Here is a 69,459-nt window from a genome sequence, read left to right as displayed (position 1 = left end):
TCAAAAAAAAAATAAAAACGAAGGCCGTTTGCAATCTCAGCAGTGACGGCTGCTGTGATACTGGACTCACTCAAGCACGTCCTATCATTAACATGTCTAAATATAGTATTGTGTGTGTGTGTGTGTGTGTGTGTGTGTGTGTGTGTGTGTGTGTGTGTGTATGTGTGTGTGTGTGTGAGAGAGAGTCGGGTATTAATAAGTGTGTTTATGTGCTTGTGTGCGTCGGGAAGCCAGGAATTGGCTACTCAGACAGGAGGGGGAGGGGTGGAGGGGTGGAGGGTGTTAGTGGGGGGTGGGGGGTGCTCGGTGTCGTGCACTGAGGTCAGAATACATTCAGATGCCTGCGTGCGTGCGTGCGTGCGTGTGCGTGTGTGTGTGTGTGTGTGTGTGTGCGTGCATGTCCATCTGTCTGTCTGTCCTGGCTGAGCTCACTGTAAGAGGAGCAGGGGGAGGACGGATGTGTTTCCATGATGCAATCAGTGGCCTGCGCTGCTGCACATCCTTCAAAATGTCCTGCAACAATGTCAACACAGCCACAGTCTCTGGAAGCGGCTTCCTGCCTGGACGGAGGGGAGGGGGGAGGGGACGGGGGGGGGGAGAAGGGGTCGGCACCCAGCGCAAAGAACTAGCACTAGAAATAAACGCGGTGGCTTTCAGCGTTTCAGGCTGACTTTCTGCTTCGCTGGGAGAAAAAAACGTGTTGTTTTTTTTTTTTTGACCTCTACGAGAGACTCGCTGACCTTTCCGCCTCCTTCCGTTGCCCCTGTGCAGAACCCAGGTGCGGCTGGAGAGCCTGGAGGACTGCCGCGTGCTGGAGGAGCCGGCCGACGACGCCATGTCCGACACCCACGGCTGCCCCGCCTACGTCAGCCCGGAGATCCTCAGCAGCTCGGCGCCGTACTCGGGCCGCATGGCCGACATGTGGAGCCTGGGCGTGATGCTGTACACCATGCTGGTGGGCCGCTACCCCTTCCACGACCCCGACCCGGCCACGCTCTTCTCCAAGATCCGACGGGGCCAGTGCTGCCTGCCGGAGGGCCTGTCGCCGCGGGCCCGCTGCCTCCTGCAGAGCCTGCTGAGGAGGGAGCCCGGCGAGAGGCTGGCGGCCGCCGAGCTGCTGGCCCACCCCTGGTTCCGCCGCGCGCCGGCGTCGTGGCGGCAGGACGCGGCGGGCAGGGTGGCGGCGGCGGCGGCGGCGGGCGAGCAGGAGGCCGACTCGGCCGAACAGACGGTGCCGTCGTTTGACGTGCAGGAGGAGGACGAGCTGTTCTGCTGACGGACGAGGGACCAAAAAAAACAACAAAAAAAAACAAAAACAAAAACGAGAAACTGCCAACAGGGACTTTGTTTTTTTTTGGTTCTGTTTTGTTTTGTTTTGTTTTTTTAAAGTCTGCACTTTTTAGAAATCCCATTTGTGTACTGTTGAGCGTCGTACGCCCTCGAGCTTTCTACACAAACCTGTACTGTATCTGGGTTTTGTTTTTTTTTCCGTTGGTTGAGTCGCTAAGGGCATTGTCACGCCGTGACCAGTCATTGTGTTTCCATACAGGTGTTGCTTATATGGAACTATTTGGTGCTAAACAAAGGTTGAAAAAGACAAACATGGGGAGCCAGCAGGAGGCGCCGGCTAACGATGTGACGGCGGAGCGTCCGCAGCGGCAGGCCGGTGGGATGTTGTTCCTGTCGCTGCGCCTCCGCGGCGGCCGAGCCGGAGGCTCCGGCGGCTGACTCACTCGCTCGCTCGCTCGCTCTCTCGCTCTCTCTCGCTCGCTCTCCCAGCTCGAGGAAGGCCGAGCGACGGCGACGTCTCGCAGCAGTAGGAGGAGGAGGAGGAGGAGGAGGAGGAGAGAGACGGTGAGCGGGATGCGTCAGCGCCATCTCGACGGCGTCTGGCTGCTAATCTGGCCTGCATCACAGCCAGAGAGAGAGTGAGAGAGTGAGAGAGTGAGAGTGATGAAGGGACGGCCAGCATTTACAAATCTCACACCCGTCGCCCGGAAGGTTTGAAAGAGAGAGAGAGGGAGGGAGAAAGAGAGAGGGAGAAAGAGAGAGAGAGAAAGAGAGCGCGCCGGCGTCAGCGGATGATGTCAGAGTGACGGAGCGGCGGCAGGCGCAATAATGAAGAGAAGAGACGGACTGAGTGACTGACAGACTGAGTGACTGACGGACTGAGTGACTGACAGACTGCCATCATCACTCTCACCTCCGGGGGTGCAGTAAGGAAGGCCGGGCCTAACGCTGAAGTTAGGACTTCAGGTCACGGCCGAAGCTTCGTCTTCGGGCCTGCAGGCAACGATGCTGCGCTGCAAAAAGGTTAAAAAAAAAATTTAAAAAATCAAACTCAATGAATCCCAGTGGGACCTGCAAACAAGTCCACACCAGGAGACTGTCGTCGCCGCCCGGTGTTGTGCCCACATCACCGTGTTTCCTAAACAGCCTCTCTCTCTCTCTCTCTCTCTCTCTCTCTCTCTCTCTCTCTCTCCTTTTGTTCGTTCAATTCGCCATTCCTCGCCTTTGAAAAGTGAAAGCGGCTGCACGAATGCGTGGAAAAAAAACATGCGTACGGCGGTGGCCTTGCAAAAAAAAAAAAAAAGTTTCTCTGCTCGCCCCCCCCCCCCCGACGCAGCGCTTCAGTGACGTTTGACCTTAAGACGCGACGCGACGGCGTCTCTGCAGGTCTCGTACCGACTAGCTAGCAGATTTATTTTCGACGACGGTACGACGAGATTATTTGGCAAATTCTGAGAAGGGCTGAGAAGCGCCGAGGGCTCACGAGCCGCCGGAGCACGAGACGTTTCTGACAATCCCGACTATTCCTCGCGCAGAAGTAATTTAAAGAGATTGACCTCTTTTTTGTTTTTCTCTGGTTCGTACATGTGGAGTGAGTCACGACGCTCAGAGTTTAAACTGACACGGCTGCACGGACTTGGTATTGCACTGTGAATTATGTATTTGTGACACGACCTAGAGGCTATTCTAAGTTACACGTGAGAGATATATTTGTTGTACAAAAAAAAAAAACATGTAAATATGTATATTTGAAGTACGTGTGGAGATGTTGAATAAAGATCACTTCTTTTTTTCATACTCACACGGCTTGTTTTGTTCCCGTGTGCCGCTAGCCACACACACACACACACACACACACACACACACACACACACACACACACACACACACACACACACACCTGCACATTACGCAGCCTGACTGCATGCCTCGGAGGTTTTCCTGCAGAAATTCTTCCCACACGGCTCTTAATCACCCAGACAGAAAACAATCTGTTCCCCTTCACCCCCCCCACCACCACCACCACTACTCCTCATCTTCCTCTGCACTTTCAATTTCTTCCTTGGGGGAACATAAAAACAAAAGAAGCTCTCTTCCCTCAGCGCTCCCTCTCTTCATTTCTGCATGCCTCCAACCGTTTAGTCTCCGCTGACCTTTGCGTAATGCAACATTTACCTCCTCAAACACACACAAATGTCAACAGAGGGGTCAGTGCCTTTTCCTACAATACGGGAGCGCAAAAAAGGCGGCGCCAAGCCGCAGTTGAAGCTCCACGACGCACGCAGGTTCCCTTTCATCCCCGTCCACCTCTGCTGGTGAGTCATCCTCTGACCTATAAGAGCCGGACGCGTCTTCACCATCTGCGTGTTATGTCTACCGCTCCACGTCGCCGGGCCGGGGGGGTGGGGGGGGGGGGCTTGCGTAAGCTCCGTGTGCGTGTCTGTGCGCATTCCCCGCTTGTTTTCCGTTGCGCACGCATGCCGTCGTGACAATCAGATTAAGGGGATGAGCAGGGGAGGTGAGTGAAGAAGGCCAGTAGCAGGTCAAGTGATGGAACCCCCCCCCCCACCCCGAAACAAACCCAAGTGGCTTGTGTTGGAGAGGAGAGCCCATTGTGAGCCAAGGTGTGCAAAAAACATGGGGTTTGGGGTCCACCAGGCAGGATTATACTTTGGAATTTTCAAGAATAAGTAAATGTAAATATTCTGTTTGGGTAGAAACGCAATACATTTTTTGACAAGTTTACTTGTAAACTTGTGAAAATTTGTCAAAACAAGAACAAAAAAAATTCTACATTTAACACCTCCAAAATTGATTTTTCTCACATAACTTGCAATCCGAAAACTAGTTTCCACACCACAACAGAGACAATGAGATGTCTAAATGAATAATACATGGCTTGTGAACACACACACACACACACACACACACACACACACACAGGACAACCCTGGTGGTTTGTTCAAACACAAGAACCAGTTCCTGACTCAACACAAACAGCAGCCAGTTAAGCTACACACACTGACTCACAACGTCATAAGGGGGCACAGCAGCGGCTGCCCCGTCGACCTCAGGATCACCGGCAAAGAATGTAGCAGCAGCTCGTTTGTCTTTCTCGTCTCTCGACGGTCGCCGGTTGTTTAAAACACGGCGAATGACACAAAACAGAAGGCAATCACACACAGAGAGAAACACACACACACACAGTAATAGATAACAAGAGCAATTACCGTTTTATGGTTCCTCCGCCGTCCTGACCAAGGCGCCGAGGCTTCTCCCGCTAACCACCTGCTAACGCGAACCGTCTTGATTAGCACCGGGATGTCTGCAAGCAGGTCGCTGGCGGATCGCGCCAGTCCACCGGGGCCCGAAACGATGTGGTCCCAGTCAAGTCGCTGCTGTTTGTTGTTTGTCACACAACATTTGGTTGAATTTTGTTTTTGTTTATTTTTCGTTGCTTGTAGTCTCCGTTCAGGTGACTCAAAAGATAAGATCTGATGTTCCTTTATTTATTCCTCAGTGGGGAAATTTAAAACGTTAGCAGCAGCAGTACACACAAACAACGAACATACACACGCCAGGAATTAAATATATACATGTATACATATACAGAAAAGGGCTAATTTAAAAATGTTGGCAGTAGTACACAGACAACAGACATTTACACATACCAGCTATAGTATATATATATATACAGAAAAGGGAGAAGAATTTTAAGCTAGCTGCTGGCCACCTAGTTAGCTTGACTGGCACACTGTCAGCATATTGTTTGAAGCCCCATTAAAAACAGTTTTCTTGCTGTTTCTTGTTTTTGGTTTTTTCAGGGGGGTCACGTTTGCATTCAAGAAAGTGGAAACATTAATCGAGTTGCTGGCTCGCTAGCATAGCATTGTCACAAAACAGCACTCGCCAGTAAAGCATATTCTTATGGACTTCAAGCCTATATGTTTGCTTGTTGTTTGTTTTGTTTTAGAAATCACCAAAACAGAAATGCTGAGAAATTACAATTGCATCATGGTTAGTAGTACTGGTAGTATTATTATTATTTGAGAAGGAGTAATCGCTTAATGCGTACATATTAAATCGTCCTAACATCATGACGCATCATGTCACCTCAGCCATTACCTGGCCAGACAGGATGTACCTGTCCGCCCAGGTGTATCTGCTCAGATTAACAGGCACCGCTGTTGGTCATAGCTCTGGTATTTTGTTTTCCCATGTATGTCCAGACTTATTTTGATCCTACAACTTCATTTGCTGTCTCCGAGAAGTTTTTTCCAGCAGCTTTTGAGGTGCCTCTGTGGCACACATTCCTGTATATCTCATGCATTTATTTATTTATTCATCTTTTAACCTTTCAATCGCTCACAAACGGAGGAAAAAAATCACGACGACACATCGGCGTCAGACTATTCTGTCAAGTCGACTCTGAAAGTGAAGCAGGAGTGTCTTTGTGGTGAGCTGTGAAATAAGGTTGGGAGTTATCTGCTCATCTGCACTGTTTGCCTTTGTGATCTCATCCTAACCACAAGTGTAAACTTTGTGCCTCCTTGTGATCCGGGATCATTAAAGTCTCCCAGCCACGTTAGGCCTTAAAGTCAGAGGCTTCAATAACTTCCTTGTGCTGGGGCGTCACGCGCTGCGGCGTCATCCGCTGTTGCCGGGCTCTGCCGCGACCTCAATCGAAGCGGCAATTCATTCAGGCCTGCTTCTTCAAGGCCTTTCCGTCATTATTTACTACTCGTTATTCTCTGTTCATCTTCCAGGAAGGAAGCGTTGCAGGCGCTCCCCAGGAGCAATGGAGAGCCCCTCCCTTGTCAAGTGACTATTTGACCTTCGATATTCAACTGAAGAATGTCTGCTATTGTTTGTTTCGTTTTTTTTTTCCTATCGTACTTGAGCGAGAAGCTCGTGTGCTGGGAATGACGCCAGCATTTCTTTCAGACGTCATCATAATTCCCAAGGCCGTACCTGGAATTCCTCTGATTTGGTTGCAGTTTACAAATGATCTCTGCTGCCCTCTTATGGAAGTAGGACAAAACTGCAGTTTGTTAAGGTAAACGTGTTTTCACTGGCTGCATAGCTCATTACCACCCCCCACGCCCCCCCTTTTAGAGTTGATAACAGTTAGGGAAAAACGTTTTTTTTTTGTTTTTTTTTAATAAAAATTAATTCATAGTTGAGATCCTCGTTTTTTGTGGACTTTTTGAAGCAGACAAACACGTGGTTCCCATGCACATGCGTTTCTTTGTATACAGAGTAAATCCTTTTTATATTTGTAGCTTTATTTGTTTAAATACTAACAAAGCACTCACTGTGAGAATGGTCAGAGAAAACCTGGGACACAATGTCAGATAAATAAGGGACTAATTCCAAACAAGTCATCTGGCAGCTGTCAACTTGGTGATCGTATTTCATCTCTCGTTGGTTGACATGATCAGTGAATTGCACAACAATGATTGCATCACAATGATCTTACGCAGTTTTGAAAATGAATCCTCCTGGTAAACCTGAAGGCAGAACATCGAGACGGGAAAATCACCGTGGCCAGAGAGTCACGATCTTCCTCCTCCTCCTCCTCCTCCTCTTCCTCCTCCGCTTTCATTTGGAAACACAGTGAAGTTTGTGTCCATGTCAGATAACATGATTGCTTTTGTCAAGCTGCTTGAGGCTTGGCAGTCGTCTGGGTCAACAAGTTCTCACACAGAGACGGGAGAGAGGCAACAACAAAAAAAAAAAGTGTTCCTTAATAAGGGGGCCACTTGTTTCAAGCTAAGTGGTGGCTCTGCAGCATCACCATCATCATCATCGCAATTCTTCTCCAGTCTGGCAAACAGTGCGAAACAGAACAATGCTGCCGAGACTTGAGAGTGTTGTGAGGCCGCAACATTTGAGGGTTTCTGTTTCGTGGCCGATGCCGAGCCGTTGGTCTGCGAGAGGTGAAGAAAACGCACCAGGCGTCATCTCCCATTGCATCCCCAGGGAGAGGCGCGCTAAAACACTCACAGCTGCAAAGTCAAAAGGCTGCATCCCACTGAAACATTGCTGATAATAAGCTGTCGCAACAAATTTGCAATTCATTCACTCATTCATTCATCTTCCATACCCGCTTACTCCCGAGCTCAGGGTCCTGGGGGTCACAAGGTGGTTTTCTGCTCCCATCAGCATCAAATATTGAGCTGCATTCTCCAGGCGGCCGCGTGAGTTTCCTTTCAAATGAACTAATAGCAAATTGACAAATTCAAATAGACAAGCAGATAACGAGGCAGGTCCACAAAGCAGGTGGAAGACGTCATGGCACGAAAAGTCCAGCAGATGGCAGCCTTTTCAAACACCTCTGCTTGTTTCCGGCAGATACAGGAGGGGTGGGGGGGGTGAGGTTATCGACTGTCTTGAAAGGGAAAAATATCAAAGGATAGATGGGGGGGGGGGAGTTGTTGTTTTTGCTAAAATAAATTACAAGCTTGAAGGAGGCTGGCAGCGTGGAGAAGCCTTCACGGCCGATATCTGATCGCCGAGGTGTCCATCAAGGCCACGTGACAACAGGCAGCTCCACAGGGTTCCGCCCACCCCGCCCCGACCCCTCACACACACACACACACACACACACACACAAGTTGAGAGCAGCGCCCAAAACAGACACAGATGGGGGGGGGGGGTCATAATCAGACCGAAAACATGAGAACGGTTCTGGAAGTAAGTGGGCCATCTGTCTGTGGAGCCAATCAGCCGCAGTTTCCTGGCGTCAACTCAGACCCGCATGACGCCAAATTACAAATGCAGAATAAAACAAGGACGCAACAACGAAGCACGCACACATGCATACAAACGCACACAAGCTTTTAGATCCTTGGAAGGTGACAGAGGAGTGAGTGTGAGTGACACTTGAAAAGGTCGCGGCTCCTCCGGCAGAGGCGTGAGCAGAGTTCCAGCAGCAGCAGCAGCAGCAGCAGAGTTTCCGTGAAATGAAACTCAACTCTTATTTTGTGAAATGGTGCTCGATTAAACCCGCAACTTTTTTTATTGCCTTCATTCATTTTTAAAAAAAAACCTACCTGCCTCTCTTAAATATCACAGCCATCTTTACTCAGAGGACGGCTGTAATGAAGCCTTTCCTCTCCAACTTGAGATGGACCGTCAACCTCCCCGCCGCCCACTTCCTGTCTCTTCTCCACTCTTTACGCCTCGTCTTCCAAAACGCCAGCGCGTTCTGCGCTGCAGTTTCCTGGAAACGAGCCGCGAGCTGCGCCGGCGTCACCGACTCCTGCCTGCTGGCTGCTAATTGGGCCGGTGGAGTGTGGTACATACTGAGGGGGGGGGGAAAAATCCAAAAAACAGGAAATTACATCATCATGCAGCAAGTTGCACATTAAAGGACACATCTTGACCAAAATCTTCTTTGCTGCTGCCACACAATCAGGTTCTTCCCTTTTTATGTTTATTCTCTTGTTTGTTTTATCAGAAAAGTCGCAGATCCACCCCTTATGATGTCACTGAGGGCACTGCGCACCTCGAACCAGGCTGACCACCAAGCCAAATGATGCCCCATCAGGCAGGAACTCTTCCAAAGCAGAGTCAATGGGCAAAAGTGGGCAAGTCAACAACAACAAATGACCGAGGTCACGCCGGGCCCCCGCTGACTGAGACACATCGCCGACCTGCTGGGCCAGTGGAGGGTTTCCCCCATTGAACACGGCCGCCTCTCCATGCTGTCACTCACTCTCCAGCAGCAGTCCGCTGCCTCCTTCACCACTCCCGACTCGTCCTGCCTCCTGCTGCAAGCTCTCGGTGCACAAGCAGCCGCAGGCGTGAGCGCAGCCAGGCACCGTCTGTGAGCAGAATAGGAACGACGAGAACATTGTGGGGTTTTTTTTACAACCGCCTACAGTAGGGAAAGAATGTGGCTGTATGAGAGGTGAAGGCCGGAAGGATTGGGAGAGGGGGGGGGGGGGTCAGCAAAATGAGTTATGAGAACCTGTGTTAGCTAAGGGTGTAAATACATAGGCCGCTTAATTCTAAATCCCAGCCAGCCAAAATGATAAATCGGCAGTTTTCCTTACAGATGGCGGAGAGAGAGAAAAAAAATAGCGCAGCGGACAAAGAGATTAGCTCACAATCAAACAAAGAGCACAGTGTGAGAGGATTTGCCCCGCCACACAGCAGCGTGTCGGCTAAATGAGCGCACACTCGCACACTGACTCTCGTGGACTTTCACATTGAAAGAAAGAAAGAAAGAAAGAACGGAAGAAAGAACGGAAGAAAGAAAGAAAGAAAGAAAGAAAGAAAGAACGGAAAGAAAGAAAGAAAGAACGATGCTCATTAGCTGCTGTGCAGCGCCTCTACAAGCCTGCGGATAAGATGGCAACACACAGGCCTATTGTGTGTCAGAGAACATGCACACAGAGCAGTTAACCCTTGAGCTGGGGCTGGAGGTGACACACACACACACACACACACACACACACACACACACACACACACAGGAGCTGTCAGGTGACTCCAAGAACAGAGCAATGCCACAATTAGCATTAGCATCATTATTATCATCATTATCATTACCGTTATTAGACACCTTGAAGGTGATGGTATGGGGTCAGCTGGTAACAGTACAAGCTTCCTATTGGTGAGGCGGCTGACAGCGCTAATCTCTTGCTAGTTTGACTCTAACCTCTGAGCAGAGCCAGTCAGTCAGAGGAGAAGAGCCTCAGGGGCCTCCCATCCCAAACAAACCGACCACACTGCAGCTGCAAGACTTTGGCTGTGTCTCAATCTCCTTCGAAGCCTACATTTGAAGGCCAGTTGCGTCACGGCACTGCGAGAAGGCCTGTCCCAAAGGATTTAGCCGAGTCCAAGGCTGCACCGCTACCATCCCACACAGCCTTCTGGATCCCAGGATGCTTTGCGTGCTGCTGCAAAGCATCCTGGGATCCTGGGAAGTCAGCTGAAATGGCGCCATCTACTGGCAAAGACACAACATATAAATTTAAGTATTGAAATTTCACATCAAATATTCAGTTTTTAACGTAGGGTTTTTATTTATCTGAACATCCAACGCCATCGTCAGGTGGCGAACCAGTGGTTAGCTTGATGCTATGTAAACGTCACTTCCGGGGTTGGCCAGCAGGAGGGAACGGCGGTGACGCAACCAGGAAATACGCCGAAGGCTAGACCGTCCCGTGTGGTTGCTGAGGAGGCGGGGTTTGGTCGGTCCTTCTAGGCCGGGTCCTCGAAAAACGCTTCCTGGCGGTAGCTCCACCTCTTCGCCCTCCGAGGTTGCTGATTGGTCCAGTCATAGCCTGACCTTTCTACCTATAATCCTTCCAATCGGAGCTTCCCGAGATGGATCTGCACGATTTCACATTGAAAAAAAAAACCTCAGCAATGCGGCTGCCAGGCGGGATTGGAGCAAGAAATCAAACAACAACAAAAATGAATTCATTCAATTTAAAATAAAGCGTCGGGGAGTGAACTGTCTCGCTGACTCGCACTGGCACGAGCACATCGGGGTCGCGGCTAATTGGCTGCTTTCGCATGAGGGCCGCCGCGCTGAGGTGTCCGTCTTCATGAGTGGGCAGTGGGGATGGTTGGAAATGAGATGAGATAACACACACACACACACACACACACACACACACACACACACACACACACACACACATGATGGAGAGGAGGCAGTGGCCAGAGGGGGCAGCAGCAGGGTGCAGGCGCTGGAGAATAATCAAGGTGCATGGAGTCCAGAGCACGGGTTGCACAGTTAAACTCTGCAGGCGGCCTCGACCGCTGCTCGGCGCCGCCGCTCCCTCCTCAGTCCTGAGCTGCGTGCTCCAGTCAGCAGCCTCTGAGCGTCAGGCCTTTGTTAAAACCTCTGCTCACCCGGCGGCTGTGATCACGGTTGAGCTGCGAGCGCGTAGGAAAACACGCGCCAGGACATTTTCGGGTGACTTTTGAAAGGCCGCCCAGGTTAAGTGACGCTCGTTTCGTGTGTGTGTGTGTGTGCCTGGAGCGTGAGTGCACCCAGGAGCGATGGCTGACAGCATATCCACCAACGTGTGAAACAAACAGGAAGCTGGAAGTTGTGAGAATGCAGAGATGACTCAGGGTGAAGAATGCCAGCAGGACCCGCAGCAGCTCAGCCACTAATGAGAACACGCCCAGGTCTTTGTTTAGCCCTGCGGCGTGACTCACAGGAGGTGGACGTGGCGCCCGGACCACATGACCCTGTCGGCTCGCACGCTTCCAATCACCTCGCAGAAACTTTCAACACAAATCAGCTGAAATTGAAAATTGAAATGTGGCACTTAACAGCTTGTGAAGTGATGTAAAAAAAAAAAGAAAAAGAAAAAAGGACTTGGCCAACAACAAAGCACAACAGTGGCCATCACTTCACTGGCTGACAGAATTCCAGGCTGTTCAGACAGGGCTGCATTTTCTTTTTAAACAATTCACTCTCATCAGCTCCAAGTCCTGGATCTTGTGACCTTTGGCTTCCTTTCGCTGACTCTGCAAATTCCCGAAATTCCGGTGGAACCAGGAGAGATTAATAAAGTTATAAGCACAGGCACTTTTTTCCACTTTGGTCCACCGCGTAGGACGGAAGGAGGACGGAGGAACAATGGGCAACTTTCAGCAGGATTAAATCATCAGAGAGTCTCGGCCAATAGGAGCAAGCCAAGACACAGCACTTCCTCGCCATTAGAAAAATATTGATAAACATAAGAAGTCCATGAAGTAAAGATAAACTACGGATCGTGCTGTCGTGGGCCGTGTTTCACTTCGTAGGCGTCCTGCAACCGCTGCATTGTGGTCTATGAGGGCGCTTAACATGTTTGGCTGCAATACCTTGAGCGGCCACTAGGACAGAAAAACGTAATGCAAGTCCGTCGTGCCGTTCTTATGACAAACACGTGCACGATGGAAGAGGAATGAAATTAAATTCCAGAAGAAAATCCCGATGACACGTTTTGTCTGTGCTGCAACAGCTTTACAGTTACAGTTACCACTCTGTGACGTAATCTGTTCCTCAGTCCTCCAGCGAGTCGGCAAAATAAGGCAAAACCTTCCCGACAAAGTCGGTAATGAGGAAGCGGGAAGGTGCCGGTGTGTCGCCCGCTTGGCCACGGGTGCGACTTTTCCCGACAGTTTCCCAGCGTTCCTGGCCGCCTGTCAAGGCTGAGCACAAAGACAAAAGGCGGCCTTCTGCTGGACGCGGAGACCAGGATGACTGACAGGAAAGTGAGTAAGCGGTCGTCCGCATTCCTCATCGTCAGGCCTGTTTGAAAAGTGCGATTGCTTCTCTTTTTTTGATGTGAGTGGATGTTTTCCAGGAAGCGGAGGGGGAAAGCCTTCAAGCGCCGGCCGTGACTGGAGCGTCTCCAGGGTGGATCTCAGTCAGCAGCGATGACACTCTGGCTGGCTCTGGATTTGATATCTAAAAACGAGTGCTGATCCTGACAGCCCCCAACCAGCAGGGGGCCGAGGTCTCCGGCCTGCTGCTGGAGCTGGTCCGCCTGGAGAAGCTTCAATGTGAGGCGCTTTCAGCAGGGCTTCCCGGCGGAGGAGCTCTCGGTGTCCTTCCAGCAGGTGACGGGAAGCAGCGAGTCAAAGCCGCTCCAAGTCAACACCACAGAAGAAGAAGCAGCCGCTCCAAGTCAACACCACAGAAGAAGAAGCAGCAGCTCCAAGTCAACACCACAGAAGAAGAAGCAGCCGCTGCAGGAGAGGACCTCCTGACTCCTGACTGGTTTCAGCCCAAACGTCCTGGATCACCTTGCTACGTGGCTTGGTACGCAAATGAGGAATCTGATTGGCCGGCTTCACATAGTAAACACTTTGACTTTGTCCAGTCCAGCTTGCATATTGGTGAGAGACCACTGGACCAGCAGCTGCTTTCCAGACTGACGTGTGAAACACATCCTGCAGACTTGGGAAAACATTCCTGTTGGGCAATGTCGGCTCATTTTTGAAGTTCTTCTGCAGCAGCATCCCAGAGGATGTTCAGTGTGTGTGTGTGTGTGTGTGTGTGTGTGTGTGTGTGTGTGTGTGTGTGTTCTCCACCTCAGCCAGCCGTCCTGACGCACGGCCGGATCTTTTTGTCAGGCGCCTCCGTGAGAAGCAGCGACGCTCCCAATTACCTGCCTGCAGCCGAGCGGCTGTCTGCCGCAGACGGATGAGTCGGCCGACCCGAGCGCCTCCTCCTCGCTCTACCCCTCCTCCTCCTCCTCCTGCTGCTGCAGCTGCTCGCTGGCAGCCAGCTGCAGGTTGATGGCTGGAGGTTTCTACAGAGAATGCAAGTCACGCCATCGCATCTCCAACCTGTGGAGACGCGGCCGCGGGGCAGCCGCTGACAGGAGACACACACACACACACACACACACACACACACACACACACACACACACACACACACACACACACAGATGCTCAGACATGCTGATGTGCTAAACTGAGCACTGTGCGGCACTAATGGTGGCACAAAAATTGTGATAAAAGCAAAAGTTTAAAGTTAGAATTAAAGTTAAAAATCATATATTTACATAAATTTGTGCAGAACAGAAGCAGCTTTTATTTTGGCTACTAAATAGAAAAATGTCATCATTATTAGAGATTTGCCAGTTGAAGTAATGACGACAAGCCGCTGTGTTTTTGAATGCTAGCGGTGCCATGCTAGCATGCAGCCTGTTGCAAAAATAATAATAATAATCTGCAAAAAAAATGAGGAAACAACGAAGCTTTAAGTGCCTTATGGCAGCTTAATGAGGAAGTAAGAGACTTTAGTGCCTGAGCTGAGTTTACACAAATGCAGACAAAGCAAACCGCTGTCTCATCAACACAAACAGATCAAACACATCGGGGTTTTTTTTTTCCTCCAACCACCGCAAGAAGATCGTAAGAATTAAAGAAAAAAAAAGACAAAACATTTCTCCACCAACAGGGGGCAACGCCTCAATAAAGCGTGCAAAGCAGGTGGAGCCTCGGGGCTCAGGCTCCGCCCTCTTCCCGTTTCCTCGGCGAGGTCACGACCGTGCCAGACTCCCGCTGTGTTTGTTTTCACCGCCGCCCGCTGCTAAAGCGGCGCTGCATGAATCAGCCGAGGCTCAGCGCGGCCTCACGCCGCGCCGCCGTCCTTTGTTTCCCGCCGCCGTTATTATCGTGATCGCTCGCTCTTGAAGGGGGCGCGGGAGGGCGGCCGTTTCCGGGGAGCTTCGCTAGCACTGCCGACACGAGCAGCCGGGCGAGGAGCCGGCGACACGGTAGCCGCAGGTTTCCAGTTGGACCAGATTCCCGGGCTCGTGTTCACCTTTGACACGTCGCCTGTGAACAACGAGGACAATTTTCATTGTCAAATGACAATCAGGCGGCTGTTCCTCCTGCTCTGCCTGCCCCCCCGCCCTCCATCATCCAGGACATTAGAGATTTGATTTCCTCACACTTCAAACTCAGCGGTGCGCCGCTGACCTCTGACCTCTGAGCCACCGATGACTGCAGACAGACTGCTAGTGTTGAGTCACTGAGGCACCTCCTTCCACAGCAGCTCTTCTCTTCACACGGCTTTCAGACACATTTTCTGTGCATTTCCTGCACCAGCCACCGTGAAGTTGGGCCACTTTAGTTCATTTTCCATGCCTAGGAAAAGCATCCCGGCAGAATCATCCTGAGATCATCCTGAGATCAACCTGAGACGAACCTGAGATCAACCTGAGATCATCCTGAGATCATCCTGAGATGAACCTGAGATCATCCTGAGATCATCCTGAGATAATCCTGAGATCAACCTGAGATCATCCTGAGACGAACCTGAGATCATCCTGAGATGAACCTGAGATCATCCTGAGATAATCCTGAGACGAACCTGAGATGAACCTGAGATGAACCTGAGATCATCCTGAGATCATCCTGAGATCATCCTGAGACGAACCTGAGATGAACCTGAGATCATCCTGAGATCATCCTGAGATCATCCTGAGATGAACCTGAGATCATCCTGAGATCATCCTGAGATCATCCTGAGATGAACCTGAGATCATCCTGAGATCATCCTGAGATCAACCTGAGATCATCCTGAGATCATCCTGAGATCATCCTGAGATCATCCTGAGATGAACCTGAGATCATCCTGAGATCATCCTGAGATCATCCTGAGATGAACCTGAGATCATCCTGAGATCATCCTGAGATCAACCTGAGATCATCCTGAGATCATCCTGAGATCATCCTGAGATGAACCTGAGATCATCCTGAGATCATCCTGAGATAATCCTGAAACGAACCTGAGATCATCCTGAGATCATCCTGAGATCATCCTGAGATCAACCTGAGATCATCCTGAGATCATCCTGAGATCACCCTGAGATCATCCTGAGATCATCCTGAGATCATCCTGAGATCACCCTGAGATCATCCTGAGATGAACCTGAGATCATCCTGAGATGAACCTGAGATCATCCTGAGATCATCCCCAACTCAAGCTGCTCCGGTTCCAGAGTCACAGCAGCGTGCAAACCGCCAGAACTCTGACCAGTGACTGACAGCCAGACCTCATAATGAATCCAACATCGTCCCGCCCCCTGGAGCGCCACCTTAGACCCCGCCCACAGATGTCTGGACAGATGGCGTGCGTCGTCGGAACGGAACCCTCGGTGGAGAGAATCTACAGCGCAGGCGAGCACGGCGCTCCTCCGTCCACTCAGAATTAAAATGAGCAACGTGCTCCTCGTCAGCAGAGGGCTCGGGGGGGAAACGCCACTGTAAACTACTGCCAGTCTGAGGAGCGGGAGGACATCAGGAGGGCAGAGTGATGTCTCAATCATCTGAAGATGGTCCGAATATGAAAGAACCAATCGGTTTCCATTCAGGAGAAGCAGGCGGAGCTACAAGCAAGCAAATAGTGGCTCAAAGTTCTTTTTTTTCTCTTTTCTCAATGAGCAGTTTTTTTTTTTTTGCTGACTGAAACTGGAACCTCATTGAAAGAAGAGCGAAGAAAAGCAGCTTAGTGTAGCAGCAGCCACGACAACAACACCAATGAGAAGCTTGATCAGAGACCTCTGATTGACCTGCGACCTCCAGTCGGAGTGTTTTCTACCAGCTGGATGAGTGAAGGACGAGTGCAAAGATCTGGGTGCGTTTGTCCAACCAGCCAGAACTCAAACCAACTTCAAATTCCTTCCGTCTTTCTCTCGGGCTCTTTGAGGAACTTTAGGAAGGTGTCCCACGGGACAGTCAGTCACTACGCAACCAATAAAAAGCAACCTCGCCAACACAACCGTCCAGATGTTTGGGCAGCTGCAGGCGGAAACCTGAAGCCCTTGTAAAACACAGACGAGCGCAGTTTGGTTTTCTCTCCAACGGAGGGGCGGGGCTTCATTCCCCGGCCTTCCTCTCCCACTCTGTGAACACACCGAGCTGCGTAAACAAACGGCGGAGTGATAAGACGACCTCCGAGCGACCTCTACCTCGCTGCCTAATGGTGCATCCAGGCGAAAGAGAGAGGAAAAGCCCCAGCGGTGGCGGTGGCGGCGGCGGCGGCGGCTAGGTCACAGTCTGTAAATTTACTTCTGGCTTCAAAGCCTCGCAAGGTGACTTTGAAATCAAACGTCGTGCGTGTCGCAGCTGCCAGCCAGCGACGCCCAGCCGCCACGGCTGCCGCGTTGTTGGCCCAAGGTGTGCGGCTCCGACAGGGATGTTTGCTCGAGAGCTTTATTTAAACAGGGGCCCTTTAATAGCCCGCGTTTACCCAGAAGCCTCGGCGGGTCGTTCAGGACAACTCGGTTTTAAGTGACAGCGGTGCCGCACGGCAAACACGGCGTACCGCCACCGGCCCGCTTGAAGAGGGCGCGCGGCCAGCGGCGGCGGCTGCCCGGAAAAGAAGACGAGACCGTGGGGGGGGTGGGAACAGAGCGGCGGGCAAACAACGGAGCCACCTGTCAGGTTGGCGCTCCGGCCCGGTCGCCGCAATCAAAGAATCCTCTCGTAAAATAATAGTGATAAATAGAAGGGGAAAAAAAGAAGCGGGGAATGTTTACACACACACAGCAAGACCAGATTGAGCCACGTCATTCCAAACGCCAGTGGAAGTTTCTCATTAGCGCGCTAACAGCGCACCAGAGACGTTGGCTGTTTGCGGTGGAAGTGTCACAACGCTGGCGGGGCTCAGTCTGAGCCACGCACACCAAAACACAGCCACAAAAAAAAAAGAGACTCTGTAGGGAACCCAACTGCATGTGAGAATGTCGGAGGATTGTGTGGCCCGAAGGGCGGCGCTAGGAGGAGCGGAGGTTCAGTGAAGCAGCACAGGAAACCAATCAGCCGTCTCCGAGAATAAGAAACTGCTCAGAGAAACCACAGAAGAAGAAGAAGAAAAAGAAATGGGGGTAGTGACTGCTAGCCCAGCTGCTGCTACAGAGGTTAGCACAGATGTGACAGAGTTTAGCACAGAGGCTACAGAGTTTAGCGCAGAGGCTACAGAGATTAGCACAGATGCTACAGAGGTTAGCACAGATGCTACAGAGGTTAGCACAGAGGCTACAGAGGTTAGCACAGAGGCTACAGAGGTTAGCACAGAGGCTACAGAGATTAGCACAGATGCTACAGAGATTAGCACAGATGCTACAGAGGTTAGCACAGAGGCTACAGAGGTTAGCACAGAGGCTACAGAGATTAGCACAGATGCTACAGAGATTAGCACAGATGCTACAGAGGTTAGCACAGAGGCAGGTTCAAATAAGGATGTGGAAACAACACTGGTCGGGTGTGACTGCTCTAAAAGCTGACTTCAGGTTCAGCGACTGCTTTAAACCTGATGAAGGCTCCTGGGTGTGATGCCCCCCCCCCCCCCCCCAGGGGTTTCTCTCAAATGAATCCTGCAGATTTGAAAATCCTTCAGCCCGATGCGTCGAGGTAAATGAGAACTTTGACAGGATCTATTCACACCTGCTCATCGCTGATTGCTCAAGCCTTTTTTTTCTCTTTTACAACCACCATAGCGCATCGCAATCACCTCATTATTCAGCAACATCAATCTCATCATGTTCTTCCATTTGCATTTCAAGTGTGTGTGTGTGTGTGTGTGTGTGTGTGTTCTTTTTTCCATTTCTAATAACAGTAAAAACAACTTCCACCTGTTGAGTCACTTCCTCTTCCTGCAGCGTCTGACACGGAGCCTGGTCAGGTCCGCTGGCTCCACGCCGGAGGCTGCAGAGACTCTGGCGTCCGACACGGACGGCTGTAAAAAAAAAAAAAAAAAAATGTTTTTCATAACGAAGCTCTTGGCTGTGCAGGCGTCAGAACCCACGATGAGGCCCGAACCCGAACGCCGCCTCCTCCTCCTCTCTTCCTGACACGAGTGTGGCTCGTCCGACCTCCTCGCGACCTTCACACTCGACCTGTGACAGAGGCCGGGATGCTGCTTCGCACTGATTCAGTGTTGAAGTTTCCCCAACATGGACGCATGGACTTCATTCCTACGATCACGACGTGGCACTGAAGTGTTGAGATGAATTAGTTTCTTCCTGAAAGTGTTGAAGTTTTCACCTGGGGCTCAGATTTCTGGACGATCTTCTTCTTCTACGATTCGGACCAAACGCCGACAAATGAAAACAGACAAACACGCATCACCACAACATCCTGTTTGAGCAGGAAGTGGCAGCGACGCATCTGAATGTTTGTCACACAGGAAGCTTCCAAGTGTACTGTTGCTTTTCTTCAAAGGCTGGAAACTCTCTCTCTCTCACACACACACACACACACACACACACACACACACACACACACACACACACACACACACACACACCCTTGACAGGAGGCCCTGATGTGGCATTTAAGGAGTTTTACGCCGCCGCTGACCTTTTAAGAGTGAGGCTCTTTTTCTCCAAGCAGCTTTGTGTTTAGAGTGTTGGGGTGGGGGGTGTGGGGTGGGGTGGGGGGTGTGGGGTGGGGGGGCTGACGAGAAATCAGCTGCTCAGGAGCCGGCAGCAGCTTGTTGTTTGTTTTTTTTTCGCCGGCTCTTTGTTTTTGTGTGTGTGTGTGTGTGTGTGTGTGTGTGTGTGTGTGTGTGTGTGTGTGTGTGTGTGTGTGTGTGTGTGTGTGTTGCACCGGCGGTCACTGGCGGGAAACAAACAGTGTCGTTTTCAAGCCTTCTTTACCGGAAAACCCGAGAGCAAAAACAAAAAGGGAGAACAAAGCCGGGATCTCACCCAGGAGGCAGGTGGTGGACGACAATAAACATTTATTGTAAAAACTGGCTCATCGTCAGTCAACAGTCACATCAGAGAGGCAGCGGGTAGGAGAAAGAAACGGAAGCAGAGTCCTGCAAAAGAAAAGAAAGAAAAACAATAAATAAAAAGGCCGTTGGTGTCGCTCATTCGTGTGTTTTGGTTTGGGTTTTTTTTTTTTTTTTAATGCAGACTCCCCTGAAATGTCCAATAAAGATCTTTGCCCACAGGAGAAAAAAAAACAACATTCTTCCTTCCTGAAGGATAACAGGTGGGAAGAAACTGCAGGTGAACTCAGCAGACCGCTGCCTCACTTACAAAACAAAAAATAATCAAGTTTGATTACAGTTTGATTGAAAACACCATTCACACACTGGGTCGGTAACAGCGTCCACTGCGGTGGTCGGTCACCAAGTCTGCACGCCGACCACCACGACAACATGCGGTGGAACTTCAGCAAAAAGCTCATTTAGTTTGTTTGTTTTTTACCAACAAACAAACAAAAAAAAAAACAACAACAACAAGAAAACAACTGTAAACATTCATTGTAGCTGCTGTGGGAATAAAAAACGTTTGAACAGTTTGAAACTGCACCATTGACTCCTCCTCGCCTCTGCGGCTCACACAGCAACCCTGGCACCAATCTCTGCAAACAAAACCTCAACTTCCTGTCCTGCTGAGAATCTAAAGATCTGTCGCTTTGATGCTGCCAGTCCATAATCACACAACAGACCGCCGCACTCGAGTCGTCATTGTGCTCTGCAGCACTTTAATCTGCCTCTCAGGTCCGGTCCACACGGGAAAGTTACCGGGTGGTTTTTTTTGTTTTTTTTTCTTTCCCGGGGTGGAAAAAACAAAAGTGGCGTCCACACGCTGGCAGATGGAAACGCACCGGTGGGTGAAAACCGATGCAATGCGTATGCCACACAGAAAGGTGGCGCTGTTACCAGACGCTGACACAGCCACCGGACCCAGAATATAAGAAAAATAAGCCCGTTTCCGCCGCACGCCAAACACGATAAAGAAACGATGGGGGGGGGGGGTAACTGCGTCTGTTGTGTGGACGGACGACGAGGGGGAATTCCTACGATTACAAATCCGCTCGCCGGCATCGTGACGATGACGCGAGTCACATGACGTGAGTGACGGTGCGGCGACGTCGTCGCTTTACAAGGAAAAGCCGTTTTCACCGTCCAGACGGCAACGGTGTGGCAACGGCGACACGGCGTTGGGACCCGTTGTCAAAAACGACAGTTTCGGGGGACCCCAAAACGCCGGTGCCGTGTGGACGACAGGCACCGACACTTCCTTCAATACCTTCAGGACCCGACTGTGGTGCGACGCACAAGGCAGCCACCAAAAACACATTTTTCAACAGGTTGAATTGTAAAGTTGATTTCATTTGTGGCCCGTTTTTCATCTCGACCTTTGAACTCTGTCCACTTTGAATCGTTATTTTGACCCTTTGGGCGCCTGGAAGTTTGAGAAGCTCAGCTTTGACAATGATCCAACGACACAACGACAAAAAAAAAAGAACACAGAGGCCGCGTGATGGACGAGCTCCACACACACACACACACACACACACACACACACACACACACACACACACACACACACACACACACACACACACACACACACACACACACACACACACACACACACACACACACTTCTCTCCAGCAGATGTGCTGGTGTGAGAATCCTCATATAAAAGCCAGGAGCATCCTGGGTGTGATGCTTTCAGACGGATGACGGTTAACCACACACACACACACACACACACACACACACACACACACACACACACACACACACACACACACACACACACACACACACACACACACACACAGTGAATCCGCCAACATCCGCCCTGATCCCGACAGTTAAATCTGCTCTACAGCTGTTCTCCGCTGCTGTGGAGTGGTGAGCATCCATCAGCTGCCCGGAGCTCCAGGTTCTGGTTCCAGGTGAAGTTCTGTCCTCTTCAGTTTTGCTAAGGCCATCAAGAGGAGGCGGCGTTTTAAGGCAATTCATTGGGAAAATAAAGACAAAAGAAAAATCAGCAGAATGCAGAGAGGGGTGTGAGCTCCAGCTCCAGGTCCAGGTCCAGGTCCAGCTCCAGGTCCAGGTCCAGCTCCAGGTCCAGCTCCAGGTCCAGCTCCAGCTCCAGGAGGATGGGGAGAAGGTCACTGGTCGCTCCTCTCCTCCTGGACGCTGCTCAGGTGGCTGGCCAGCTCCCGCAGCACGGCCCTGCGGCCCAGGTTGTCGTTCCTCCTCCTCTCCGCCACCATGTCCTCCAGACTCTGGAACTCCAGCACGTGGCAGTGCTTGTCGGACAGGAACACCTTGAGGCGGTAGGGCTGCTTGCCGATGCGGATCTCGCCGCCCATCTTGAACTCGCGCTTGGCGAAGCGGCACCAGGCGGCGAAGCACTCGGAGTTCCTCCAGCTCAGCTCGCGGTCCTTGAGGCCCACCTGCTCCATGGCGTTCTGCACCACCACGTCGGCGCCCAGCGGCGGGAACTTGTACAGCTCGTTGACGATGCGGCAGCGGCGGCCGCGGCCGGCGTCCGTCAGGAAGCTGTTCTTCACCTCGGCGCGGTGCAGGTGCACCACCTGGAAGTCGCCCACGTACACCGCCCAGTGCGGGTGCTGCCCGCCGGCCACGAACTCCACCAGGTCGCCCGCCTTGCACCTGTTGAGCAGGTTCTCCGGGCTGTACACCTCCGGGCTGTGGGCGCGCGCGCTGCGCTCGAACACGCACTCGTCGCGGTAGTACACGGCGCACTGGACGTCGTCGCTCGGCTCGTAGTGCTTCTCCTCGGGGCCGCCGACGCCTCCGCCTCCTCCTCCTCCGCCTCCGCCTCCTCCGCCGGGGTCCCCCAGCTCGTCGCCGTCATCGTCGCCGTCGTCGTCGCCGGAGAAGATGTAGGAGACGCCGATACGCGGGCCCGGGCCGCCGCCGGCGTCGTCCGCCGCGCCGTGCGGGTCCGCCGTGGGCACTTCTGCGTAAGTCAGGTGCGAGAGTTTGTCCATGTGGCTCCCCATGGCGGTCAGCCTGCTACCGCTGCACGGACATCGCACCGCGACGCGGCGACACCTCCGAGTCCTCGCGCAGGTTCAAACTTCCTGCTTCCTGCCGCCAACTTGCGTAACAGCGTTCCAACAAGTGGCGTCGAGGCGGGAGGGAGGCGTACGGAGCAGCAGGTGGATCCCTCAGGTGAAGCGGCCGACACTCACCTGAGGGAGGGGGGGGGGGGGGAGAAAAAGTTGCTTCTTCCGGCCCGGAAGGGGCTCTGAATCCGGCTGCTGTGATGCTGCTGCTGCTGCTGCTGCACGCGCGTTGGTCTGGTTCCCCTGGTCTCTCCTCCGTTCACCTCCTCCTCCTCCTCCTCCTCCTCTCTTCCTCGTCGAGCTGCGGCGGCCACGCGTTTTAAAGCGGAAGCGCGCCTTTGTTTACAGCGCAGTAAACAGCCTGTTGGCCGCCGTGTAAACAACGAGCACGTCGATAAAATGGCACGAGCGACCCCCCCCCCCTTTCTCTGCTTTAACACAAATACTTTTCTCTACTTTACTCCGAGTTAAAACCGGAGGAATATTAGCGAGTGCACTCTTCAGAGTGGGAGGACGGTGGCTCGTGAAAGGATGAAGTGAGGAAGGATTGCAACGTAATGCAGTGGAAGAGGCAGTTCAGTCAAATCCTTCTGCAAATTCCAGTACGGTTTTTTTTCTTACTAACTTACTATTGTCATACTTTTTGTCAACCTAGGACAATCATTTTGTTTTATGTATGTATACAAATATAATTAAAGGGTTATTTAATAACCAGGAAGGCAACATTAACATCAACAAGCCTTTTCCAAACACCGAATCCTGGCACTGAAGCAGCAGCAGCAGCAGCAGCAGCAGCAGCAGCAGCAGCAACAAGTCAGCGGTTCAGTCTTCAAATGTCACAGTGTGTAAATATCGCAGTCATCACAAACTCCCATCGCACTCGGTTACTTTATCCAGTGAAAACAACGCCTTTCACAAAATCATCCTGGGGAGGCTTCTCCTTCAATGACCTCTCTCTCTCTCTCTCTCCCCCACTCTCTCTCTCTCTCTCCCTCTCTCCCTCCCTCCCTCTCTCTCTCTCCCCCACTCTTTCCCTCCCTCTCTCTCTCTCTCTCTCTCCCTCCCTCTCTCTCTCTCCCCCACTCCCCCACTCTCTCTCTCCCTCTCTCCCTCTCTCTCTCCCTCCCTCCCTCTCTCTCTCTCTCTCTCTCTCCCCCACTCTCTCCCTCCCTCTCTCTCTCTCTCTCTCTCTCTCCCTCTCTCTCCCCCTCCCTCTCTTTCTCTCCCCCCCTCTCTCTCCACCCACCTCTGTCTCTCTCTCTCTCTCCCCCTCCCTCTGTCTCTCTCTCTCTCCCCCTCCCTCTCTCTCTCCCTCTCTCTCTCTCTCCCTCCCTCTCTCTCTCTCTCTCTCTCTCCCTCTCCCTCTCTCTCCCCCTCCCTCTCTTTCTCTCCCCCCTCTCTCTCCACCCACCTCTGTCTCTCTCTCTCCCCCTCCCTCTGTCTCTCTCTCTCTCCCCTCCCTCTCTCTCTCTCCCTCTCTCTCTCTCCCCCGCCCCTCTCTCCCTCCCTCTCTCTCTCTCTCTCCCCCTCTCTCTCCCTCTCTCTCTCTCTCTCTCTCTCTCTCTCTCTCTCTCTCTCTCTCTCTCTCTCTCTCCCCCGCCCCTCTCTCTCCCTCTATGCCTGCAGCTATGCTGCTGTGACTCGTGGCCGCCCTGCCTGCCTCTGCTTGCTCTCACTTGTGGGTCCTATTTTCTCACCCGCAGATCCCAGACATCCCAGAGGCAACGGGGACGTCCCTGCTGTACGCCCCTAGCAAATGGCCCGCAGTCAGACAGGGACACACAGCAGCACAGAGGGGACCAAGCCGCAGCGACTGACAACAAAACTGACCGCAAAGTCATCCAGGACGGCGGGAGAAACTCTCTGAGGCAGAATAAAGGCTCCTCCTCCTCCTCCTCCTCCTCCTCCTCCTCCCTGCTGGATTAAAACAGCAGATTGGCCTCAGTGGACGCAGCAGATTAGCACTCCTGTAGGCCTCAATTAGAGCTGCACTGGATCTCACTGCCAGGCCCAGATCTGCATAATCCAGGCTGAATGCGTTCTCTGCTGAGCGAGGTTGGAACCGGGTCACGGGGGTGCAGAGTGGATTCCTTCACGCAGGTTTTACCAGCTGGAGAACTTTAAACTGTGGCTTCCTGGAGCTCAGAGGAAGAACTACAGTGCACAGTTGTTCAGATTTCCTCTTTTGTTCCACCAGCAGCAAATACAACAACAAAAAAACAACATGCTAAATGCACATTTAATGCGAGCACACTGCATTGAAGAGCTGGATGAGCAACTTCATTGAAATGAATGGGAACCATTTTACTTCTTCGTACCCCTTTTCGAGCATGAGTCATATTACTTTCATGTATATTTCACTGACGTTTGATTACTTATCCTATTTCTTTTTTATTTATATGTTGTTGTTTTTTTAAAGTTTTCTTTCGTATGTTTTGGGTTTTGTATCCCTTTTATTTTCTTATTACTTTTCATGTTTGAAATAAATCAATAAATCAAATCAAATCAAATCAACCATCTTGGACTCTGGGGGCTTGGACTGCATTCACACACAAAAAAGTGGAGATGGTCCGGGTATGAAAAGGACCAATCAGCAGTCACCCCCATGAAGAGAAAGGGGCAGCGCTGCAGCTGCCGTTAGCTGAGTGGATGCTGCAGCGACCGGAGCAGCTGGATGTCGTTTCCTCAATACAAAAGAACAAGAGCGGAGGATTTTCTCTGCTGCTGGCCGGCCTTGGACAAATGAAACAAAATGAAACATCAGACTGCTGAGTAAAATTCAGCCCAGTCTCTCCAACCTCTCTGTCAGCGTGTCCTCAGGTGACCCTCAACCACCTGCTGCCTCACTGTCATGAGCAATACCAGGAAGCTGCAGGGAGAACCATGAGCCGGAGCGCCACCTATCTGGTAGAGGGAGCGGAATGCCTTCATCTGCATCTTGAAGACATTTTGCAATTCTGCAAACGTCTTTGTAGAGCACAGGTGTCAAACTCTGGCCCGTGGGCCAAATTTGGCCCGCAGTGTAATGATATTTGGCCCGCGAGGAAACACAAAATCCCTCATAGCAGGTGTACCACAGATACTACAGATCCCAGAATGCTCCGCTGGTATTCTGCTGCGTCAATCAGGACAGGACGCTCGTTGAAGGATATTATTTTGACTTCATTGGTTTATTGTTGTTATTTTATTTTGAAAAATGTATTATTAGCCCATAGAAAAACGTTACCACATTTTTATTTATTTTTATGAGTTTTTTTTTTAAATTTGAAATCAGATTTTACATGTTTGCATATTAAGTTTTTTTTAATTGTTTAGTACTCAGCTTTGCTTGTTTCCATATCCAGGTTGAAGCGAAACCTGTTTGGATCCATATGAAAAGGTTCGCTGTTCAATCTAGAGCAACATTTCAATAAATATCAACAATGACCTGCAGACTTTGTCTTAAATTTTCACACACTGTGTACTTGAGTTTGACACCCCTGTAAGTGTAGAGGAAAGATGCTTTTGTATTATTATTTTTTTTTAAATTTCTATTTATTTAACGTAAGAAGGACGGTGGAAAAGGCTGTTTGCTTAAACAGATGGACGCAGCACCCGGGGCGGCGGCGTCTTGCGAGCCATCTGTTCCACCCGCCGAGGGAAAAAAGCTTCGCAGGACGGCCAGATATCGGAGGAAGCCGTTAACCCTCGCCCAGCCACTCTGGGCCGGGAAACAATTCCCAAGAACAGTCAGGAAAACCCGTGCGTGAAAACCACAGCCAGACACTCTTTCATGGAGAAGAGAGAGGAAAAAAAAGTTATAACATATTTATTTATATTTTCATATAGCTTTTTACATATTTATCGGCAATAATCATCTGAGAGGTGCAAGGACAAAGGAAGGGCAAGTCGGAGGAATGTCACTGTCTTCTTTTTGTTTTAAACCCATTAAACTGCATCTGCATCATCATCATCATCATCAACTCATTCAATGATATTCACAGTCCCATTAAACAAACTACAACAGAGTTCCTAAAATATAGACCCACATATAAAATTAGCATCTTTTTCTTTTTCCTTTTCATTCTTTGTGTGTAACACTGTGGTGGACCTGAAGGAAGCTGGAGGAGGGGGGAGGAGGGTGGAGGACCAGGCAGGCAGGACCAAGGGCTTCCACTGTGAAAGGTACTGCCGTCGTGAAAACACACACACACACATATGCACGCACGCACGCACGCACAACAGTTTGTACACGGTCGTCATGCTTCAACAGGACCTTCATGTTTGTTTGTTTTTTTTAAATCTACTTTATATTCACATACTCAGAAACAACAAAGCCACAACTCGAGTCAAAAATAAAACGGAACAACCTGCACTTCCCTCCAAAATAAAGGCGACAAAAAGGTGAAACTGATAACAAAAAAAAAAAAAAAAGAAGTGCTGTCAGTCTTGGTGCAATGTAAAAAAAAACAAAAAAAACAGAAGCGGTAGAGTTGTAACTTGCGACTGACTGAACCGGCGCCCATAGAAGAAGTGCTGGCTTCAGAATTTGCATTATTTTTTTTCCTCTCAAAGGTTCAACTGTGTTTGTGCCCTCGCTGTCGTTTCCGTTTTTTGATGTTGTTTTTCTTACGCGCATAAACAAAATCCCACAGACAGAGAGAGAGAGAGAGAGAGAGAAGAAGGGGGGGGGGGGGGGGGGGAGTCCGGCACTGGAGTGGATCCAGAGGGAGAAACTGGCCACCAGCCGAGGCTTCTCTGGGTCGCCCCGGCGTCTCTCTCTCTCTCTGATTCTTCAACCTGGCGGGTGGGGGGGGGTCCAATAGGGCTCAGTTCAGTGGTTCTTTTTCCTTCAGTTGTCAAAATGCATATAAATCATCAGGAAAATTATATATAAAAATAAAGGCACAAAAAATTAAACGTAATCAAATGCTCGTGATTGGATGCCCGGGGGACCCCGGTGCTTCCGATAGGCTGGCGAAAGTCAGGAATCACCGGAGAGGCAGTAAAGCGAGAGTAAAGGATGGAGAAACTTATGGAAAGGGCAAAAGAAAGCAAAACAAAAGAGAGTCTGGTCTTTGGTGTCTGACGGAGAAAAGGAAAGAGAGAGAGAGAGATGAGAGGAGAGAGGGAGAGGGAGAGATGAGAGAGAGAGAAGAGAGAGAGAAGAGAGAGAGAGAGGGAGAGGGAGAGGGACAGATGAGAGAGAGAGAGGGAGAGGGAGACAGAGATGAGAGAGAGATGAGAGGAGAAGAGAAGAACACGGCTGCGACGAGGAAACGCCAGCGAGTCGCAGGGCAAAAGGAAGCCACTGGCTCGTCATCGGCAGGCTTGCAGAGAATCCTCCGCAGTGCAAAATCAAAAAAAAAAAGAAAAAAGGAAAGAAATGCCCCACCCCACCCCCAAGCTGCTGACCACCACTGCTACAAAGGAAAAAAGGGGGAACAGGGTTTTTATTCTTCTTGTGTTATACTGGTACTGGTAGGACTGTGCAACGGCATCATGCATCATGAGACGACACGGTTGGGGAGGAAGGAGGGATGGGGAGGGGGGGGGCAGAGTCCAATCTGAAGACTTGGTCCTCAAGAAGATGCATAATTGTCGGACGATACCTGAAGAAGTCTGTACACCACCGCTCGCTCCTCTTTTCTTTTCTTTTCTTGCCGTTGTTTTTTTTTGTTCCGTTTTGCCTTTTTTTGGGATACAACATCTATACAATATTGACCGACGTAAGCTCCGCCCTCCAGGGGTGGGGTAGTGGAGGAGGGGGGAGGGGTCACGAGACAGCCACTGATTGGAGGGGGGGGGGGCTTGTTGCGTTTGTGGTGACAGGCCGTGTAATGATAGCACCACTCGGACAGAAAACACTGCTCTGCTACGAGGAAAGACAGAGGGGGCGGGGCCACGGATGGGGTGGGGGGTGGGCGGGTGGATTGGAGGGTTGGCTTTGTTTCCCATCGACCGACACTGACAAACTTCTGGCTGGGTGAGAGTTTCTCCTCGTGCCGCGACGATGAAGGGCCGTGGGGGCGTGGGGCAGGGGGAGGGGCCTATGAGGCCTGGTCCTTCTGCAGCGCCGTGATGTCCAGGGGGGGAGGGGCCCGGCCGCTCCACTCCTTCAGCTGGCCCTCCTTGAAGAGGAGGTTGAGGGCGGGCAGCGGCACGCCGGCCTCGGCCTGCGGTTGGCTGAGAGGGCCCGACACGCCCCCCTCCTCCGAGGGCTGGGCGCCGTCCTGCCGGCACAGGGAGGGGCGGAAAGGGGGGGGTCAAAGGTCAAACGTCAGGACGTCAGCAAAAGAGACGAGAACAGACAGAAGCGGCGGAGTTTGTGTGTCTGCGCCTGTGTTCACGCCACCGCAACACAAGCCGAGGTGTTCGGTGTCAAAGAAGACCAATGAGGAAATGAAAGTCGCTGCCTGCTGTCAGAGGTCAGCAGCAGTCTCACCTCCACTGGTTCTGCTCCAGTGGGGTTTGATGATTCTGCTCATGTCATCAGAATGAACTCTCAGGTCGCAGGTTTCTTTTTTTCTTTTTCTTTTTTTTTCTTTTTATCAAGACTTGCTTTGAAAACAGAAGGCAGAACAAGTCCAGGCTTGCAGGATAAAAGGTCAAAAGGTTAAAGGTCGAGCTGCTCGTTTGGTCGACCAGGCTGCGTTCAGACTGCAGGCCAATCAGACTCTTCAGGGCTGACCGTCCACACTGTGTGTGACTGGGACAGGTTACTGAGCCATCTGACTGGTTGCTGTGGCAGCGGGAAGGGGGGGGGGGGGGGGGGGGGGGGGCGTGGCAGCGGGGGGCGTGGCCGTACAACAGAGCCAATGCGCTTTCAATCTGGTTGGGCTGAATGATCGGACTTTGGCTGCCAGTGTGCACACGGCTCAGAGGTGGTGAGAAGCACTCAGGTGTCAGACAGACAGACAGGCAACACGCGGATGGTTTTGTGTGTTTTGTGTGTTTTGTGTGTTTTGCGTGTCGTGTTGTCACCTGGAACGACTGAACGAAGCTCAACACCTTGAGAGAGAGCTTCCTGCTGGACTGAAGGAGCTCCTGAAGACTGGAATAAGGAAAAGCGGAAACATCATTGAAAGACGAACTGTGCAGGGCTGCGACCACACAAACACCTTGTCGTGTCGTTTGTGTTGTTGATTTTTTTTTTTTTTCACCTCTCGTTGCTGAAGAGTTTGTGCGTGGCGATCTTCCGGCACACTTTGCGGTTGAGCTCGGAGCTGAAGAGCGGCATTCCGAAGCACAGCTCCAGAGGGACCCACTCGTCTTCAGACGACAGGGCTGAGAGAAAACACACCCACCACGGTCAGACACACACACACAGCGACAGACACACACAGCGACACCACCGTCACGTCACTCCTCCTCTACCGTCTGTCTTGGATTTGTTGCCGTCGCCGTTGTTTTCCTCCGTCACCAGCTCGAAGGACTCGGTGCTGCCGTTGGTGTCCAGGCCGCCGCCCAGGTGGGTGTCGCCTGACAGGGGGTGAGGGGGGGGGGGGGGGGGGAACAGACACAACACGCCGTCGTCAGTAGCTGCGTTTCCACTCGCCCTAGAATGACCACGCACCTAAACCTAAACACGGCAATCAAAACCTGGCGATGGAAAACAGCGAAAGTTGGAACCGCCTCTCAAACATGGCTGGAAGGCTTTTGACTCTCGCCACAGGGTCACGTGACCAGTTCACCGACCAGTGAAATTCGGTTTCTTCAGTCTGGAGGTCAAATTCATTTCCGCCTGTAAAGTCCCCCAGACACTGGAAACAAAATCATTTTCTCTAATGTGCAAATTCCATCCTTCACCCCTCCGGCTTTGTGATGTCACAAAGGGCACTGACCCCTCTCTCCACAGTTTGATGATCACACCACCAACCAGGTGTCGCTGGCTGAGACCGCCCTTGTTTCTGTCACCTTCAAACCATGAGGGAGGAGCCACGAAGCGTCGCTTAGATCAGGAAGTTCAAACAGTGGCAGCGCAACAGCGGGAAGGATAAATAAAGAGGGTTTTTTGTTGTTGTTGTTTTTTTAATAAATAATCATTCTCAATTTGAATCGCTGCTGAAAAACTAAGATCTGAAACGGGACAAAAAAAAAACTCAAGCGGAAAAACCAACAGCGGCCTGTCGATTAAAATCAGCCATTTGCCACTAATTGCACCAAGACTGACGTCTAAACCTCTCCCTCCCTCTCCCTCTCTCCCTCCATCTCTCTCTCCCTCCATCTCTCTCTCCCTCCATCTCTCTCTCCCTCCCTCACCCTCTCTCCCTCTCTCCCTCTCCCCCTCTCTCCATCTCTCTCTCTCTCCCTCCCTTCCTCCCTCTCTCCATCTCTCCATCTCTCACCCTCCCTCCCTCCCTCCCTCTCCCTCACTTCCTCCCTCCCTCCCTCTCCCTCAGGTTTCAATCAGTGGATCTTAAACTAAAAGCTCAGGCTGTTCCATCAGCGTCCATTAACAAAGGCTATCGCATCCGGCAGATGCAATTATGCAGACGGACGGTATAATTAAAGCGGACTCGGAGCGGTTTTATCTCATTTTCGCCCTCACGGCCGCCACAACGGCGCTAATTAAACTACAGGTGTCGTCACCGAGCATCCGCACGTACACAGACACACACACACACACACACACACACACACACACACACAATACACACCGCTGCACTCGGCGCTGTCGCTGGGCCGGCGTCGGTGCCTGTTGTTGGAGTTGAGCATGGTGATGTAGCCGCACTGGTGCTCCAGGTCCACCTGCTCCTTCAGCGTCCGCAGCGACTTGTGCGAGCACATGTTGGAGTAGGAGAACTCTGCAGCGGGACGTCAAATTAAAGAAATAAATAAAACAATGCATTGAATATGGAGGAAAGAAAGAGAAAACACGTGAAATACATATGATAGACGGCGGTCAGGACTCACCGGCTTTCAGGTCCTCCTGGTCGAAGGGGAACGGGATGTGGACCGTTTCTCCGTGGCCGTGCACGCCGTGGCCCTGCAGGCGCGTCACCACACACACACACACACACACACACACACACACACACACACACACACACACACACACACACACACACACACACACACACACACACACACACACACACACACACACACACACACACACACACACAAAACAGGCAAAGCGGCTTGTCTCATTGGTTCTTCACGGACAGGAAATGCAGAGGCAGCCAATGAGCTCCGAGCCCACCTGGATCAGCACCGCCGAGTGCGTGAGGGCGTCGTTGAGCATGGTCAGCACGTTGGAGGTGGGGACGACCCCGGGGTCGTGACCCCAGGAGGTGATCAGCAGCCTGTCGTAGACCTGAGCAGAGAGGAGGCAGAGGACCAGCGGGGGGATTTAATCTTGGGAGGAAAAAATAAATAAAATACGAAGGAAAAAACCAACAAAGCAGGGCACACATGAAAAAGTTAAAGAGTGTCTTTGAGTCTTGAAACTGAAACTGTTCCTGGTGCAGTTTAGAAGACAGGGAGAAGCTTCACTCTGACGGCATCTTCATGTTAATCCACCCTGAGTCGTATTCTCGCTCCTTCATTATGTTCGGCTCTCCGATGTGTTTGCCAGGAAGCAAAATGGTCTCGGAAGCGAAGAGCAAAAAAAAAAACAAAACAAACAAAACCAAAACAACTCGGCTCCTTAATGAGCCGCTTCTAAGATATCGCCTCAATTTCACCGACACGCCGCCGCGCACACGGATGTTCAGTCCCTCGTCTCACATCTCCGCAGCAGTTAAACGCCCCCGAATGGCCTGACGGAGAACAAGAAGAAGAACAAGAGCGCAGGTATGTGCGACTCAGGCTGACAAACATCAAGGTCAGACTCTCAGCGGCGGTCAAAGCAGAACCACGTCGCCGATCGGAACCAGCAGCCAGCAGCCACTCTTCGCTGATGTCATGCGTGGCTTTTTTGTCTTGTTTTGGCAGCATGTGGTCGACACTGAGAAGCAGCTGCTCCCTCCTGACACCGGCTGCGTTTCCATCAGCCCTAGAGTTACGCAAAACCTAAATAAATAAATCGCTATAAAAAAACGGGTGATGGAAACGCCTACATTACAAAAAACTCTCAAACATCGCTCAAAGGTTTTGAGCGGGAAGTAAAAAAAAAATGCATTGAATATAGAGGAAAGTTTTGGTTCCGTGTCTCTACCACATTTGTACTGGCCGTGAGAATCATTCTAGTGTGGGTATTGATTTTATTTGTCTGTAGGTGGCGCTATGGAGCACCTAGAGCAAAGAAACAAACAAAGGCAGGCAGGCAGGCAGGCAGCGGGACGAGATTTGACGAGAATTACGTTTTTCTGCTCTTCACACCGTTCAATGGAAACGCCTGCAAATCGCAACTGTCGAAATTCTAGAAACACGGCTTTTATTTTGCAAAAAACCTGCGATGGAAACGCAGCTACAGGGACTCATGGGCTCACCTGGAAAATCTCGGGCAGTTTGCGCAGCCGGGAGCCTTTGGACAGCAGCAGCGAGGGCGGGCCCTGGCCGGTCACATGGTACAGGTAGAGCTTGAACCAGATGGAGCTGACCTCGGGGATGGCTGGGCCGATGTGCTGCAGGGGACAGACAGACGAGCAACCAGGGGCCGGGCTGAGTCAGAACCCACACACACACCCCCACCCAGGTCATTGGCACGGTCTGTCCAGTGCCTTTGCAAAAAAAAAAAGTCTTTTGTGTGGAGTTGACCGGGAGCTGCGTCTCTCTGGAGGTTGCGAGAACAAACTGCAGTGTGGAGAAATAACTCTGCCCCCCCCCCCCCCCGACTGGGAGGTGGAGCATTTACACACACACACACACACACACACACACACACACACACACACACACACACACACACACACACACACACACACACACACACACACACCAAAGTGCCCTTGGACAAACACACACTTCTATAAAGCAGCCAATGATTGACGCGGCCTCTCTGATGCCCCCCCGGAGCCTCTCGGCGCCCCCTACCTGAGGCGTGCAGCTGCTGATGGGTCGGATCTCGTTGCTGAGCGGCGCCATGGAGACCAGCAGCTTGTAGTTCTTGTTGAGCACGCGGCTGCAGGTGGCCTGGTCCAGGCCCAGCAGGCTCTCACAGCGCAGCATGTCCAGGGGGAAACCTGGAGAGAGACGGAGAGACGGAGAGAGAGAATAACAGAGGGAAGAAAACAGACAGGAGCGCTCAGGAGTTGCAAACAGCAGGATGGGAAAGGATCCAGAACACAAAGCTGGCGCCCGAGGGTGGAACTGGAGCCACGTCTTATTTAAACCTCAGTGTGAGAGCGGTTCCCCAGTCACCGACTCGGTATTTGAAATGAAAATGATGAGAGAGATGTGGAAGAAGTGGCTGACAAACGGAGCTGCAGCAGGAAATGGAGCCGGTCGACAATCAGTGACTTTGTCTCAAGCACAGTGAACAATGGCGCTTCCTCACGGCCCTGACATTTAACAACAATGTCACAAAAACTGCTAACAAGTAACCTCGTCCTCCCAAACACAATGAGGGGTAACGATGGAGTCGGCCAGCCGCCGGGAGGAACGGATCACAGAAAATAATGTGCAGCTGAATTTCAAGGATTTGAGGAGCAAAATAGAAATGAGATTAAAAAAAAAAAGAGAAAAAAGTCTGATTGCAGATTCCAATTTACTCCACGTCTGCAAACGACCGGCAAAACGTTTTCATGCTTTGTGTTCTACCAAAAAAAAAAAAACATATTTTCATTTGTTAACTCATTTTTCTGCTTCTGTGAATAAACAAAGGCTGCACGCTCACAACCTTGTGCAAATTATCAAGGTCCTCCCGACCTTCTTCAGGCAGGTATCTGCTTCTGTCAATGAAGTGACAACACTGCAGCCGTCTCCTAATCACCTATATTTGGGATATCGGGTCCCTGGTCCTGAGTGAGTTCCTTGTTATAGCGCAGGAAGAGGATGGTGTTCTTCAGGGTGAGGGCGTGGTCAAAGTAGCGCTGGGCCTCGCCCTCCGCCGTGCTCTCCACCTGCACGCACAGAGGAGCAGAAGCAGAAGGTGAAGGTGAAGTCGAGAGCTCTCCGGCTCCGGCTGCTCCCCGAGGAACCTTCGGGAGCTTCTCACCTTCTCCAGCTCAGCCAGGAAGCTGTCCAGAGTCTCGTCCGACAGCTTGCCCACCTCGAACATGGTCACGGCGTGGCTCTTCAGGTTCTGATGCACCACACGGAGAAAGACGGTTAGTGTCAGTGGAGGATTCAGCATGGAGGTGGAGGTGGAGGTGGAGGACCTCACCGGAGAAAGGTTGCCCATCATGAGGAAGGCGGTGAGGGTGGAGTCAAAGAGGAAGGCGATCCTCTTGGTGGGTGCGGCCGGGATGCTCAGGCTGCTGACGCTGGCTGTGTCGGCTGCAGGAAGATCAAAAAAAAAAATCACATAAAACAGGTTCATGATGGACCGCTGGTAAAATGTGGGAAATGTTCTCACGATTCTTCAGATGAATGATGCTAAAATGTGACGATGGACAAAAAAGAAATCCAAGAAAAAGAGTTTCTTTCTGGAAGAGTTTGGCTGAAAGTGGAGAATCAAGGAGAAAATGTGGTTTTGCTGAGCGGCCGCTTTAATCACATCCAATTTGTTAGTCTGAGAACCCCGGCCGCGCCGCCTTAACGCGCATAACAAAACTGAAATTAGACCAAAAAATTGGAGAACATTTCCCCGACAAAATGCACTAACACGAGGGTGACTTTCCCAAGCACGCCGCAGCTTTCTCAGGGATTAATTAATCACCGCTGCTCAAAGGAAGAAAAAAGAAGAAAAAAAACCCTCGGCAGTCGATTCCAGGAAAGACTTTTTCACACTTTGGCGGCGGCGAGGGGGTGATTATGGAATTAAACAGAGCAGAATGCCACCGGAAGTGGCTGAGACGGAGAGGGAGAGGGAGAGGGAGAGAGAGAGAGAGAGAGAGAGAGAGAGAGAGAGAGAGAGAGACCTTGGTCCTCCAGGCTGGTGGTGTCGGTGTCGGTGGCCGAGGAGCCTCCCTCCATGACGGGGCTGCCCTGCTCCCAGGACAGCAGCATCTTCTGGGGGTCCATGGTGCTCCTGACACACAGGGAGCAACGCCAGCATCGTCACATGACGTTACAACACCCGCCTAATCTCTTTGCATAACTGCAATTAAACAATTCCATCATACAGCATTATATAGAGAGAACATTTAAGGAAGCTAAATGAACAAAACACGGAAAAGGAAACAAGTGAACAACTGGAAAAGGAGCGAGAAGAAGCAAAGCTTGTTAGCTGTTAGCTCTCACCTCTTTCTCTAAGTCATAACTAATCATAATTAATGCATGATAATCAACAGTGATCAGTACGCCACAGCATGACCGTCAAACCCCGCCGGCGATGCAGCACCCGACACGTACTTGAGCCTGTTGACCGACGGGGCGTTCTTCCAGGTGGGGTGGAGCTGCTCCGAGCTGATCACCTGACCTTTCTTCACAGCGAAGCCCAGGCGGCAGTACATGGAGACCGCATTCTGATTGAAAAGAATAAACACACAAACACAAACACAAACACAAATCTTACAAAAGCCACTTAAATTAAAATAGGTCTTACACCTTCTACTGGTAATATCCAGGGACTGTTGTGACGCCAAAGATCCATGGAGATGAGAAGAATGTCAGGGAGATAAAGTGAGAAAGCAAAATAACAATGACTTCAGAGAGTGAGAGACGCTCTTTAATCCTGCAGCCAGGAGACTCATTAGAATTCCTGTCAGACAAGTGGAGGGAATGAAAGCAATGCGGATCATCAGGAGTGACTTTGGAAGCACCCGGAGGTGGACGTCTTCCTTTGGCTCCGTTTCCAGTCACGCAAGGCCGCTTTGACTAACGCAGCAGCTGTACTGCGATGAGGTTTGGCCTTTCCAGCTGTACACTGGCTGACCCGAGACCTGAGTCGTGCGTTCTGGCCGGTACGGCACCTCGGCTCCTGGCCGCCCGGAGCTTCAACTCCTCCTCATTTCAGAAGAAGCTCCGCAAAGTAGCTGTTTAAAGTGCGACGTCAGCCCCTCCCCCACCAGTCACAATTGGAGAGGGTCGTGCACGCACACGAGGCCCCTCGGAACGTCTAATCAGCTCCGAAACTCCGGCAATTTGTGCAGGAGATTCGCCGCGGCGGCGCCTTCGATGGCTCCCGCTAAGCTTTTTTCAGAAGCGAGAGTGAGATGAGAGTGATAGTGGGGGGTGAGAGCAGCGGCAGGGGGTTCTCTCATCACCGCAAGGTTGAGGAGGAGTTCAGCCTCCATGTGGGTCTAAATGAGGACGCGATCAGGCCCCACCCACAGCCTGCTGCAGAGCCGCGAAGCCCTCTGGTGGAGTCACGGAGCACGACGGCAACAATCTGGATTCCCACTGTCGGGTCTTTGGCTTGCGTGTCGGTCAGTATCAGCGCTAACTACGCCTGGCAGCGACTCAGCGCTTTTACCTTTGGTAAAAATGTTGGAAACAGGAGTGAAATGAGATTCTGGGTTTTAGCTCAAATCCCTCAGCGTTAAAACAAAGTCGCTGCTGATGTCGACGCCCACTGAAGCTCCCTACTAACGTCTCCGGTGAGATTCTCATCTCTTCAGTCGGGACACGCGACACCCACCTTCACCAAGTCCAGGTCGATCTCCAGCACGTTGGCCAACTGAGGGGGGAGAAGGAGGGAGGAGGAGGAGGAGGAAGAGGAGGAGGAGGAGCGAAGAGGAGAGAGAAACAAGTTCAGAAAATAACAACACACAAGTGCACACAGGTCTGAGAGAAAAGTCCGTCCTGTACCTCGGCCACGTTGGTCTGCTCGTCGATGGACACGAAGATCTTGTACAGAAGAGTTTCAAAGTAGTCACCCTGCACGCGGTTCATGACGAAGCCCTCCAGTGGCGGCACTGAGCAGCACACACACACACACACACAGAGACCCCTTCATCTCACCCGAACTGTTTTATAATGCACCGCGCTGCTTTGTGTTTTAGAAATAAATCAAATAAATAAGTAGAAATGAACACACTGTGCACTCAGTGCTCTAATTGGAGAGCACGCTGCTGCTTCCTGGGCCGCAATTATGGGGCTCGCAAAGTTCAGCCGTCAGAGTCGTTACTCAGAGTGGAGTAATAGAGCAAGCGCACACACACACACACACACACACACACACACACACACACACACACACACACACACACACACACACACACACACACACACCTGAGATGCAGCTGTCATCAGATATGGGAACATCCAAGTAGATGAAGCCTCGGTTGTACAGGCCTGGAACACGGGAAAAACATGCAATGAGAATCCGTCTACGTCACCGCCGTCAGCACAACACGCACAAACTGCTGCGTCCCCTCAACACCATCGGGGGCTGAGCTGTTGCGTGGAGGAGGGGACGATTGTGCAAAAGTGGCGGCAGGCCAAGTGCGGGGCGATGACATCTTCTGAAGGCCGTTCTCTGAATCTAATACGCTCTCCTCACAAGTTTGCACTCCGGGAGCAGAGATTCAATACTGTTGATTCTCTGCGATGAAGGTTTGAAGTGCACATACGAGTTCATCTTGGCTCCCTGCGGCTCGCCGCTCTCACATTCATGCAGTCGGCCGATAAGAAATTGGTGCAAAAATCAAAAAGTTTCTCTTCCAAAACAGGGGAAAAAATTAAAATAGAGAATTTTGGGGATTTATGTTATGATGTAATATAGCCAGCAGAGGGCGCATCAATGTTTCCGTCACAAAAGCGCAACAGCAGCACTTTGGAAGAAATTGTCACTCGAGTGACAGCTTAACAACAAAGGCTAAACTCTGACATTTCAAGCCTTCTTCCAGATTCTAAGTTCACTTGCAGATGTTTGGCAACTCTTCAACGACCTTCATACAATGAGAAGCCCGATCAACCATTTTCTTTCAACCTTCCAAGTCTTTTTCTGCCATAAATGTGTGAAAGTGATTGGATTGGATTTGATTTGATTGAGCAGTCGGGGTTCTGACTCACTCAGCACCACGTTGTACTCCGTGGATCCGGCCAGCTGAGGACCGGCGTCGATCATCTTGTCGATGGACTTCTTCTCCGCCGGAGAGCAGATCTGCACGCAAGCAAACATCAGCGGCACGAAGCGTTTTTAGCACCAAGAGCCGACACATTTTGGCTCTCGGACACAAAACAACGGGACCGACTCGTCCTCTCGCCTCCTCCTCGCCTCACCCGGATGTCGTCCTCCGTGATGAAGCCCGTCTGCGCCACCCACCACGGCTCCACCGAGATCTCCACCGGCTTGGTGGGCAGCAGGTCCCGTGCGGACTTCCTGCGGAAGAATTTCTTTGGAGATGGGTTGGGGGAGAGGAGCAGTGGAAGAAGAAGAAGAAGAAGAAGAAGAAGAAGAAGAAGATATAAGCATGATTACAGCAACAACAAAAAAAGGCTACAGTGCAAAAGGTCAAGAATTATATTATTATTATTATTATATCTGTAAGTATATACAGAAAAATACTACATGCTCTGCTATAAATACGTTTCCATTGCATCTAAAAGAGAAATCTACGGTTATTGTACGTTTCTTGTTGCATCCCAGTGGATGGGATTTTACAGAGTGCAATTGTGCAGCGTGATGGCTGCAGGCAGTAATGACCTGTTCATCACAGTGAGTCACGGTGATGAACAGGAGGGCGGCTTTATGCCGTCATTGCTCTCAACACTCGCACTCACTTTGGAGGACCTGCACTGGTTCATCAGGTCAATGTACTGGTTCCTTCCAATGCCCAGTAGCCGCAGACCTGGTGGGCGACAACATTGAGCAGTGAGTCACGACATCAAAACAGTGAAGGGTGATTTTCTTCCACTGAAATCCCAGTTTACTACCTCATGCTCCTGCTATTTATTTTTTTTAATTCCCTCATCGACACAAAACACAATAATAAATATCCGCCCACGTGAACCTCTCCTCTCCCCTCCCCTGCCCTCCCCTCCCCTCCTCTCCTCTCCTCTCCTCCCACTCCTCCCTCTCCTCTCCCCTCCTCTCCTCTCCTCTCTCCACCCACACCTCCGACCAGCAGGCGGAGTGGCGAGCTCCCCTGCCGGCAGCCTTCTGTCCCCGCAGTGTGAAGGTCCTGCCGCCGGCCAAGGCCCCGGCCTGGACGCACTCGACAGAAGGTCAGGAGATGCTACAACTGCTCGGCCGACTCGCCCTTTAGATCCGAGCGGATCATCATTTGCCTGACGCAACTCCCAGGAAGCAAGACGCTGCTTTGATTTAGTCATACACCAGGCGCAGTGAGAGAACAGCTTTTGGGGGTTTTTCTGAGGGGGAGATGTGGGGGAGTGATAAACGCTGACCTAAAGATTATGAAATGTTTTTGTTTGTTTTCTTATATTAAGTGGAAGACGAATTGTGTTTTGAGATAAAACAGAAGGGCAGTGCAGCGCAACGGCTGAAATAAACACAGCTCTCAAGTCAAAAGAAGAAGGATAACAACCACAGAGGGTCTGGAACCAACTCTTATCTCAACCCGTGCAACAGCACAGCTTATTTATTAACTCAGGCACTAGTTTGGCAATACTTACAAAAAAAATCTGATTAAAAAGAAAAAACTATATATTTTCGAGACAAAAAAGCTGAAAAGAAAAATACAATTTAGAGGCATTTTAATGAGACAAAGCCAATTAATTTCTTTCTCAACAAAAATATATTATTCAATCACTAAGAACAATGGAAAAAAAGACAAGCACAGTAACGGTAGTTTGGAATCTTACAATTACCAGACCAACGCTGCCGAGTTGTTTTGTTGTTTTGTTCATGGTGTTGGTGCATAAAACTTTGTTGATTTCAACTCATTGGCATGGAAGAAGCAAAACAACGGCAAACTCACAGTCGGCGGCGGTGAAGTTGGGCAGAGAGTCGTAGCTCTTCTCACTGTTCATAATGTCCTGCAGGTGAAGAAGAAGAGGAACAAGAAGCCGCAGAGAGGCAGAATTAAAGTCATTTCGCTCTCTTGCACTGCCCCCCCCCCACCCTACCCCCACCCTCCACCACCACGCTGCTGCTGCTGCTGATGATGATGATGATGAATAACAGGATTAGCAGAGCCGGGCAGCCATGCAAATTTTTTCACCCCATTTTCATTAAGTGCTTTAAACGGATTAGAGGAAGGTTGTAGGACGGAGCCTTCGGGCGATCCAGCGGCAGTAATTGCAGCAAAGTCAAGTTCACTTTTGACACAAATAAAAAGGGGAGTCGGCCCTCTTTTAAAGAAAGAGATGAAACCCAAACATGAGTTTCTATACAGTATATATAAAAAAATAACAACAGCTCTGTTGAAACAGGGGTCACGGCTGACAGTCAGATTCCAATTCTGATATTTTCCTTCATTCAATTCAATTGCAGATGTGTGTTTTTCAACCCAGCTGAGAACTGCACTGCATTCCACAACCAATCTGCTGCAAACAACCAGGAGAAATCTTCAATGTTCGTTCCCTCGGACACCTGGTTCAGGGCCTGAAGAAGCTTCTTGACGACTTGCAGCCTGGGGTTTTTTTTTCCCCCAAAGGCCAAATTCCCAGTGCAGCGTCGCCGCATGGTGAGACTGAGACTGACAGACACTGAGGAGAGTCCGACAGAGCCTCTGGCAGAGCGGCTCCCAGTGAGCGTGAAGCAAACATCAAGATCTCCCCTGCTGGCAGCTGTTCACCCACACACACACACACACACACACACACACACACACACACACACACACACACACACACACACACACACACACACACACACACACACACACACACACACACACACACACACACGAGGTGATGCTTCCTGTTCTACAACAGTCCTTTCTATAAACGCTAACAACATAATCAGAAACGCATGGTCGCCACTGAAAAACACACACACACACACACACACACACACACACACACACACACACACACACACACACACACACACACACACACACCTCCTCGGCTCCCCCCTGAGCATCCCGTTGGCGCACGACAATGCAACTCACTGTCTGTAAATGCATTTAGGCCTTGTTGTACTTTGTATGAGGTATTTTAATTATTCATATGACTTTAAAAAAAAAAAAAAAAAGCAACACAAGTCTGTCCAGTGATACTGGGATCAGGAATGCACTGCCTTGGCAGTGTGCAAGTCTCTCATGGGGCTGCTAAGAGTGAAAATAAAAAACATTGTATAATTCAAAAGAAATGAAGAAAGCCTGGATGTCTCCAAACTAATCAGACGACATCCACTGTGCAATAGAATCTGCCCTTTTATTATTACCATGTAAGACACACAACTTATGTGTATAAGTGAACAAACTTGTCTGATGTCCTCGCTCCATAAAGCCAGTCAGAGAAAAGTCTTTCCTGTCCTTCTTTACTCTTCTGAGTGAGCAAATCAATCAAACTGTCGTCCAGCCGCTGCGGAGAAGCGAGCAGCAGCTTCCTGTTGGAGTGACAACTGACAAACCCTGACATCACGGCCATCTCCTCGTTAAAGAGACTGCGACTGGTCTTGAAAATGATTCTAACCTATGATCAACTGACCTGCCAATTCAAACCATGAATTACAAGACGCATCATTCAAGCCCTCTTGTGAGTATAAAAGGGAACCAGGCGACCGCTGTCAGAACTTGAGCGAAAAATGGGACGTCATGTGATTTGTGACTGCTCAGACTAGATTAGATTAGATTGAACTTTATTGATGCCAATTTGGGAAACTACACTGTTGCAGCAGTCAAAAAACAATACAAAAAGTCAAAATAGAAAGATAAAAATAAACTCTACAGGAACTACCCGGAAAATGAGAATATCCTGAAGAGGTTGCAGTATTTCTGCAATTCAACTTAAAAGGTGAATGTGACATATTATATAAAGGAATAATATGCAAATCAATATATTTCAAGTTTTTATTTCTTTGGATTTTGCTGATCAGGTCTTGCAGCTTAAAAAAAAACCCTCAAATTTTATAATAATTTTTAGAGGACTATATTTAGAGTTTGTGGGTTTGTGGTTTTAATAAGCTGAAAATCTTAATCAGCAAAAAACAACAAGGAACTGCTTGAGATGTCAATTTGCGTGGAATGGCTCAATAAAATGTGTTGCTTTCATCTTTTATGTTAAATTGCCAAAATAAAACAACTTTTACTTGATATTCTAATATTTCGGGTAGCGCCTGTACAGTGGTTACAGTTTACAGTACAACAGAGCCATCCGGTTTCAATCTGGATGGACTAAAAAAAAACAAAAATCAGATTTTGTCTGGCAGTCTGAAGGTGGCTGCAGAGGGCGACCCTCCGCTGAACCACGGCATGTTGGACATTGCGTTCTTACCTCCATGATTCCTATGTAATATGAGAAGGGGGTGACTCGCAGCCCTTTGACCATGATGTCAGACAGGTGGTAGGGGTACAGCATCAGGTGCTCCCGGCTGTACTTCAGCAGCTCCTCGTAATACTTGCGCTCGTCCTTCCTCACATGTCGCACTGCTCGGGGAAACACAGCAACCATCAGGTGGCGGTGAGCATTCACACGGCAGCGCTTCCAACGGGCGTGTGCTCGGCTGTTTGGGTGGAAAATCGGGCCGTCTCACCTAGGTTATTGCGGAATCGCAGCTGGTTGCGGATGCTGTAGAGGAGCACGTGCTTCTCATACTCGCGCTGTGAGTTTCCCAAACTCTGCAGTGGACACAACAGGACATGCAGGAGGGGAGTCATTTGGTTTTTAAAATCTCGTATCAGGTTATAACTTGAAAAATGATTCAACATTAATAACAACAGCTCTCTTTCAGAGTCACCCACTCATATTATGCATTGAACTTTTTTTTTTTTTTTTTTCTGATAACACTCTGCTAATGCCATTCGCAGGCTGATACGTCTCAAGATTTATTTTGCAAAGAAGAGTTGAAATGTGTATATTTAAATTTTTATTTCGAGAGAAAGCCAAACTGCTTGTTGCTGGCTGCCTCCTTGCAATGTTTTCAATTACAATCACACAAACCAGATGATGCTCGATGAGCCAGTAGGTCGGCAGAGCATTTGACAGGTTAGTCATCCACACTGGCTGATGATGCACAGAGATGCAGGGAGCTGCAGGGAGATGCCGGGAGCTGCAGCAGCACGGTGCTGCCATATTTACACCCAGTGCAACATGGATACCGGGGATGGGGTTTCTGCAGCGCAACACACACATTTGGTGCAAAACTGCCAAATGCCGCTCATAATGCGCCAGGAAGGTTCCGATGCTGGGTTTCCAGATCGCGGATAGAGTCGTGTGGCGCCACCTATCCGCCACCAGCGAGTCATGTGATTCCAGTCCAGTTTCCCCGAGGCGGCTGGAATGAGAAGGATGCTCGCTGGGCTGGACGCTCGGTGAGCGGCCACGGAGAGAAGAAGCAACCCGTGACAGCTGCCCCCTCCTCCCCGGTGAGAGAGCAGCAGCTCCGCGGTGACATTGACAGGTTCACCCACCACCACCACCACCACCACCACACTACCGCCCCCTACTCCACACACACACACACACGAAGAAAAGAAAAAGAAAAAGAAACCCACTGTGTCCAGCCAGCACCAGAACCAGTGGGAACACGGTACCTGTTTGACGTTGGCTGGGAGCTTGGTCCACGGATAATTCTGCCTGATGTGAAATTCCACGTCCGTGTTCATCGCTAGCTAGCTAGCTAGCAGGCAGGCTAACGGCTGGCTCCCTGGAAATGAAGACAAGCGGGGCTACTGCTGCAAGTCCGCGCCGACTTCCCCCTTCCCGACAGCCGGCAACCGAGCAAGGCGGGTCCCCCCGTTGTCCCGCGACGTGGGTGCGTCTTCGCGCCGGCGGATAATTTCTCGTTTGACAATTAAATGGCCACTTCCTTGTTGTATTTTCGAACGAGCCGTTCGTCACGCTCGTGGCTACACTCGTCACTTCCGGTCGAGGCGTAACTGACCGCCGAGCGACTGCGAGCGGAGCGCGGGGGCGTCGCGAGGAGGCTAATCGGCAGTGACAGGATTATCAAACTGGATCTCCGTCACGGTGGGGTGGAGACGGTTTACTCAGCAGCCTGAAGATAAATGGAATGAAAAATGTCAAAGTCTCGTCCATAAGTCATCCATTTCCTGATTCGCCTACTTGTTTGATTAAATGTCCACTTGGTGCAGAAATATTTTAAAAATTAAATAAAGTTTCAAGGTAGATAGAAAAAAAAATCTATACAACCCAATAATATATGACATTTTATTTACCCTTATTGTTTATTTTTAGTATTAATTCATTTGTATACTTGTATTACTTTGTACATATCTCGCAACAAAAACAGCTCAGACTCAATTTATATTATTGAATTTACATTTTCCATTGTAAATTAACCAATGAACAGGTTTTTAGAGTAATCTTGATTTAGTTTTGTTGTAGTTATTAGATTGTAGAACAAGTGGAGCACATATTTAAATCCAAAAGGGGGGGGGGGGTAAAAAAAAGTCTTTTGCCATATTTCCCTCCTGCTGCAAAAGCAATGCGTCAAACACGCCTTGTCCAGGCAGGAAGCTGGTTAACAGCGACACAGCCTAGAGTTTCACAGCGTGCGCGTGTCTTGATGTCTGACTTGCTGACAGCCCAGTTTCTTGCAGCTATGCCATTTAATACATCCTGGTGTGTCTCCAGTTGCTCAACATGTGCCCTTAAACAAACACGGCAGTATTTCATCTCATTGCCCCTGGGAAGTACAAGTACGAGCGGAGTACGAGGGTAGACAGCCTCAGACAGCGTTGCTGCACATGTTCAGCGGGGGGGGGGGAAAGGAAAATTATTTTTGTAAAGTAATAAAAAATATTATTGACTTTTTGTCCTCCATTAAGGTAAAAAAAAAAAAAAATGCAAACTCTTTCCACTGGAGACTTTAGGATGTCTTCCATTTCTTTAGTGACCTTTTTTTCAGATTGCTTACAATTAATGCAAAAGGGTGTAATAATCAAAAGAGTAGTAACCTGTTCATCAATTAAATTGGTCTATCTGTAATAAATCAGAATCACACATTTGCAATATTTCGTCAACTCACTCGACACTCTCAGCATTTATATAGTTAATCTGAAAGCAGGTGACAGTTTGTTTACTTATTTACGGACCACTATGACCAGTGTAGGTGACGGGGTTGGGTGGGGGGGGTGGGGGGGGGGGGTTGGGAGTGCTATGAATATTTTTAGCTTGGCCTGCTTTCGTTTTAATGCGCTTTTATTTTGGAAGCTTGTAAAGCTGCGCTGTAAACAGAGCGACAACAGTCAGGCAGGAGGGACCCATGCCGAAAAACACGTGGCATCGCAGGATTCCCAGCATCACAACTTCCACCCGGCCGGCTCCTCCAGGAGCCCAGCACCACACCTGGAAGAGGAGGGGGGGGAGGAGGAGGAGGAGGAGGAGGCCTCAACTCCTCCGGCTGTTTCCTCCAATCACGACGGCCCATCAGCACTCTTCTATATTTACCTCCATCCTGGGTTACACAGACACACACACACACAGAGGAGTGAGGGGGTCCTGAGCCCCCCACTACACCACCACGGCGGTGGAGTAGTGGGGGGCTCAGGACCCCCTGCGATGCCCCCCTCCTCACCTCTACTGCCCCCCCTGGCTATTGTGAGCACTATCTCTCCCCTGTCTGGACCCTGGCAGAGCCGTTAATCCGGCCAACCTGGGGACCAAACAGCTCAGTGTTACATGAGAGGCCCGGTTGGCCGGAGTGGCGGTGGGCCGGGATGCTATTCTTAGCGACAGGAATGTACACAGCGGCCTCATGGCGAGCTGCACCGCACCGCACCGCGCCAAACGGGAGGGTCCGCCTCGCCTCTGCTCGTCACCATCCTGTTCTGTCGCCGGCCGCTCTGCAGGATTCTGTTCTGCTCTCCTCTCCGCCAGCAGGACTCTTTCTGGACCGAGCCCCGGCCGGACCTTCTGGATTCAGTTTGGAGTTTTTTTCCAGAGCGTGAGGTGAGGTTTCACTGGGTCGACTCGCGGGTGACGTGGCAGCAGGTTCTGGTTCCTCTGCTGAGGAACGTTTGGATGTCAGCGTGCTTCTCCTTCTTCTTCTTCTTCCTCATATTATTTACAAAGGCCTTGGAATAATATAGATTCTAAATAAAAAAAAAACTAATTGAAAGCAGCACAGGAAAAGAGCTCAAGGAGGCATTTGATAAATTCTGCTCCTAAGAAGTGGGGCGTGTGTGTCTACATATGAAGCCTGGAGGTTGAAATACAACATGATGCCTGAGTCTTGTCTTTCAGCTGCTGGGTTTGAGCTCAATTTGTTTGCAGTCTGCAGTCTAATTGAAAGTCCCCGGGGCTGTCGCCGGCGCCTCATCGCACCAAATAATCATCAGAGGCCCGGATATGTCAGATGGGCCGATGCCCTGCAAGTGGCGGCGGACTTAGCCTCGCTAATAGCCCGATTGAGTTACAGCCGCGTCGCCACTAAGCCTCCCTTAAGTGGCAGGAGAAGATGGTTTATGTCCGTGAGGAGGGAGGTGGAGCCCAATGCTGCCTCAGAGATCCAGGCAGATGATCCAGAGTCACACGTGGTTCGAAGTGGATGACAAACTTTTTTTTTTTTCCCTTTGTCCGGTCTGGCCATAATGACACGCAGAAGTGTCTCTGAATGTCTATGATGGCTGACAGATTTTATTCTCAGAGGTAGATCTTGAGAGTGTGAGCCACATGGGTCGTTTCAGGAGCTACCTCTTGAGTGGTTTTATTTAATAAAATAAAGTAGAGAGGGGAAATGAGTGTGTGTGTGTGTGTGGGGGGGGGGGGGATGATGAGAGGGATAGAGAGAGAGGAGTAGAGGAGGCAACTGGCAACAATATACAATTATTGTGTTAACAGAGAACAAAACAGATCGTAAATTTGCATAGCTAATTGTCAGATAATATATATATATATATATATATATATATATATATATATATATATATATATATATATATATATATATATATATATATACCTATACCCACAAACTAACTTTATTTCATTATTTCATTTTAAATCTGTTTATCCCGCAAGCAATGGCGGCCAAATCCCGAGAGGTCTTCTCCTTCAAGGACCCGGAGATGCCCTCAAACCTGCTGGCCCAGCTGAACGTCCTGAGGCAGGAGCGCATCCTGACGGACGTGCTGCTGTGCACGGAGCAGCAGGAGATGCCCTGCCACAGGAACGTGCTGGTCTCCAGCAGCCCCTACTTCCGGGCCATGTTCTGCAGCAACTTCCTGGAGAGCAGCCAGACGCGGGTCAACCTGCGCGGCATCTCCTCGCACGTGCTGGCCGGCATCCTGGACTACGTCTACACGGGCTGCATCACCATCACCATGGACGTGGTGCTGCCGCTCATGCAGGCCGCCTCCATGCTCCACTACGGCGGCCTGTTCGAGGCCTGCTCGGCGTTCCTGCGGGAGCAGCTCAGCCCGGACAACTGCCTGAGCATGATCCGCCTCTCCGAGATCCTGCACTGCGAGAGCCTGCGCGAGAAGGCCAAGGAGATGGCGGCCAGGTGCTTCTCCGACGTGGCCGCCTCCGAGGACTTCCGCGAGCTCTCGCTGCCCGAGCTGCTGTGCTACCTGGAGGACGACCGGCTGTGCGCCGAGGAGGAGCAGGTGTTCGAGACCCTGCTGGCCTGGATCCACCACGACCCCTTCTCCCGGCGCGGCGCCATCCACGACCTCTTCACCAAGGTGCGCCTGCGCTACGTGCACCCCACCTACCTCTTCCAGTTCGTGGCCAACGACCCGCTGGTGCAGTCGTCCACGCTGTGCACGGAGATCATCGAGTCGGTGCGCCGCCTCATGCTCACCGCCAGCGCCAGGTGCGGCCGCCAGCTGCGCCCCCTGTGGACCGCGCCGCGGCGCTACACCTGCAGGGAGACCCTGGTGGTGGTGGGCGGGCGCAAGAACGGCGAGCAGACGTCGCGCGAGGCGCTGCTGTACGACGAGCGCACGCACCGTTGGCAGTGGCTGGCCAAGCTGCCGCTGCGCCTCTACAAGGCGGCGTACGTCTGCATCCACAGCATCCTGTACGTGTTGGGCGGCCTCAGCCTCTGCATGTCGTCGGGCGTCAGCTCGGTCAGCTGCGCCGTCTACACGCTCTCGCTCAAGACCAACCAGTGGCGCACGGCCGAGCCCATGCTGGAGCCGCGCTACGCCCACCAGAGCGTCTCCTACCTGCACTTCATCTTCGTGCTGGGCGGCATCGGCGCGGACAAGACCATCTCGCGCTCGCTGGAGAGGTACAACAGCATGTTCAACCGCTGGGAGAGCATGGCGCCCATGCCCACCGCGGCGCTGCACCCGGCCGTGGCCGCCAGCGACCAGAGGATCTACGTGTTCGGGGGCGAGGACGCCATGCAGAACCCCGTCAGGCTCATCCAGGTAGCTGTGAGTCTTGGCCAGGGGGCGGAGCTACTTGGTGGCCACCCCCACGGCGGGGGGGGGAGATCTGTTTGTTGGATCAATGGGAGGTCGGACTAATGGGGCGTTCCTGATCATTTGACGAAGACACTCAAAGAAGAAATGTAATGTTTCGCTAGACCTTTCCTCTCAGACAGTAGGAACGAGCTGATATTAATGACATAAACATAGGTGAAGATTTCCTGTCCCCTAATGTTAGAAGCTCCTCCTGAAACCATTTCATAAATACAAAAAAAGAAACACCAAAAATTAGAATAATAAAAAAAAGTCATTGCCATCCGCGTGTGAGCCACAGTCTCAACCTCTGGCCACCCCAAGCAAACCAACCAGTTCCTGTTTGTTGGTTTGTCAACAGGTGTATCACATCTCTCGCAACCTGTGGTCCATGCTGGAGACCAGGACCATCAAAAACGTGTGCGCTCCCGCCGCCGTCATTGAGGACAAGATCTACATCATAGGAGGTGAGTGGAGGTCCAAGGACTGCCGATTAATCAGGATTAACTCAGAAAAACATCCTCTAGATCTCCAGGCAATGGACAGTCATGCTGCATGTTTAGAAGGAGGGAAAAAAATAAGGCAGTCTGAGAGGGCGGAGCCAACACCTGGCTGGGGGTGTGGTCAATAACCTGGCAGAGTTACTTGGCTGCACTGACCCCCACATCGGATGCTGCAGCGGAAATGTTTGCGTTTCCTGCTAATTCTCAAAGAGTTTTCCCAGTGTTGGACTCGAGGGGAACGCAGCCTCAGAGAGGTGTTGGTACCCTTTGTGAGGTCACAAAGCTAGTTAGCAGGGTTAGCAGTTAGCAGAGTAAAAGTGTGTAAAAGTGAATTATTTTTCATCAACAAAGCCTCTCTCCAGGATTCACCCGGCGGATGATCGCGTACGACACCAAGGCCAACAAGTTCGTCAAGTGCGAGAACCTGAAGGAGCGACGGATGCACCACAGCGCCGCCGTGGTCAACAACAAGCTGTACGTGACGGGCGGCCGCGTCCTCAACAGCCACGACGGTGTGGACGACTCGGACTGCTTCGAGTGCTACGACCCCAAGGCCGACGTGTGGACCTCCAGGGGCTCGCTGCCCTACAAACTGTTCGACCACGGCTCCCTGCCGCTGGTCTGCGTCTCCAACAGACCCAACCCGCCGTGACTCGACCGCGACACCGGGCCGAGCCGAGAGTGCACGGTCTCCACCTCCTCTTCCGCCAACGTTTGGAAGGCTCAAAATGGGGGAAGGACCGCATTCCTCCACGTGGCAGCAGCTTGAGGACCGACGTCCGAGCCAATAACTGGTGAGGTTGGCTGACCGACAGAGGCCGAGGTCGAGGTCTGAGGCGCTCTTGAAGTGAGGTGAGCAGAGGCGGGAACCGTCTGGACTGGAAAGGCGGCGGGTCAAAACCGCTCTTATCAGCCGTGTGATTGACTTCGAGGACTTTCAGGCGCAGCGCAGAAGAACCTGCTGCCAGCTGAAGGTGACCGACGTGTGGCAGCTTCCAGTCATTCAGTCTGAACGGGACTCGCACTTTTCTGGAAAACACATTCGTCGATGGACCGAAGTGCGAGCGGAAACCTTCTAAAGTCTGGAAGCGATGATTTATTCCTCCTGGAAAGATCCCAACAACACGTCGGCGGTGATGGATATAATTGCCGCTGTAGAACATTTGCCGATGCGAGCGGAGCGTGCGAGTTTGACAAATGGCTTGACGGGCAGCTGTGTGTGGGTGCGAGTACCGAGATGACGACATCAGTTGTACCGTGTCTGAAACAGGAAGTCAGCAACTCCCTGCTCCTCTGATTCTTTTCTGTTCTTGTCTTATGTTCCCTCGGTCATGTTCCCTCCATACTCCTGGGAACATTCCGGGGACAAGGAGGCATGTCCAGCCGGAGATCAGGTGACACATTGCCGCCCCCTCCCCCTCCACACACACACAAATATCATTAAGCACAGCTGTCGGCGTCTGGAGAAATACGGCACGACGCTCGGCACTGTCCGACGTGAAATCAATCCGCCTTTCACGTCAGCCACCTCGTGACCCTTCTGACTGCACTCTCACCACCAGAGGAGCTGAAGATTTAGAGTCCCCCCCCCGCCCAGTTGACTCAAGGAGGGAGACCGACCACCAGACGTGAGGGATTGGATTCCACCTCCTGCATCCTAACCCCAGCCATTAGTGCTGCTGGTGTCGGTGGTGTTTGTGAGGGTGAAAGTTGCACAGGGAATTCCGGCACTTTCCACATCAGCAACTATCGGAGTGCCGTCCAATTAGAATGCTGCAGAGAAACGCTCTCTTTGCGGCCCATTAAACCCTGCCCTTGTTTTACACTCCAACCTATAAATTGTCCAACTCCTTGAGTAACTTTCCAGCAGCCGAGTGAGTCAGTCGGTCCCCATGATGACTTTTCCTTTTATTGGGCCACGGCTAAACACACCGGCCTGTTTACAGACTGTGTGTTTGCCTGCCGCCAGTCCATAGAAACCAGCGTGTGAGGGTCACGCCCCCCTCAGCCCTCGGCCCGCCAAGTTATTTTCAGTGTCTGTTACTGACCCATCGGCGGAAAAACATTTCCACCTGTGCTGTGAAGTGTGAACAACAGGACCTGCTTGGGGGAGAAACCTCGCTCTGCATGAAATGTTGGGCCCATTTTGCAAACTTTAACCGCCCGACTCTGTGGAATCGGGCGGTTTCGTTAAACAGTGGAGAACATTCAGCAGAACATACCTGATGCACAGACTGAGGGGATTCCCTGCTGATGTGACACACTGAGGGATGTATGTCTGCACACAGCAGTGAAGTGAGTCTGCAAAGGTCTATACAACATATGAGAGATTTGTTGATGTACATTTATTACCTTAATGTATAATCCCGTCTTGATGGTGAATCCCATTTTAAAAAAACACAACACTGGTTTAGGCCGAAGACAAACACTGAATTAATACTGCTGGGAAATTTACATTTGCATTTAGTAAAAGAAAATATATATCTGAACTACAAAATTACAATTTTTTTTTTTGAATAGTCTTATTCAAAAAATAATAATTTGTAGGTACAATTTCCATTTAAGTCTTGCCCAATCTAAAAACCCAAGCCACAAGCAGCCACTAGCAGGAGTTTGCTACATGGGCACGGTGATTTGCCTGCAATACGCAGACTCCACCGCTTGGTGTCTCCAAGACCGTGAGCTGCACGAAGAAACCCTTTAGCTTCCCCTCTGTCGCCCTCTGCTGTCAACTCATGATACTGCACCCGTGCATGGCCGGACACGAGAGGCGCAACAACAGTACGAGATCCTGGTGAAATGTAAGAATCAAGTTAACTTTATTTAAACTTCTTTAAAAACAACCGTACCACGGAACAGCATGCGTACAATCCTGACAACCTGCTCACATTAATGTTTCATCAGTCTTTAAACTGGCTGGTTAGGTGTGTGTGTGTGTGTGTGTGTGTGTGTGTGTGTGTGTGTGTGTGTGTGTGTGTGTGTGTTTCAAGGGAATAAAAATTGATAAAGCATGTCCAACATTGTTTTTTAAAAAAAAAACTCTACATTCATCAAAAAAATATTTTGTTTTGGCCACTTTTTCATAATGAGTCAAGCTGCAGTCATTCATACAAACATTCATGAGGAACCCTGGGAGATGGCACTATGAAGCCCCCAAAGACTTGGAAAAAAAAAAAATATATATATATATATATATATATATATATATATATATATATATCTAATTAAGACAACAAAATATTAACAATGAATTGGTCCGGTAAAAGTGCGATTTGTGATGCAGAAAACTTAACACTGAAGACTTTATAAACGATAATACAGTGTGAGAGAGAAAGAAATGTACACAAAAACATAATTACAGTGACAATAAAGATTTCAGAATTTCAAATAAAGAAACTCCGGAGGCAAAAAGTCTGTGAAAAGGTGGTAAAAATTAAACTATATTACTACATTATGAACGTGTGTTTTTATATTAATTTAAATTTAGAACAATTGTCATTTACAGCATGTACACATCCGTCACCCAACACAGTGTGCTTCCGTGAAACCAAGCCTCGGGTTAACATCAACGTGTTCAGACCCGTCAAGTTCACCTCACATCTTATATGTACAAGAGCTCCGCAACTACAAAATAAAGGCATTCAAAGAAAGAAATGAGATGTTGGCACAGGCACAGGTTTGAAGATACATTAAAACTAACCGCTAAAATCTGCCCGCAAAGGAACGAAAAAAAAACAAAATAGCACATTCTCACCCCTGTGACCTGTCCGACCTTGGAGGGCATATAGCAACAGGCTTGGGGGTTTGGGGGGGGTTGTTTGATGTAACATTTGGCATAACTGCTGCTGGAAGAGTACGAGAGCGATGGAGGCGGGGTGGGGGTGGGGTGGGGTGGGGGGTGGGGGGGGTGGGGGGGGTTTGATGGGGGGGTCGATCTACCCTGACAGACCTGACAGCAGCGAACACAGAGCATCTCTGTCAGAAGACAATCTGTTGATCTGTTGAGCTTCCTGAGTGCTGAGGAGTAAACAGGAACTGGAAAACTTCTGCATTGTCGAGAGAAAAGACGGGAGGGGGCGGGACTTTTTTTTTGGGGGGGGGGGGTCCAACCAATATTCCTCCTTCACCTGCAGCTTTAAGGAGACATTCTATCCAGGTTCCTGTCGTCTGTCACAGCAGCTCCAACTATTTGCATAGAGGCTGAGCTGTACACTGCCACCACTAGAGGGGGCCACTGTGCCGCATTATTGAGGGAGGAAATAACAAAAACGCACAAAGATTGCTATCGTTTTTCATGACAGATCTTTCCTTTTCCTTCCAAAGCCTCAGTGCTTGGCCAGTGCTACTCTGCCTCCAACTAGCAGATGTTTTCCAGGTGTTTTCGTGCCCTAAAACTCAGTAAATTACCTGAAAACTACGGTGTCCGGTTGCAGCAAAGCAGTCCAGCTTCTTCCGACCTGAACGTCGCCCCCTGCAGCCAGCCAGGAAACCACCCAAACCCACTTTGAAAAACAAAACCCAACAAAAAAAATAAAGAATACAGTGCTTTCTTTTACTTTGCACGCTGCAGCCTGAAGGGCGTCTCATTCCAACGGCTCCACTCTGTCTTCTGGCAAAACTACTCTTGTGTCCGTGCCGATCGCAGCCTGCAAACTTTTCCTGAGATGGGCTCAGGTTCCGAAAAACCTGGGTCAGTTTTTTTTTTTTTTTTGGCTTCACTCTCACAGCCTACCAGGTGAGATATTTCTATACGCGTGATCTCTGTCGGGGAAGCGGTGCTACACCTCGTTGATGCTGCGCTCGGAGGGCAGGAAGTTGACGGAGCTGGACGAGGACATGTAGAAGGACTGCGTCTTGCGGTTGAGCCGCGCCCGCTTGCTGGCCATGCTCAGGCTGTTCTTGCTGGACGAGATGATCTCCGTGATGAACTTCTTGCAGTCCACGCAGATCTCCATGGTGACCCAGTCCTCCGTCAGCTCCTTGGGCAGCTCCAGCTCGTCCTGCGAGCGCTCGCCGCTGCCTCCGCCGCTGCTGCCACCGCTGCTGCCGTGCTTGGACAACCTGAGGAGGGGGGAGGGGGAGAAATGACTGAAACCACCAGGAAGGAAAATAAGACATGAAGGTGAGACACCACTTTCAGCACGGAGGGAGGCAACAAGCTGGTTCCACTTTACATCTTGCAAGCCAACGTCGTCCTTGCACTTCAATTTGCCTTTTCAATGCAGAGTTTAGTAGATGTGAATGTAAAGGTTTGTTTTCTTACTCTATGAATATTTAAAAAAATATATATGTATATAGATATTTCTTTATTCCTTTTTAATGTATAGGTTTTCTCTTAGCGCTGTATATGCCCACTGTAATCATGCAAATTTGCCCAATGTGGGATAAATAAATGAATTCTATTCTGTTCTGTTCAATGTGAGGGAAGTGAGGTGCGGCGGCGGCAGCGGCGGCCTACTTGGAGACGCTCCTGCGGAGGCTGTGTCGGCTGTGTGCGGAACCAAACGGGTTCTTCTCGGCCTCCGCCGGGCCCGACGCCACTCTGGCCTCCTCCTTGGCTGCGGTGATGGGCCCCAGAGAGTAGATGGGCAAGGTGGAGTAGGGTTTGGACGGCAGCCGCATCTGAGGAGGCAGGATTCACAACAGTCAGTCAGTCAATAAATATGCAATATTTTATTTTTATTTTTTATTTTTTTTAATCATAATTTTTTTTTTTTATCATTTATTGCATTTATTGCATTTCATTTCAATGAATTTCAATTATTTTATTATGGTTATACATTTTATAATCTTTCTTTCATATATATATATATATATATATATATATATATATATATATATATATATATATATATATATATATATATATATATATATATATATATATATATATATATATATATATATATATATACATACATATATATATACACACATATATATATACACACATATATATATACACACATATATATATACACACACACACACACACACACACACACACACACACACATATATATATAATAAAATGTATAACCATAATAATATAATTTTTATTATTTTTCATTTCATTGAATAAAATTCATTTCAATAAAATAATATAATACAATGAATTACATAAAATAATACAAATTTATAATAAAAAAATCCAGAGGGAGAGTCCAGAGCCTCCTACCTTCTTGGAGCACTGAGAGCACACAGGCCTGCAGAAGATTCAACAGTTGTCATTAGAAAGTGTTGCAGTGGTGACACACACAGACAGCAGGAACTTTGGGAAGCAGGAGGTTTGGGAATCTGTGAGCGGCGACTCGATGTTTGGTGGGTGAAGGTGAGTGTGTACCTTTTGCAGAACTGACAGGTGTAAGACCAGGTGAAGAGCGAGAACTTCTTGGTCCGGCACGAAAAGCAGAGCTGGAGTTGAGGGTGGTGGGGGTGTGGGGGATGTGGGGGCGGGGGGGGTGAGAAGGTCAGCAGGTGCACTTCAAACTGCCTCACCGCCGGCTGTAGGACTGCGAGGAGCAGGAGCAGCGTCCGCCTCACCTTTCCTTTCTTGAGCGCGGTGTAGACGTCCTTGTACTGCTGGAACTTCTCCAGCTCGGCCTTGACCAGCACCTGCCTGATGTGCATCACCTCCTCCACGGTGAGCGCCAGACACTCCACCGGGTAGCAGAACTCCTCCTGCCAGGATGGAGGGGGGGGGAGAAGGATCAGCATCTACAGCAGAGGAGCCGCGGCAGCAGCAGCAGCAGATGGAGGAGGTGGTGTGCGGAGAGACGGGATGATGCGGCGCCGCACGAAGACCGACGGCGGCATTTGTGATGTTTGTTAAAAACAACAACAACACAACAACAACAACAAGATGAAAGAACCGAGCTGCACAGTGAGCATGCGGCAACACAATGCGAATGGCGACGACACAAATGCCTGTTTTTCACATTTCACTGCTTATGGAAGCATCACAAACAATGACGACCGCTTGCAGGCTTCTGACATTTACACTCTGCTGGCTTGATTGTTTGGTTTGGTTTTGTTTTGTTTTTGTTTTTGTTTTGGTAGTGGACGTACCGTTGCCTCAGCGCCGCCGCCGGCCCCCACCTGACCAGCAGAAAGAAGCAACAGCACGTTCAGATCAGACGGGCAGCTCGCAGTCATTTCCACCGGCTCATAATCAAGTGCAGTCGAGCGGCTCCTCCTTCGCGAGGCCCAGAGCGGAGCTGCGTCAGTGGGCCCCGGAGGAAGCTCTGCTGAGCGGATAACAGCCCATAATAACCGATATCATCAAGTGGCGGCTAAAGCTCGTGTGAGCACGTGTGACACAATAATCCATAGGCATGTGGACGCAGTCCACGGGGGCCGTTGTGTAAAGGAGCGGCCGGCAGGTCCTCGCAAGCGCCGGCAGCGTCGCCCCGCTCACTGCCGGCTTGAAATTCAATTTCATCGCAGCCGCAGTTCATAACAGGAAGTCCCATGACTGAAAAACATCTGACAGCATTTTCCTGAAATGAAGAGCACTATCAGACAGCTCGCTCAGCTCCACCCCCCCCCCACTCCCATCCCATGATTTCATTCTGTCCGCTCAGTTTACAACTGCGGGCGGTGAGATCGTACATTTCCCCCTCGGTGCTCATCGCTGTCAGAGCCACGGAGGAAGAAGCTGCTCGGACTATGAATTAGGAATGAGCTGCTGATGGTGGTGGTGGTGAGTTTGCACAGGGAGGGGTTGGGGGGGGGGGGGGACCAGGTTACCTTGGTGCGGGCGTCGGCCATCAGCTGCAGCAGCACGAAAGTGAAACAAAAACAAAAAAAAAAAGGGCAAAAACAGACAAGAGGAAAAGAAGTCTTGAGTCGCTGCGTCTCCATGACCCAGAGAACTGCACAGAACCTCGACACGGCAATAATAAAAACTGCTGATGGAAACACAGCTCCACTTGGGAAAACCTCTCAGGCATGGCTGGAAGGTTCTGACGCGGATCCATACGGAGGAATATCGCTGAAGTCTCATGGAAACACTTTTATCATGTTTAAACGTCGGCAGACGTGACGTACGGGGTCATGTGACCACTTCACTGACCTGTGAAAAATCTAACAACCATTCTGGACGGCAAACAACATGGAAATGCAGATTTATGGCCGCGTGGTTTGTGCCTCCATCCTCCCAACTCATTTTTATTCTTAAAATGCTTCGATTCTTTTCTCATTTCTATTTTTCTGATTTACATATCCTTGTTTGCAGTGCTTCTTATTGTGTGTCACCATCACCTCGCTGCTGTAACGTTGGAAATGTCCCCACTGTGGGACTAATAAAAGGAAATCTTAATCTTAGTCTTAGTCCGAGTCTCACTGGATGAGATTCTACCAGAACCACGGCTTATCTGCTTCACACCATTCAATGGAAGCACCTGCAAATCGCAACTGTACTTTGCGGAAGTTTTAGGAATATCATTCAATCACTGTCATGGAAACGCAGCTGGTGAGTTCCGGAGACAAGAGTTGGTAAAGCGGTCGTAGCGATTAAATCAGACGCAGGCGGCGAACCAGAGGGGGAGGAACCACACTGGTGTCAGCAGGAGGGAAAGGACTCATTTGAAGTTCTCTTTGCGTGGCACGGGGACGACGCACTGGACTGAAGCCGCTGCAGATTGAGGCAGAGGGTGGCTGTGAAATGTACGCAAGCACGTGTGGGTGCATTTTACAGATTTCCACTATGTTCTGCAGCCCCGGCAGCGTCCGGTGGGAAACATTTTAATCCCATCGTGGCTCGTGCGACGTCCCAGAGCCTCAGAGGAATAAACCCGCTTCCTCCTCCTGCAGCTCTCCCTTAAACGCAGTGAAGAAAGCAAACCGAACCGAACTGAGGCAAAACTAAACGTTCACATCGTGGATTAGAACGCAGACGGGACTCAGTCTCCTGCTGAGCCGCTGCTGCTGCATCTCATCAGATTCTTCTGCCCTGGAACAGGCGCTGTCTCATTCCGCCCGTCCTGTGCTTCCAATTACGTCCGGCGGCCTCAGTGGAGTCATGCGACTCCGAGAGGCAGTGAGCTCACGCCGGGTGAGTGGGCGAGTCAGCGAGTCAGTGAGTGAGTGAGTGAGTTTAGTGAGTGAGTGAGTGAGTGGTCACAAGACCATGGAGGAGGTCCAACAGGTGGTTCATTGTCAGTCCAGGACTGTTGGTCTCATCATAAAGTGACGTCCGTCCTGCAGGAAGCGTTGCTCACTGGAGGTTTGTTTGGGGTTTTTTTTTTTTTTTTCTCACTGATTCGCTCACGAGGGTCTGGAAAAAGAACCTCCAGCGAGGACCTACCAGAGACTTGGAGGCCTGCCTGGATGGAGGAGCGCCGAAGGAGACGACGCTGGCCGGGGCTTCCTTCTCGATGGAGTGGCGTCTCTGCGAAGACGCTCGCTTGTCCGAGTGCGATTTGGCGGCGGCGGCCGAGATGGGCAGGAAGTTTGGAGGCGCTGGAGACGACAAAGTCCAGGATGGAGACGCAGAAATCAGAAACCCCCACTTAAAACTGCTTCCTTTCTGTTGCAAAGTTTTTAAGAACTTGGCTCCCATTTTAAAAGTTTTTATATTATGCACATTGTGCGTCTATCGTCATCATCGTCATCTTCATTCAACCAAGTAAAAAAACTCATTGAGATTAAAAATGTCACCTGGCAGAGACGGCAGCTTCCTGTCTCTATCATCTGAATGATTTAAAGGAAAATTCCACTTTAAAAAAAAAAAAAAAAAAAAAAAAAAAAAGAAACCCCTTGTGATGTCAGAAAGTACGGCTCACCTTTCTTCCCCACCACAGACTCGGGCGACGTGTCCTCCATCAGGGACGTGGACATGCTGGTGCTGCTCCGTGTGCCGTCCTCCTGTGTCGGCAGGTCACATGACAAGAGTCAGCGGGTCACATGACGCCGTCTCAAGCGCTGCGTCTCTGTGCGAGTTGCACTGATATTCATTTAGCTTTCATTCATTCATTTAGTTTTTTTATTACAAAATAAAAGCGATATTTCTAAAATTTTGACAAAACACGATTGCAATTTGCAGGTGTTTCCATTGAATGGAGCTCATTGATTACTTGTAAAAAAAAAAAAAATATTCTGTTTCCTTCTGTTTTCACTGGTCAGTGAACTGGTCACATGACTCCAGTGACTCATAAATGTGAAAAAAGCGTTTCCATGACACTTTTGCGATATTCCTCTGTATGCAAACCATCCAAACCCTTCTGCCATGTTTGAGAGGGTTTTCCAAGTGGAGCCGTTTTCCCATCACCAGTTTTAGCTTTTTGCACAATCCTATGGGTCATGGAAACACAGCTACTGACACTCCTCAGGCCGTCTGTCTGTCTGTCTGTCTCTTACATCGGACTCGGAGCTGTCCAGCTCGGCCAGGGTCGGCGCTCTGAGGAGCCTCTTCCTCTGGGTGAGGGGCTGAGCGCCGCCTTGGCCGGGACCCCCGGCGCCGCTGGCCAGGGACTGCGTGCTGACGGCCAACTTCCTGGACGCATCAGGTGTGTCTGCTGGAGGGAGAGGGAGAGAGAGAGAGAGAGAGAGAGAGAGAGAGAGAGAGAGAGAGAGAGAGAGAGAGAGAGAGAATGTAGAAGAAGAAGAAGAAGAACTTTATTGATCCCACGGTGGGGAAATTTGCATAATTACAGCAGCAAAAAGAAAAAGCTACAGTGTAAAAAAAGATCAAGAAATATATTAACTAACGATGTGTCATCCTGTGTCAGCTGCGGGTGACACGTGTGTCTCTTTCCTACCTGAGCTGCGGAACAGGTCCTGAGGCGTGCTGATGCTCTTCCCTGCACCTGCGGAGGAACACGAGCGTCAGTCACGGTTTCACGGCAACGCGTCGGCCCCCCTCGGTGGGGCGGCGCCGCTGGGAGCAGGCGGCGGCGTCTGCCGGGTGTGAGGGGCGTGAATTGAGAGGGGCGGGCGGGCGTGTAAAAATAGGATCCGTTCACACATCAGCGAGGCAGTGAGGAAGGGTGGGGGGGTGGGAGGGTGGGAGGGAGTGAGGGAGGGAAGTGTGGGCTCCGGGGGGGGGGGGAGGAGGTTACTTGGGTTCGTCCAGATCGCGGCCGCTGCATCCCAACGTCCCTCCCGCTCTTCATCCGACGCCGTTATGTAATTTTTTTCCCCCTTATTCCCCATAGTGCGGATTAGGGTGGCAGGCCGGACGCACCAGACGGGCTGATGGGTAAAATCTCTGCTGCCTGTTCCAAGCGGAGGTCCCTCGTTAGCGCCCTCAGCGTGAGCCAGGGTCCCCGTTCTCAGCTGTTGACCCCGAGTTATTCCCAATAATCCTGCCAATTCAAAACCACCGAGGTCCCACAGCAGCCCCCAGTAATCAGGTAGCTTAAAAAAAATAGTTTATTTAGCCCTCTGTTTACAGCCTGCTGCTAAAAAAAACAACAAACCCAGATGCTTCATTGCACCGCCCACATGTTTGGAAGGGGGCGGGACGGCGGAGCCGACACCTGACTGGAGGTGTTGTCACCGGCCGCGGGAGAGGGATTGGTGCCCTTTGTGACATCACAAGGGGTAGTTTTCGGCAGAAGCGCACGTCCAAGCTTTGCGTTTTCTAGGAAACGGGAGCGCGGTGAGGGAGCGAGGGATGGAGTTGGGCTGATCTCTGGGGAGCCAGTTCACCGACGGGCTGACATGTGGTTGCCAGGTGTGAACCAGTGGGGCAGCAAAGTGCGTCAACAACGGTTAAAAAGGAGAAAGGGAGCCGACACCTAAAATAGCCTGGAATGACAACACACACGCAGGCACACACACACACACACGCACGCACGCAGTTACCTGATGAGTCAAAGCTGTGAGACATGCTAAGAGGTCGCATGACTGACAGACACGCCCATGTCGAGGTGGGAATTAATAAAGACAGAAAGACAGAGAGGAAGCAATGGAAGCAAAAGGGAGGGAAAAAAAAAAGAAAGTCCATGAGAGTCACAATGGAGGCGGAAGATTGCAGGCATCCCAGCGCCACGGACGTACAGAGTCCCTTATGTTATGTTATTGTTATTATGCAACACCTGCACGCTAATCCGTGAACAGACTCGGCCTTGTGCACACAGGCTACAGTATGGATTTAAAAGCATCGCCGCACACAATCGTCCAATCATGACGAGAGCGTTCCAAACGGATTAGCGTCCAGTATTCCAATTATGCAGCGCCGGACGTCGGGTCTCCGCCTACAGAACTTTGTCATTACTGCTGACGAGGCAGAACTTTCAGCTCCAGCAAACAGCAAACAGAACTCGACTCGACTTGACTCGACTTGAGATCCCTGTGCAAACACTGAGGCTGCCGGGCGGCGCTGGGAGACGGATGTGTCTCGCGGCTGTCCCGGCCCGGCCCGGCCCGGCCCTGCCCAGCTAATGGTTTTCTGCGCCGAGCGGTGCAGTCGAGGCTGATCAACAGGGAGCCGCACGGCCGTTTTTCCAGCGATCGGTTTTCCGGTTCCCGCGGATAAACATTGCATCCTGCTGTCGGTTCTGCTCACCCAGGCGGCTCCGCCGAATCATGTCGGGCGACACCGGCCTCAGCTTCCTCTCGGCCTTGATGCCCTCCAGCAGGCGCTCGTGGAGGCTGGGCGGCCGCGGTGGGTGTGGCTTGAGCTTGCGGGCCGCGACCTGACGGGAAAGACCAAGACGTGAGACGACGGACAGGGTCGGGTTCGGATCCAATGTCCCGCTGTAAACATCCACCACAAACAACAAGCTGCTGTCTCCTTCTTCACCGGCTGCGTTTCCATCACCCCAAGAATTTCTCAAAACCTCAACATGGCCATAATAAAAACTGGTGATGGAAAGACTTAAACTTGGAAAAAGGTTTTGATGCTCTCATGTGATGGTTTTTCCACACGGATCCATATTGAGGAATATCGCAAAAGTCTCATGGAAACACTTTTATCATATTTAGACATCAGCAGACATGGCGTACGGGGTCATGTGACCACTTCACTGACCAGTGAAAGGAAGAGGAGACCATATTTTTTTTTTACAAGTAATCAAAGAGAAAAATATAACAACCATTCTTGACGGCAAACAAACGCAAACAAACAAAACAACAAACGGAATTCTTGGAAATCTTGCGGTATTTTTTTTTTATATTTTAGAAATACGGCTTTTATTTTGCAAAAAAAAACTGTGATGGAAACGCAGCTACAGACTTTGACTAATCTGAATGGAAGATTGTGTGTGTAGTGCAGTCTGTGTGTGTGTGTGTGTGTGTGTGTGTGTTTACTCACTGGGTTGAGAGGCGGCCGCGATCTGATAAATTCCAGAATGATCTCGTGCGCGCTCTTCTTTAACCTGGGCGGGATGTCTCCGTTCACCTGGGGCACACAGTGCACCGCCACACCGGGTCAGGCCCAAACAACAATCTACCGATGCGGTCGACGGCGCTACTAAAGCGAGCCGTTCAAAGCACTCTCGTCTTTCTCACCATGACTTTGCGCAGCTTGTAGCGCTTGGAGCGAATGTCGTCCATCAGCATCTCGTACGGCGTCAGCTGGTACTCGATGGGCAGCGGGTTGTACTGGCGCTCCTGCACCTTCTTCAGCTTCACGCCGTCGCGCAGGTCTCGCATCACCTGCACCCAGAACCGCGCCTGGCGGGGGAGAGGGGGGAGGGAGGGAGGGGAGGCTCCATCACTTCATTCAAACACCAAACTAGCGCAACCAGTGGACAACTGCTGCTGTGTGAGTGTTTGCTGTTACCCAGTCAGAGTTCTGGAGCTCGTCCAGGTCTCGCGCTGGTTCCTGCGTCTCGCCTTCCATTTTCCTTAAATTCTGGACGGAAGAGAAAGAAAAAGAAGCAGACACAATAAACAATAAAGCGATGAGCTGTTACGCCAACTGCCAGAGAGAGAACTAGATATATATAATGTAGACCAGAGGTCCCCAACCACCGGGCCGCGGACCGGTGCCGGTCCGTGGGTCATTTGGTACCGGGCCGGACAGAAAGAATAATTAACGTCCGTTAAACTAATCCCGTTTCATTCAATATCTGAGTCTGAGCAATTTTATTTTGAAAAATGACCGGATTCTCTCCGTCACGTCCGTCTAACACTGGATCTAACCGGGCCGTGGCGGTGCTAAAAAGGTTGGGGACCGCTGTAGACAGCAATTAAGAATGAATTATCTTTTGAACGTCTTTCTACGAGTTCCTCTCAGCCAACAAATAAACATTCCAAACGGTGCAATGACATCAAATGAATACAACGTTCAATAAAAAAAACGAGCAGAGAAACTAAATGAAGGCTCATTGACGGACCAACAGCCGATTCACAATCATGTGCAACACTGTACATAGCCACTCATTAGCAATTATCCGGCAGCATCCAGCGAGGCGGGAAGCCCCACGAGTGGAGGTCTCTCCTCCTGTAAGCTGCTTACATTCTAATTCTAACCAGGTTACACAGGATTCTATAAACGTATGTTACATAAGGCCGCTTGAATGAACCCCCTCCTGCCCAGAGAAAGAAAAGCAAACAAATCAAACAAACAAGCTGCTTATACTCGTGTGCAGCGTCCGAGAGGGGGCGTGGCCAGGGTCATGTGGCCGAGCGCTGGACTGAATTACAGGGAGGGGAGAAGCGAACTGAAATAGTAACCGTGAGGGCGAGGCAACGCGCTGGACCGCCCCAGCAGAAGTGACTGAGGCTGCGTTCACACTGCAGGCGAATCAGATTCAAATCAGATTCCTTCTCAAATCCCATTTTCAGGGCTGACTGTCCACACTGTGTTGTAGCCAGTGTCCAAATGGGATGCGGTTCTGTTCAGACTGGGCCGCATTATTGAGCCATCTGACAGGTTGCTGTAGCAGCGAGGTGGCAGCGGAGGCGTGGCCCAGCGTAGCGTGCAGTGTGTGATGTCATCACATCATTGTGACAGCGTCACTTGTTGCCACACCTGGCCTGGAGCTTGGCTTGAATGGAGCTACTGAGGAGCCAATGAGCTCCCTCCTCTGTCCAGGCACTGACTGCTTGGTCTCTACTTTGTCTTGCAAAAATCGGATTCCATGCGATTTGTGACTGTTCAGACTACAAAAGAGCCATCCCGGTTCCAATCCGGATGGGCTGAAGATCGGATTTCAACTGCCAGTGTGAACGCAGCAATCTGGCCCCACACCCTCTCTATATTGGCTCTGTTTTGCGGTCACTCCTGCATCTCCACGCTGGGCCCTAAAAACAGAACCTTCCAGCTCGCTGGGGTTCTCCCTCCTGCCGCTCTCCCTCCTGCCGCTCACCTCCTTGGCGCTCTTGATCTTCTCCAGGAAGGTGTGCAGCTCCCGGGTCTCAGCGTAGAGGGCGCGGCACACGGCCTGGTAGTGGTTGGGGGCGTCGGAGGGGCTGGGCAGGTGGGAGGAGCAAATCTGCAGAAACACAGGATTGGGAAAATAATGCGTTGGCTTTGTGCCGACTTAAAAATCATGATGATGATAATTACGACGGAGATGATGAAGGTCTCCCCCCCCCCACCAGTGTTTATGGGCCAAATGTTTGTCGAGAGAAAATTAAAAGATTACATTTAAAATCCACGTGAACTTTTTTAAGTCATTTCAACTAAAACGTCTTAATTGCATAAAACTAATCAAATTGCAAAGAAATGACATAAAACCATCAGTTGGCTGAACCTGACCGTCCCGTCCCGGTCACATGACCTCCGACCTCTGTGGCATCTGACTGTAAGAGGCGATAAAAGCCGGGCTGTCAAATCCATTTGTGTATCACAAAAGGGGAAAACCAGAATAATGACATGTTTTCACGCTCTCCCGCTGGGCAGGGCGGGGCCGGCCTCAGGAATGCCTGACGCAGCGGCACACAGTGTCTTCTTCCTCATCAAGCAGAGCAGCAGAGCAGCAGAGCAGCAGAGCAGCAGAGCAGCAGAGCAGCAGACAGTGGAGAACCTGAGCACCGCCGTGAGAAACTGCTGCTGCTGCTGCTGCTGCTGCTGCTGCTGCTGCTGCTATGTCAGCGGTTTCCACTGTTGCTGCTCACAACAACAACTACAACTACAACAACAACAACAATGACCAGGAGGATAAAGTTTCATCCGAGGATGATTTAGCGGCTCGTCTTCCAGGAATCTCTCCCCCGGTGGCCAAGAACAGTAGTGCAGAAAAGTTTTCAGACGTGTAAAATTTCACTCAATCGCAATTATTGTCATTAAATATTTGGCCGGAGAAATTTTTTTTCTGTGTGTGTGTGTGTGTGTGTGTGTGTGTGTGTATGTGTGTGTGTGTGTGTCTAAAGGTTTGGCTGATTCAGAGGCACACAAACAAAAGGGAACAAGAAGACTACATTGTTGTAGATCTGCGCGTGTTTCAAATGGACAAAGTCTTGTAAATTGCAGTTGGAGACATAAGACTCTTTCTCAGCACAATACAGTACGTGTACATACAGCACAAATGCATGACGTGTCAACAAAAATAAAATTCCTTTACTGTATACAAGAACATGAGATTCAACTTCAGACCCAGGGTTGCTAAAAATTGAAGAGTGAATAATAATAAAAGAGCAAAACAGAAAAACTGACAATGAATAAAAATGAGGGCTGTCAAACAATTCTTTTTTTTTTTTTTTTTTTTTTAATCGCGATTAATCGCAGAATCTTCATAGATCACTGGAGTTAATCACAGTTAGAATTGCATGTGTAAAATTCTGTTATTTTGCATTTCAAGGCAGTTTTAAGGCCAATATGTAGAGTATTTCTTAGCAGAGTCTTCAATGGGAATCGATGCAATGTCTACACTAAATACAGTTTTCAAATGAATAAAATGCCAAACAAAAACACAGCTTAAATAAAATGCTGCAGTGTGGCCATGAAACCATGACCTGGAGGTAGAGAACAACTTCCAAATCTGAAGAGGAATAAAGTCAACCAAAAAATAAAATACAGTTCTATTTTGTTTACCATAGGAAACAGGAGGTCAGGAGGCCGACTACGGGTTGGTAAAAGGGACAAAAAGGCTTACGACCAAAAAAAAAAATGAACGCGTGATGGATTGTACTGAACTAATCGCGATTACTGCGTTGACAGCCCTAAGAAAAATATGATACTCATAATATATAGAAAATAAACACTACAATGTGTGCAAGTTGTCTTTCAGCCAAGGTGTTGCCAAGATTCTAGATTGGCAACATTTCACCCCGGATGATCGCAGATGGGAATGAATCAGTTTCAGGATGAAGGCTTGAGTTCTGGACCCCTGGCCGTGGGTCAGGAATGTCGCCTGCCGTCTCCTCCACATCGTAGCAACACGTTGCTGTTTACACCGACCGGGACGAGCGTCCTGAGACGCGCTGCTGCGAACAGAGGCGGCGTCTGTCTTCCTCGCCGGGCCTCATTAGGCGACGGGAACGCAGCCGTGAAACCTTCCCAGCCCCTAAATACCGCCGTGTTGACACAGCCTCCTCTTTTTTTAGGAGCCGGAGTGACGACGGGTGGACTGGAGGCGCAGAGTTGATGGTCTGCCGCAAAAAATATGGAATCAAATGATCCGATTCGGAGACGCAGTCGAATATCATCAAGATAAGAATAATTTGCACGTTTAAAATACGGATATCTTCTGAAGCTGGCCGCGCTAGTTAAACTTGGAACGGATCCTCATCAGCTGTGACTGACTGACTGACTGACTGGATGGAAGGAAATGTGGATGGAAGTGGTTATTATGGGATGGAACCCCCGACGACTCACCAGTATGACGTCTCGGTAGCTTCGGATGCTGCCCACCGAGTTGGAGGTTGGCGTGAGGACAAAGTCCTCCTCCTCTTCCTCCTCCTCCTCCTTGCACCCCTCCCCCTGCCCCTCCTCCTCCTCCTCCTCCTCCTCTTCCTCGGTGGCCTCGTAGCCCTCGTCGGGACAGGGGTCGCTCTGCGTCTCCTCCGTGTTGGTCATCATGTCGATGAGGCGCTCCAGCGGCGCACTCAGCTCCCGCTCCTCGTTCTCCTTCAGGCCGAAGTCCAGAGCTTTGTAGATCATCACCCCCAGGGAGTCGACCACCTGGGAGAGGAAGGACAAACAGCAGCAGCGTGTCAACCAGTGTTGTTGTATCTCGCAAAAAAAATGAAAATGAATCTTTTTTTTTTTTTTTTAAAAAGGCAACTTAGGATACTGGCTCAGGTGAAAAACAGACCATTTCAAATACAGTTCAATCAAATTTGCCTGATCTGGTCGACTTTCTCCACGCTACTTATTTTTCATGTTGTGCCCTGAGTTGCTTTTGTCTTATTTTATTATATTGTCGCGTAGAAAGCATCCAGCTAGTTTCACTGCAGATGTGAATTGGGTCGGAGAGCAGCGAGTCCAGGCTGCTCCGGTTCCCTCAGTGAGGACTGGGTTGCTTTTGCATCAACACTTATCAGCCGGGTGTTCCAACAGTGCGGACATTCTTTATTCACTTGATTCTGGGAAACAATCCGGTCCAACCTGTCCAGTGCTGAACTTCCTGTTCCTTGTTCCAGACACTTTGAGACATTTTCCACATTCCTATTACTTTCCCGCTAGTCCTGTTACTTCACCTACACACACAGGAAGTCAGTTTGCATCGCAAGCAAAGCAACTTTTCCTTACTTCAACATTTGAGATGGAGATTCCAGGGAAGTGTTTTTTCTCCGAGTCTACGAGTCACTTTTATTGTATGAGCCATATGGACAGCCTGTGTGTGTGTTGTGGCTGTGGCACTGTGGAAGCAGTGGGAGTGTCGCTGACTAAAGGCGAGTGACCACTGCAGGTGCGTGAATACCGAGCCGGCCCCCAAATCAGCCCTGTTATTATCTACTACCAGAAGTCAGATTACTGAACTGCTCCTCCACCCTTCACAGACGCTCATGGCGTCGATGTCAAACAGCTCAGAGGTGTGTTTTTGGAACAGTTTGCAGGCTGTGCAGCCAGCAGCTCGTCTTCCACAGTAGAATGGAGCAGCATTGTTGAAGAAGGGAGGGGCCCAAATGATAAAAAAGAAGCCTGGTGTGTGTGTGTGTGTGTGTGTGTGTGTGTGTGTGTGTGTGGGTGTGTGTGTGTGTGTGTGTACACGTCTTCTGCTTCGTTAGGTCCAATAAAAATCCTCAGTGACTCTGAACACGCACGCTGCTTTGCTTTTGCATCAAGCATCTGCACTTACGCATCCAATTAAACTGACACAAAACTGTCCAAAAATAAAATAAAAAAATCAGCAATCTCCGTTCTTACATTTATTGAAACACAACGTAAGAATATTTGGCACTGATGGATTAATATCAGTACAATTTATCAAGCGTCTCTATGCGCGGCTGATAATCCCAACCCAGGGCTAAAATAAATACTCCCTTCCTTAGTGTCTTGTTATGTAACATTATAATCCATCTGTGGGGAAGCGTGTCTGCTAGGGGGGCAGGGCCACGAGAGCAGACAGCACAGTGGTCACTGAGGGCAGCTAGAATGTGAGGACTCACTCACTCACTCACTCACTCGCCAGCTGATGTTTGATGGCTGGAAGTGAACTACTTTCTTCTGTCTCTAGTGACTCTCTGAATAACCAGCAGCACCTTGCTGAAGGTCACTCAGGGTTCATCCAGACTTCGCTCTGTTCCCATCCAATCCTGCCTGACAGTTAACGAATGAAGGACAAAGACGGTGAGAGATCCTGCGGTGGTCACAGGAGGTCGTCCTGATTTTCCAATACAGTATGTCAATAGCTGAAGCAGCAGTTTGTATTGACTGGCACCTATACTGTAACCTATGGAAGAGGATTAGGGCCACAAGAAGAAAAAAATAATAAGATATATTTTTTTTCCAATTCAAGCATAAAGTTGAAATACGAGATTAAAGTCAAATTTTCAAGAATAAAATCGAAATATTGCAATGTCAACATGAAGCAAGTCAAAATGTCGAGGGTAAAGTCGAAAGGCTCTGCGAGCGAAT

The 69,459-nt window shown here is 50.3% G+C and overlaps 5 protein-coding genes across 8 annotated transcripts in view; 2 read left to right on the top strand and 3 right to left on the bottom strand.

The window, feature by feature from the left end:
* trib1 (tribbles pseudokinase 1) overlaps window positions 1-1,601 on the top strand; it is a 6,853-nt gene extending 5,252 nt beyond the window's left edge. The window contains exon 3 of the mRNA XM_076017338.1: window positions 772-1,601. Coding sequence (XP_075873453.1) covers window positions 772-1,276 — 505 coding nt within the window. The 3' untranslated portion in view covers window positions 1,277-1,601. The remainder of the gene's footprint in view (window positions 1-771) is intronic.
* Window positions 1,602-9,758: 8,157 nt separating this feature from the next.
* Window positions 9,759-22,697, bottom strand: LOC142882546 (protein LRATD2-like). The gene is made up of 2 exons (XM_076017341.1): window positions 21,339-22,697; window positions 9,759-9,776 (listed from the first exon to the last, which is right to left on the bottom strand). The coding sequence occupies exon 1, from the start codon at window positions 22,553-22,555 to the stop codon at window positions 21,695-21,697; it is 861 nt and encodes a 286-aa protein (XP_075873456.1). The 5' UTR covers window positions 22,556-22,697; the 3' UTR covers window positions 9,759-9,776; window positions 21,339-21,694.
* A 3,717-nt stretch (window positions 22,698-26,414) lies between these two features.
* On the bottom strand, window positions 26,415-44,614 carry fam91a1 (family with sequence similarity 91 member A1). Its single transcript, XM_076017325.1, has 24 exons — window positions 44,200-44,614; window positions 43,200-43,284; window positions 42,941-43,092; window positions 40,477-40,534; window positions 39,317-39,384; window positions 38,816-38,929; window positions 38,606-38,696; window positions 37,823-37,885; window positions 37,400-37,506; window positions 37,230-37,268; window positions 36,002-36,114; window positions 35,569-35,678; window positions 34,872-34,984; window positions 34,704-34,790; window positions 34,479-34,608; window positions 33,581-33,729; window positions 33,037-33,171; window positions 31,806-31,919; window positions 31,517-31,589; window positions 31,261-31,407; window positions 29,978-30,082; window positions 29,764-29,887; window positions 29,585-29,654; window positions 26,415-28,833 (listed from the first exon to the last, which is right to left on the bottom strand). The coding sequence occupies exons 1-24, from the start codon at window positions 44,269-44,271 to the stop codon at window positions 28,651-28,653; spliced, it is 2,502 nt and encodes an 833-aa protein (XP_075873440.1). The 5' UTR covers window positions 44,272-44,614; the 3' UTR covers window positions 26,415-28,650.
* A 3,029-nt stretch (window positions 44,615-47,643) lies between these two features.
* Window positions 47,644-50,553, top strand: klhl38a (kelch-like family member 38a). The gene is made up of 3 exons (XM_076017337.1): window positions 47,644-49,008; window positions 49,403-49,508; window positions 49,907-50,553. The coding sequence occupies exons 1-3, from the start codon at window positions 47,653-47,655 to the stop codon at window positions 50,194-50,196; spliced, it is 1,752 nt and encodes a 583-aa protein (XP_075873452.1). The 5' UTR covers window positions 47,644-47,652; the 3' UTR covers window positions 50,197-50,553.
* Window positions 50,554-52,346: 1,793 nt separating this feature from the next.
* spire1a (spire-type actin nucleation factor 1a) overlaps window positions 52,347-69,459 on the bottom strand; it is a 25,685-nt gene continuing 8,572 nt past the window's right edge. Inside the window, exons 3-19 of one of the 4 annotated variants that reach the window (XM_076017330.1) lie at window positions 67,255-67,560; window positions 64,805-64,930; window positions 63,274-63,345; window positions 63,000-63,164; window positions 62,803-62,889; window positions 62,056-62,185; window positions 60,305-60,352; window positions 59,904-60,061; window positions 59,330-59,411; window positions 58,852-59,006; window positions 57,294-57,317; window positions 56,613-56,642; window positions 56,088-56,225; window positions 55,888-55,958; window positions 55,723-55,750; window positions 55,003-55,166; window positions 52,347-54,605 (exon numbers count right to left, since the gene is read on the bottom strand). In XM_076017330.1, the coding sequence (XP_075873445.1) occupies window positions 54,323-54,605; window positions 55,003-55,166; window positions 55,723-55,750; window positions 55,888-55,958; window positions 56,088-56,225; window positions 56,613-56,642; window positions 57,294-57,317; window positions 58,852-59,006; window positions 59,330-59,411; window positions 59,904-60,061; window positions 60,305-60,352; window positions 62,056-62,185; window positions 62,803-62,889; window positions 63,000-63,164; window positions 63,274-63,345; window positions 64,805-64,930; window positions 67,255-67,560 (2,067 nt within the window). In that variant the 3' untranslated portion in view covers window positions 52,347-54,322. The remainder of the gene's footprint in view (window positions 54,606-55,002; window positions 55,167-55,722; window positions 55,751-55,887; window positions 55,959-56,087; window positions 56,226-56,612; window positions 56,643-57,293; window positions 57,318-58,851; window positions 59,007-59,329; window positions 59,412-59,903; window positions 60,062-60,304; window positions 60,353-62,055; window positions 62,186-62,802; window positions 62,890-62,999; window positions 63,165-63,273; window positions 63,346-64,804; window positions 64,931-67,254; window positions 67,561-69,459) is intronic. The other 3 variants (XM_076017331.1, XM_076017333.1, XM_076017332.1) reach the window with 3 other exon arrangements.

Source organism: Nelusetta ayraudi, unplaced genomic scaffold (assembly GCF_046127955.1).
Source record: "Nelusetta ayraudi isolate G7.1 ecotype Tasmania unplaced genomic scaffold, CSIRO-AGI_Nayr_v1 ptg000313l, whole genome shotgun sequence".
Lineage (NCBI taxonomy): Eukaryota > Metazoa > Chordata > Actinopteri > Tetraodontiformes > Monacanthidae > Nelusetta > Nelusetta ayraudi.
The sequence above is the reverse complement of the archived record's forward strand: the minus strand, read 5'-3'. Positions and strand labels throughout refer to the sequence as shown.

What these genes read in the sequence shown, in the direction of transcription:
- LOC142882546 (XM_076017341.1), bottom strand. Translation starts at nt 22,555, where the DNA reads ATGGGGAGCCACATGGACAAACTCTCGCACCTGACTTACGCAGAAGTG.
- fam91a1 (XM_076017325.1), bottom strand. Translation starts at nt 44,271, where the DNA reads ATGAACACGGACGTGGAATTTCACATCAGGCAGAATTATCCGTGGACC. An exon ending in AACTGCCCGAGATTTTCCAG is followed by an intron (nt 31,920 to 33,036) that starts GTGAGCCCATGA and finishes CTCTCTGCTCAG; the next exon opens with GTCTACGACAGGCTGCTGAT. An exon ending in CAACAAATCCAAGACAGACG is followed by an intron (nt 29,888 to 29,977) that starts GTAGAGGAGGAG and finishes GTTTTCTCTCAG; the next exon opens with CCCTGTCGTCTGAAGACGAG.
- klhl38a (XM_076017337.1), top strand. Translation starts at nt 47,653, where the DNA reads ATGGCGGCCAAATCCCGAGAGGTCTTCTCCTTCAAGGACCCGGAGATG. An exon ending in ACCCCGTCAGGCTCATCCAG is followed by an intron (nt 49,009 to 49,402) that starts GTAGCTGTGAGT and finishes GTTTGTCAACAG; the next exon opens with GTGTATCACATCTCTCGCAA. An exon ending in CAAGATCTACATCATAGGAG is followed by an intron (nt 49,509 to 49,906) that starts GTGAGTGGAGGT and finishes GCCTCTCTCCAG; the next exon opens with GATTCACCCGGCGGATGATC.